This window comes from Sceloporus occidentalis, unplaced genomic scaffold, assembly GCF_023333645.1.
Source record: "Sceloporus occidentalis isolate IW3139 unplaced genomic scaffold, rSceOcc1.0.p SCAF_5, whole genome shotgun sequence".
Lineage (NCBI taxonomy): Eukaryota > Metazoa > Chordata > Lepidosauria > Squamata > Phrynosomatidae > Sceloporus > Sceloporus occidentalis.
Window position 1 is genome coordinate 52591096 of NW_028316985.1, and position 72089 is coordinate 52663184.

The 72089-nt window shown below is 40.2% G+C and overlaps 1 protein-coding gene across 1 annotated transcript; it reads left to right on the top strand.

Annotated features, from left to right (window-relative positions):
* The first annotated feature begins 19556 nt into the window (after positions 1 to 19556).
* LOC149312152 (transcription factor E2F7-like) lies at positions 19557 to 47279 on the top strand. The gene is made up of 13 exons (XM_089524059.1): positions 19557 to 19777; positions 22338 to 22430; positions 26652 to 26930; positions 27870 to 28038; positions 32239 to 32526; positions 33085 to 33243; positions 34266 to 34403; positions 35555 to 35749; positions 37409 to 37475; positions 39194 to 39701; positions 40598 to 40859; positions 42467 to 42894; positions 43388 to 47279. The coding sequence occupies exons 1-13, from the start codon at positions 19697 to 19699 to the stop codon at positions 43562 to 43564; spliced, it is 2844 nt and encodes a 947-aa protein (XP_089380185.1). The 5' UTR covers positions 19557 to 19696; the 3' UTR covers positions 43565 to 47279.
* The last annotated feature ends 24810 nt before the right edge of the window (positions 47280 to 72089 follow it).

Genomic DNA, 72089 nt, shown 5'->3' on the forward strand with positions numbered 1-72089 from the left:
TGTTCAAAAATAATTTCACTTATGCTCATGCAGATAGCTGCTCCCAGTTTGGCACAGGACTGTGGCAACCAGATGCCGTGGTCCTGAGGCCACCTGCCACCGTGATCCACAATAGACTGCCAGCAAGGAGTGCTTTTTTTTGCACTCCTTTTTGCGCTGGGTTTGGGCCATCTTAAGTGGCCACAGTGCAGCTTCAGCCTGATCCAGGAACGTGCATCATTTAAATGCCATGCCCCAGGTTTGGGCCAAAGCCGGCACTTTTGGCCCATCTGTTTTGGGCCCTGGTCAATATAATATCCACAGACAGCTGAGCAGCACAAAAGACTATCATCCCAGTTGAAATAAGGAGATCTACCTATGCATATTGCTTGCTTATTGAAGAACTAGGGGTATATGATACAGTATATACTCAACTATAAGTTGACCTCATGTATAAGTCAAGGACAGGTTATGGGGCCAAACTGACAGATTTTGATATGATCCATGGATAAGTTGAGGATAAAACTTAGGGGCAATGTAACAAGGAACCTAAAGGATGAAACAAAGGGAAATAATACCAAAGAACTGCAGAAGGCATAACTATTTGTCATCACACTGAAGGATGGGTGGATAAAAGAATAGAGGGGGGTCAGTGCTTTCAGGACAGGCTGCACTCTTGCGTTTAAGCAACGGATGGTTTCTATTTTTATGAGAGTTAAAGTATAACACTTACATTGACCCGTGGATAAGTTGACTTCGATTTTTGGGGTCAATTTTTTGACTAAAATTTCTAGACTTATACATGGGTATATACAGTAAATATAGATCAGTCTGAACATGGACCAAATGCTGCAACAGTATATGCATGGTCCCACACTACCTTTTATTTGATTGTCATTTGCATTTTTGGTGTGGTACAGACCACCCAAAAAGGGTGGCCTCCCGACACCTGTTTTTCTGCTGGCGGGAAGCCACAGCCGCCAAACCACGCAGCTTCCTGCCAGCAGAAAGAGAACCCACAAAAAGCTGGCTCTTCTCAAGCTGCGGCAGTGTAACAAGTGTGCCACTGGCTCACTCGTTATGTAAGCAGCGTGTGGCACCATGTGGATGCCGTGTGGTGCTTACATAAGAATGGCGGCGCCCATGTATACAGAGTGCCGCCACTTTTATGCCCTTGTCACGTGCGAGGGTTGCGGGATGTGTGGGCGCTCCACCCCCCAGGCAACCCTAGCATGTGACGAGGGCGTTGGAAAGGCCCATTTGTACTGGGCCTATATTATACACTTTCTTTCCAAGAAGTCCAGGTACATGACTGTTCTTTCTGCTTTATCTTCATTATAGATCAGTCTGAAAGAGGGCAGCTTGGCTAGGCGTATCCAGTGTGTTTCAGGGCTCCTGAGATGACACCTTAAATCTTCCCTTTTAGTACCCTAACCATGTGCCACCCTGGTTCTCACACTGGTGCTTTAAACTCATTTTAAATGAATGTACATTTAGATGTGTATCAGTATACAGATACTTATTCATTCTCTCATACAACCTGCTATATCTGCTGTGCTGGATTAGATCAATTTAAATTACAGAAAGGATTCTGTAAGCATCACTGCTATTGTCCTATTGTTCTTCAGTTATTACCCATTTGACATATTGAGGATTGATGCATTTGCCATTCAGGTGAAAGTATAAATGTGCACATAGTGAAATAGGCTGACATACAAAGAACCACATTACATTATAGTGTACAACACTTTTCATTTCCTATACATCTATGGTAGCATCACCATTTTTTCAGAGCCAACAATAAGGGCTGTTTACCAGTGAAAATGACCTGCAGGGCACAAAAGATAGAATAGCAGATTCTGTGTAACTTTTTAGAATGTCATTGTTTGAAGAACTCTCCGTTTCCTAGTTTCTATATCCAACTGCCGGTCTTATTAAATTCCAGTCAAATTCCAGGATCATGCCAAAGTAGTGTAGTGCATACATATAAGTTACAAAAATGTACTATCTTGAGAATTCTAGTTGGATACATCCTATGAATGAATAAGCTGCGCTCTGAGAAAAAGATGGAATTAACATAGTGAATGAAACATCTAACTCATTATCCTTCCTCCAACAATGGCTCACCAGATGCTGTACAGTAAGATGTTGCTTAAAAAAATCTTGCAGTAGGCAGATCATCTTTGAATGTTTCATCTACTTGCCATATGACACTCAGTACTTAGTGTGCATTTGAATTTCCAAAGCACTATAGAATTCTTATAGTTGATCCGCCTATGTAAGTATGAAATCTAACAATCTCCTGCATGGCAGACTACTATACCCATGCTTACTGCTATCAATGTTAATACAAAGAAAGATTTTTGAAAAGGAAGAAAGGAGGGAAGGAGGGAAGGGCCGGCACAGACCAGCTCTAAAAGCCGGCTTCCTGGCAGCTTGGGGCATGGCGTTTAGACACTACACGCCCCCAAGACATCTTGAAGCCGCCCAATCTGACAGCAGCAGCTTCAAGACATCATGGGAATGTGGCATTTAGATGCCATACAACCAGAAGCCACCCTGGAGCTGCAGCGGGATGCCTTAAACTCATCCCAAATAGGAAGAGATTCCCAGTGGATAGGGGACGTGCCCCAAGGAGTCTTGGGTGGGGCAGCTTCAAGCCTGTCTGTTCCACCCCAAAGAAAGAAAGAAAGTTCAGTAGATTTTCCCAAGTAGGGGTTGTCCACACAGGGGAAAAAAGTTTTGGGCCCCATCTGGTGCCCATCGCGTTCCATGCGCACCCCCGCTCGCCCCCGTTAGAACGCGCTGGGGAGCGGTTTAACCCCCATGCAATAAACTCTGTGTGTGTGCGTGTGCGCGCACACGTACACATGCAAACATTCTTCTTTCCCCCACTTGATCTCTGTTGAAGGTGTCCTAGACACAATACTTGTATTTACTGGTGGTTCTCATCTTAGCTAGTTCTGAAATAATAGAAACAGACAGCCACATAGAGATACGTTTCATTTTGGAAAATGCTAGATTAATTTAAACTCATCTGGGAAGTAGGGATAAAAATTCTTTGGTAATGTGAGGAGTTCCCAGCAAATACATCAGGGTGAATAAAATGTCACGTGGATATCCAAAATAAAATTAGTCTGTACAAAAACAAAACTCTGGGCTTCCATATATATATTTTTTTCCTCTTCTGGAGGGGCTAAACTTGCTAGTGCTCAGGGCCTGGGCCTGAATCTCATTTTCATAGGTCATTTCCAGAGTACAGGCTCTCCAGTTCTGAGGGCCTATATCTGGACAAGAGGAAATGGTTGTGTGCAAATCTCCAGCTCAGCAAGTAGAGCAGCAACTTGCTATAATTTGCAAAGCTTAATTGATTTTTTGCTTTAATTGGTAAAGTCTCTTCAAGGTGTCTATGGTGGGATACAGACCACCCAAAAAGGGCAGTCTGCCGGCGTCTTGTTTTGCTGCACAAGGGAGCTGCAGAGGACAAACCGCGCAGCTCCCTCGCACAGGAAAAAGAACCAGCAAAAAGCAGGTTCTTCTTGCGGCGCAATTGTGACGCCACAGTGCGCCAATGGTCTGGTCAAGCATCTGGATGTGTAAAAATGGCGGCGCCTATGTGTACAGGGCGCTGCCATTTTGACGCCCTTGTCACATGCTAGGGGTGAGGCACGTATGGGTGGTGTGCCCTCAGCCAACCCCTAGCACGTGCCAAGGGCACACTTTAGGCCCATCTGTCCAGGATCAGAGTGTTTATTTAGTTTCTCCTTCCCAGCATTCTGATCCTCTACTATGCTCTACAGCTAGATGTAAGTAGGTTTGATTAAAGATTCTTTATCCCATCTCCCCAAACACATGGGATGGAATAATCTGCTCATTTCACCTTTGTGTGGGAACATCTTCTTTAGCTAAGATGTGTCTGTTAATTTTCAAACAGGAAAATACAGTGTTGGTGTGAGTATGGGGGGGGGGGGGGGGTATTTGAATGAAAAGCTGTGAGAAACTGCAGTTGGCCCTAAATGCATAACACTTAAGGACATCACCAGCAGCTATCTTAAAATCTCAGGGCCTGGGATGACCCCAAATTGGCAAACCTGTGTGGGGATCTAAGAGTTTTCAAGAAGGTGCTTTCAACTGTTTTTTTTAATTGTTTTTAATGCATGCTATAAATTGTTTACATGTAAATCAATGTGTAACTATATTTTAATGATTATCTTTTATATGTTTTTGTCTGCACTGCATTTATTTCAAAATATGAGCTACCTTGAGAACCCCAGTTTTGGAAGGAAAGATGAGATTTAAATATAGCAAATGAGTGTATGAATGAATTTCATTTTTGTTTTTGCCATGCACTGATTGACATCAGCCTAAAGCTTATATTGTAGGACAGAAAATATTGTTAAGATACTGTAGGACAGAAGGCAGTGCATTGCTGTTTATCAGCTAGTACATGCTTGATACCAAGACATGGTACAATGGGCCATTGATCTTCAAGGAGAAGCACTGAAAAATGTCCAAACTTTATGCAGGAGCAGCTATGTGGAGTGAACCATACTGCTTGAGAAAAATCTATTTTACCAAAGAACAGTGAAATAACCCCCATCCCCAAAAAGAGAGAGAGCACAAGCAAGGCAGAGAGAAAAATTGGGCATATGAATAACTGTGATTTATCAGACCAAAGACCCAGCTAGTAGAATATTCCGGCCTTATAGTGTGTAGTCTGCTGCTCATGAGCTCAGGTCACATACTCTTTGGCTCATCTTCCCCTAAACTGGTGTTCTGGCGTAATAATACTGGGGTAGTAATACTGGTAGTAATATCCCATACTGGTAGTAATGTATAGACACCATGACTAGTAGCTATTCATAGCTGTATCCTGTATTAATTTGTATAATCATTTGTGAGCTGACCAAGTTGGTGAACATCCTTACATCTTGTGGTAATGGATTTAGTTATATGCTGCATAAAGAAGTCTTTTCCCCCCTTTCACCCATCATTCAATTCCAGAGGATCCCTGATTCAGTATTATAAAAAAAAAAAAGGGGGCGGGATTCTCCACACCTATATGATTTATACATTTCTATCATGTCTCCTCTTTCCCACTTTTTTCCCATGCCAAATAGCTCAACTTTGGACCCTTGTTTTGTTTTTAATTGGAGAACTGCTCTCACCTCTTGATCATTTTTATTTTCCTTTTCTACACCTTTCCCATGCCTGCAATGTGCTTTTTGAAGTGACACACTGAGGGCCAGAACTGTTATTTTCAAGGTGACACTGAGATGACAAGAGCTATGCAGCATTCACCCTAGAAAATAATAAATTATGAGCAGAATAATTTTTAAATGCTACCAAAAACTAATGCATAAGTGGTACCTTTTAAAAAAAAAAAAAAAAAAAGGTTATTTGTGATTCATGAATTATTACCTATTAATAAATGGTTTGAGTGTTGGACTATAATGCTGGAGACCAAGGTTCAAATTCTGGCTCAGCCATGTAAACCCACTGGGTGACCTTGGGCAAGTTGCATCTTCTCGGAAATGGCAAACACTCTCTGAAGAAACCAAGAAAACTCTGTGACAGTTCACCATAGGGTCACCATAGGTTGGAAATGAAGGCACACAACAATAGAAATAGCAATAGCATTTACATTTCTATACCACGTAATAGTGAACTAACACACTCTAAACAGTTTGGCACTCTCTAAGCAGTTTACAGTCTGTAAGCCAATTGCCCCCAACAAGCTGGGTACTCATTTTACTGACCTAGGAAAGGACGGAAGGCTGGGTCAACTTTGGAGCCCTGGGATCAAATTCACAACGTTGTGACTGCAGTACCAGCATTTAACCACTGTGCCACCAGAGCAACAACAACAAAAGCAACAACACCACATTACTAAGGGATTACTTCTTCGTGGTTGTTTTTTACTGCTTCAAAGTGAAAAAAAGTGGCCAAAATATTCACAAATGATCTATCAAAAATAACATTTTGAAATAATGAGTGACTAGTAGTTTTACAGAAAAAAAATAACAATTTTTGTTTTGTTATAGTAGTTTTAAAAGTCACAGCACTGACCCTCATTGCTGCTCCCCACATAAAATCTTGCGTGTAGTACAGTGGAACCTCGGGATACGAAATACCCGGGTTACGAATTTTTCGGGACCCGAAAAAATCCAATTGGAAATAATTGTTCCGGGTTACGAACGTTTTTTCGGGTCCCGAAAAAACTTTTGGTGCTTTTTGCCGCGATTTTACACCAAATCGCGGCTTTTCCCCATTAGCGGCTATGGGGATTCGGCTTGCGAAAGCCGTTCGGGTTACGAAAGCGGCCGCGGAACGAATTATTTTCGTAACCCGAGGCTCCACTGTACTTTGTTTCCAAGCTTTGCATTTATGTGACTAAGGGGCTGAACAGACCAGGAATTTGAGCCAGATTCCCAGCAGTGTAGGGGCATGGCAACTGCACACCACATGCCCCGACTCTGCCCCCCAACCTGACATCCTGCCATCTGACCAACCAGATGGCAGGCAGAGCTGTGGTGGTGGCAAAAAGAGCGCCTCTTTTCTGGCCCAAAAAGGAGTGGCAAGGTTTCCACTGTTTTCTAAGTGTAGGGTTTCTACTGTCTTCTTATAATCCAAGCAAATTGAGACAGACGTGAGTGGCATCAGGGTACTGTACTGATAACAATTCATCACAAATCTGCAAATAACTTCACACTAGTCTGATGGACAACAGAAGTGGACAAAAAGCATTTTAGCAGCCCCAGCCCCTCCAGATTTCCTAAACAGCCTTTTTCCTAGCCAAAAAAAATGAGTATCATCTCCAAGAACCTTCCAGAAGTACCAATTAGCCTTTGAAATGTACTGCAATATTTAACATCAAAAATACATATATATTTTTTCAAATACAGAAATGGACTTCTGGTCAGTTTTGGGGGGATTTTTGGCAGTTCTGCCCCAGAAGGTCCTGGGGCAGAAAAATGGCTCTGGAAGCCACCACAACTATCTACGTCTGATGCAGATGATAAAAAAAAAAAAATATGTATTGTAAGGAATGGTCATGTTGGGGTTGGGGAAGATCAGTATCTGTGATGCCCATGCAAGATGGCCCAGAAAATGCTATCATACCAAATGCCCCTGATAATCTAAACAGAACAGTTGTATTTTTCTATACATCTCCCAGTTTAACCCATCTAATAGAATGTCCATGGCAATTTTTGTACTAGATCAGAAATCAAAGGGATAAGAAAAGTATCCCCCCCTCCATTACAATACAGGCAATAGCCATTATAATAACAATAAACTCATGTCTGTATGCTCAAAACAAAAACACTGGATCACATAAAATGCTGGTATATAATCACCAGTACCAAAAAGAGATATGTTCAAGATATTCAGAACTTTTACGACAATGAATCTGGGGGAGTAGAATTTGTCAAAATGATTTGTCAGTACACAAGCATGCACATAGGAGTTTTTCCAAGCATATATTCATTAATCAAAAGTTAACGTTTTAAAAACTTCCATTTTAAAAGCCAGGATGATTTTAAAAACTAAATAGGACTGGAGAGAAAACCAGCAGATGAAGCTCAATGTACATGCAGATAGAGGTCGTGGGCTCCTGTTGGATCCCTAGCTGTTTGTTAGGCCTTTGAATTTACTTCATGAGCCACTCTTTCAAGCCATGTCTTGAACAGATGGGACTGTTCCCCAGCCTGCAGAATTGATTACCTACCCTTTTGAAAAAGAAAAGAAAAATCCCACATTATCTATTTTAAGCAGCATGTCATTTCAGCACACTGCAAGCTATGTTAGCAACCTCTGGCAGTCCGTATTCCAAGGATTTCACACAATTATCAGAGGTCACAGAGCTCTGATAATTATTTTCACTTTTCACCTGCTTTACCAAAGCAGCTGTAAGAGATTAATTTCAAGCTATGAGTGAATTCCCCAAGGTACTGACAGCAATGGATTGCACACACTGCAGCTCATCCAGTCAGACTAGAGAAATCACCACTGCAACATAATTATGCAGTTTATGTCTACAATGCCAATGGTAGCATTAGCACCCTAGAGGCTAAGTCCTAGATCACGGTTCTAGGCATGAACTCTTTTTTTTTTTAACCTACAAAAAACCCACACATACATACACACACCACAACATACAGGATAAAACAATCTCGCAATACCCATGTTAGTTACAGAAATTTCTCACAGATGGCCAACAAGCAGGTGTTTCGAGGTTTCATTAAAGAGGAATACTGGACAGCTATTTAAAATACATTCAGCTAGCTGTCCTTATGACTGTTAGTTTCCAGCAGGCTTAAATCTGTGTACAAGGTCAAGCATGAATAGGTGTTCTTGCCAGAAAACCTACAAAGCACAATAACAATGAAACAACAGTTATTCCCTTGATGGCATTTTCATAAGGCTGACTAGTTGTCCCTCTTATATCACCGTGATATTTGTCTCATAAAGTTGCACATCCACGGGCAAGTCCATTCCACCAAAAGAAGACACACACACAGTTTTTTGAGATGAAAATGGCCACAACTGTTTATTGATTAGAGCTGCAGTTAGAAGGCACATGCACATGATTGGATCCATGCCTACAGCAGGATGAGACCAAACATCCTGCTTCCGACGGAGAAAGGAAGTGGGGCAATGGGGACTTGCCCCTTAAGCCGAGGTACTGGAAATGCATCAACCCCTACCTGGACCCACCATTTCCACCATGCTTCCCACCCCAGTTCCCATAAGGAGACTCAGCTGTCCGTATCCTTTCCAGGGTACTGAAAACCTTCCCAGAATCTGAGCCCATGCCCCAGCCCATATAGTTGTGACAGCAGCATGTAGAACATGACATAATCATAAAGCAATGAAGTGAGCAGCCAGAACCAAGGAACCCAGTATAGGACGATGGGCTGGAGCCCTAGAGGAACTGGCCCTGGCTCGCAGAACATGCAGCAATATATGCCATCCTACCTGACCAAGTCGGACCAGGCCAGCCAATGAGGTGCAAGCAGGCAGCCTAGATCTCACTAGCCACTTGCCCACCAGCTCTGCCCTCCTTGTGGGAAGGAAATACACCAGCTGGTGGCCATGAGGCCTCCCGACTCGAGTTCCCCACTCCAGACCACCCCATTTCTTTGCAACAGCCAGTTTTATGCTGTTAATGTATGTCTCATAAAGAAAAATGCAGGTATTCTGCAACAAAGAAAAATGCAAGGTACTCTGCACCAAACATCCTATTTTATGCTGTTAATGTATATGTTGTTGTGGTTTTCCTCTGCCTAATCCTGAAAACATAAGAGTAAATAATATGCTGGAAATAATCTATATTCCATTTAAACACCAGCATCTAGCAAAACCTAATCTTATGACCAACATAGACAGAAGAGGAAATGGATTAAACAGAGTCAGGTATAAGAACCTTTGGTGCCTGTGAAATGTTACAATTGTGGTGTGGCAATGGAGCAGCAAAAGAAATCAATAGAATCTAATAGTAATTATTTTATTTTCCTAGATCAGGGCTCCAGATATTTCATTGGCACAGTGACATATTACACCATGAACATACAGCTGTAGCTGTGGTGCATAATATTCTGTGTCACATCCTTCAGGGTCGATTCCTAACAAATTAGGACACTACGGTTAGAGTTAGCAACCTTTGCATGCCTATACTCTATAATTGCTAAATTGCATTTTACCCTCTGGGAGTTTAAGTACAGCATAAATTTGTGATAACATTCTTTCTGTTGGGTTCTTCCACACATTCTCTCTTCCTTGAGAACTCTAACCTGCAGCCAGGTTTTTATCTTTTCATCCTTCTCTCTCTCCTCCATTCAGTTATTTATTTTATTATGGACAGGCAGTTGTAAGTGAAACTACTTTTATTTGTTTTACACAAAAGACTAATCTTAATTCTTTTCTCTACTAGACCCTGTATATAGGTTGGTGAGCAAGTGTGGAACTGGTTGATGTCCAGCTTCAGCCTTGCTAATTACAACCTTGCTTGAGAGATCTACTACTATCTATCACATTTTCCAGCAAATACTAATATTCCTAGTCATTGTCAACAGGATCAAGGAGCCCCTCCCTTTGCACAAATGCAGTACTGCATACATGGATATTGGATGCCTCTTTACTCCAGCATCTAAACAGTACAGTCACCAGTGTAACCTGAAGTTACACTGGCATAATGCGACAAAAGTGTGTGGCTCAGAACAGGATTGGAAATTTAAACACACAGCTGAGTTAACATAATCCACTGAGAATGTATTCCAATACTGTGGATGTAAACTTTATGCTATAGAGTGGCTGAGGACAGTTAATCATGTGTATTATAAGCATTCATGTTAGAGGCATGAATGGGGAAAGGGTTATTAATGTTCAAAGAATGCTAAGAAGAAAAGACATCCAGTTTGGAATAGTAATTAACAACATTAAATTCTAGGCAAAGGCCACCATGCCCCACATTTTAGTCTTTATCACACCAGCCTGCTGCCTCTCCACAATCGTACCAGTTTAAGAATGGAAGCATACTAGTTTGGCATAATTTCTTATCACACTTTTCCCCACAAGAACACTTTGGCGAATCATGGTCACGTCATCTCTTTTATGTACCGCCAAATGCTGCCTTCTGGGAGGACTGGGGGAATGTGCAATCACGCTGCCAATTGCCTCTGAAGCTGGCTGCTGTGTGAATGTGCACACAGCAGCCGGCTTTGGGAAGGTATTGACAGCTGAGATCACTGCTCCTCCTCCTTCCTCCCAAAGTACAGGACTGATGTGTGCAGATTCATACAGCAAGCCCATGCTTCAGGGAGAAGGAAGGTACAAACCCCAAAGCTGGCTGCTGTGTACATCTTCACACAGCAGCCGGCTTTGGGAAGGTATTGCAGCCGTGATTGCTGAAAGGGGGAGATGAGTAGAATCCACTCACACTGCATTACTGTTTAAGAAGCAGAACTGCAGTGAAAGAAACCTATCACACATAAGCAGTAGTAGAACACCAGAGAGATTGAAAGCCTATTGACAGGTTTTGCCTGCCAGTGAAAGGGTGCATGACATGATCAAATAGAATGCAAGGCAGCAGCAGAACAGAAACAACATTGTTATAAATGCTGCCCGAAGATTCTTTTATCCTGTTAAAATTTCACTTTTATAGCCCTGTGTGATATAGCCCTCTGTCTTCCTAGTATTTTCCTTACTCACCACTCAGACCAGATAAGATTATGAAATGGGGAGGGAGGCCTAAAGACATACAGGCAAACAAAAAGGATTTGAAGAAAATAGAAAGGTAAGTCTAACTTTACTCTTTTTGTCCTCAATACTTTTATATTATTTACAAGATGTGTGTTCAGAAACCTGTAGTATTCTGACACATTTTTAAAACAATGACTAAAAAGAATTTACTTACTTGCTTTTGAATGATGACAAACATTAGTTTCATTTTACATGTATAATAATAACTAGCTACTTCTGGGGGGCTTGAAGGTGTAATACTAGCTGCATGTGAGAGATTACTTTCACATTATGTAGAGTTCTCCATGGAGATCTTTCTAGAACTAGCTTTTGCCTGATCCAACTACAGTGAATTTTACCAGTCACAGACAGTTCTCATTAACACTGACAATATATAAATGAGTTTTAATGAAATAGTATATTAAAGTAGCAGCTCAGTCTCAGAAAACCCCATGATAGGTTCATCTTAGGGCTGCAATAAGTTGGAAAGGACTTGAAGGGAGTGCACAACAAGGGGAACAGTGTTCTTATTGTTCATATTGCAACTATGAACAATGCAAAAATTCAGAGTGTGTGGTCTTGATACTGACATATGATCAGAAGATGGACTTGTACAGTGTTAGCCAATTTTTGAACAAAGGTTAAATGCATATAGCCCATTCTGATGTTTAGTTCATATTTCAGAATTACATATGTAAATATGCATATGTAAATATGGTGACCATAAGGCAAACCTATCAAAGTGGCAAAATTTGTTGATAGGTACTTTGCCACTGTCTTTCTCTGAGACTGGGAGACTATAACTTGCCTAGGGTTTTCAAGTGGGTTTCCATGGCCACACAGGAATTCAAAATCTTGGCCTCCCAGAGTCCTGGTCCCACACTCAAACCAATATACATACTGTACTGGATCAAAAATACTAATATCTGAGGACTAATCTAAGAACTACCCATCAAATATATAGTCATTTGCTAGATATTGTCACCTGAAAGTTGTTAAATATGAATTAGAAATTGACTAATTTAACAGTTGTTGCATCTGTTCATAAGTGATACTAATTAATTTGACAGAACAACTCATTTTTTGAAATGGATATTATCAGAAAATTTGCTGTATAGCCTGGAACATAGAAACATCTGAATACCAGCTGTATATGAACAGTCCATATTTAATATTCCATTACAGATGTGGAATGGTGAACCCAGGACTTTAGGCATTATTTTCTCCAGAACATCCCCTTGATAGCGAATAGTCCAGAAGACTATCCCACAGCTTTCCTAAAGCAGAAAGCTATTAAATTTTGTAGTTTTTATTGAGTATGTTTTATTTAAAATGTTAGGGACACAGTGGCTCAGCAGTTGAGGCAGACTGATGATTGCAAGGTCTGCAAGTTGGCAGTTCGAGGCTCGAAGACCGCATAATGGGGTAAACTCCCATCACTAGTCCCAGCTTCTGCCAACCTAGTAGTTCAAAAGCATGTAAAAGTAGAAGAGGTCATTTTGGGACGTTTTGAATAAAAAAAATGACATATACCCTCTGGAGGTCCTTGGGCTGCATTTTGCCCATCTGTTTTATAGGAAAGCATACCCATTTGACATTTGAAAACTGTTCTTGTGCTCCAAAAAGTTTCATATACTTGCCATCTGACCTGGGAGTTTGATCTTTTGGCACTATTTCTAGTTTTATTTTGGATTTTCTCATCAGAAGGTTTTCATGGTAAAGGACATTCAAAAGGCGTTTACTGTGCCTCTTTCTGTGCAGTACTAACAAGTGTTAGCTATGGTGCCACTGCTTTTGTCTCTGAAAAATCCTCTACCAGTATCATCCTCCATTACTGCTGCTGCCTAGTAGCTGTTTGGCACCCTAAGTCTGGCTTCTCAGTCCTCAGCAAAAGCTTGTCTGATAGAAGAAGTCCTAACAGTAGCACTGCTGCCATCATCAAAGCCTATTGCCACACAGGTGCATGCAATCTCACAACCACAGAAAGGAACAGTTTACCTTTGCGCATATAACTTACTACCTCTGAAATTTAACACTGACCTCGCTTCACTCACTGCTTCTCACTCTTCCTGTGATCCAGAGTAGCAATATTTTTTGTGACAACTGAACCATCCTCATAAACCTGGCTGAAGTATAAAGCAGTAGATGAAGACCAATTTGTAGAGTAAAATGAGGACACAGGTAGAAAGACATGTAAAACCTTCTACTACCTAAAATTTCTCTTCCTGGAACCTGCACCCTAGATGTTTTTCTCTTCCACCATTCTCCTCAGTTAACAAAGAATGGTGGTAGATGCTGGAAAGCTTCTCTCCTTCTCATCTGTGCCTCCGTTGCTCTAAAATCAAATTATCAAACAACCCTTTTATACATGCACATCAGGGATCCTCCACTCACAGAGCTCATGGAGGCCTTTCCATCCCTGCTTCGTCCCTTATGATAAGTTAAACATTTTCAACTGGAACCAACAGGACACATTTTGTTTGAGCTTTATTTCCAAACTGGAAAGCAAGGGGGTGAGGAGAGTGTCAACTGTTTGACACTGATCTTGAGGCTTGACTTGAGAAGAGGAAAACAGCTTACTTCTTTGGACCAGACATCTTCATGTTCATAGTCAGCACTGTAAACTCCAAAGTCGAACTATGGTCCTGTATCATTGTATCAAATAACTGAATTTGACATAGGAACAAGGTATGAGATAAGACTGGCTGTCTATATACACCATAGGTATGGAAACAGTTTATCTGCTAAGAGCATTTTGATATCAAGGGCTCCTTATGTTAGAAGTAAGATGGCAGTATCCACTTGTTCTTTCTTTTTCCCCTTGAGAAGATTTCTGCAGTAAAGAAAAAATACAGGAAAACAGTAGAAAAAGAAAGGAGGGTTATAATGGAGAATAACATGTGAAAGCTTCTTATGTTCAATGGAGTGGGTAGAAGCATAATGAAAGCTTTTGCTAAAACCATGGAAATGTATTTCAGTACAGAATGGACAAATCCTGTGTTGCTGGGAAGGGAGGTGCATATTGTTCTCCAGTAACTGGCTGGGGGTCTTTTCATTATAACAGAATGAGAGCATAAGTGCCAGACATGAATGCAACTGCACCTTCCATCTCATGTTCCCTAGCAACTGAAACACAAAGACATACATACCACCTGTGATACTGGAGATGCCATCCTGACTAGCAACCATTGATGACCCTCACTGCCGTGAATGTATCTAATCTTAAGACTATCTAAATTGGCAGCCATAACTGCACCTTGTGGCAGTGAATTCTGTAGTTTATGCACTGTGAGAAGCATTATCTTTAATTTTTTATTTCAGATAAATGGAGTTATGAAATAGATGGACATGGCATGGCTGGGGTGTTACATAAAGGCCAAAAACTAGGGAGCATCCAATAAAATCCACAATATATTTATTATTTGTTCCATTTATTTATTTATTTTATACCCTATCTTTCTCCCAACATGGGACCCAAGATGGCTTACAAAATAAAAAAGAGATATATTTCAAGATGCTTAAAATATGTTTGCTTTTTTCCTGACAGAGAAGAGTCTTGGAGTTCCTGGTTCAGAAGTTTCTGCAGTTTCAAACCTAAGGTAGGACTATAGAAAATGTGCAAATATAATTCAGTCACCTCTCTGTTTCCATGGATTTTTTTTTAAAAATTCAAGCATCCATGTCTTGAAAATATTAAAAAAAAAAATACAAATTCCAAAAAGCAAACCTTGATTGTGCCATTTTATATAAGGGATACAATTTTTACTATGCTACTGTATTTAATGAGACTTAATCACCCATGGATTTTGGTATCCACAAGGGGTCCTGGAACCAAACCCCAGCGGATATCAAGAGTCCATTGTATAGTATGACCCCTGTGTCTGTGAGGGATACATTCCTGGACTTACCACACAAATGTGTGATCCTGCCTAGCTTCCAAGATCAGAGGAAATCTGGAGCCCTTAGCGCAGCGATTCCCAAAGTGGATGGTACACACAATGGGGGTGGTGGGGAAAACCTGGGGTACAGTGAGGGAAAAGGGGGAAGTAGGGGTGTGTGCAAGAAAGATAAGGGGAACCAGGAGACTTTAGGGCCATTGTGTGGATAACAGTTGCATGAAACTTCTTTTCAGGCTCCCTTAAAATCACCATGCAGCCTCATTGATCTCTTTGTGGGATGGTGTCTCCCGCTCTTTACCTGCCTATGCAAGCTCTCTCCCTAAACCACATCTTTTGCTAGTAGTGAAGGTAGTGCTTGGGAAACTCTTAGGAGGCTTGGAAAGAGGGCATCACTTCCGTGGCTCAAAGCAGCACCATTTTAGGACAGACTGACTGACTGGAGTGAGGAGTTTGAGCATGTGGCAGTGGGGGAGAACCTGGGGGGAGGACAAAAAGGAGCTTTCATATTTGGGACCCTGATTAAGCTTTGTGAGCTTTGATGAGACTTGGCTGGCAGATGGGAGCAGTGCTGCTGCTCCTGCTTCCTTTCATCGGACATAGGGTTGCCATAACCCAGCTGCAACCGGGTTTTTCCCGGTTTTGGCGGCACCTGCCCGGTCACGGCACGGGTGCAGCCAAAAACCGGGAAAAGCCCCGTTGCAGCGGGGTTGCTAGGCAACCCTGGGGCCTCGCTGCCCTCCTCCTCCTCCACCGCGCATGACCGCGCAGAGGAAAAGGAGGGCAGCGAGGCCTGGGGCGGAGGAGGCTGCAGGGAGGCGGCGCCTCTTGGGCGCAGCCGCGCCAATCTCCCCGCCTCCCTGCAGCCTCCTCACCTCCTTCCTGGTCTCCGCGGGGGCCAAGAAGGAGGCGAAACCCCGGCCATCGCCGGCAGCCTGCTCGCCTCCTTCCTGGTCCCTGCGGGGGCCAGGAACGAGGCGAGGCCCTGATCCCGGCCTCCGATCGCAGCGAGGCCCGGGGCCCAGGCGGGGAGGGAAAGCCTCCTTAAGTGGAGGCTTCCCCTCGCCGCTTGGCCTCCGCTCCCCGCCGCGATCGCATGGGGAAATGTAGGACAAAATTTTCAAATGTAGGACATAATTTATGTGTGTCCTACATTTGAAAATTTTGTCCTACATTTTTCCCGGTTTGGAGGTCCGGCACTATGGCAACCCTAATCGGACAGGCCAAGAAAAGAATCATAGAGCTGGAAGAGACCACAAGGGCCATCCAGTCGAACCCCCTGCCATGCAGGAACTCACAATCAAAGCATCCCCAACAGATGGTCATCCAGCTTCTGCTTAAAGACCTCCAAAGAAGGAAACTCCATCACACTGAGAGAGTGCATTACATTGTCGAACAGCTCTTACTGTCAGGAAGTTCTTCCTAATGTTGAGCTGGTATCTCTTTTCCTGTAGCTTCCATCCACTGTTCCATGTTCTAGTCTCTGCAGCAGCAGGAAATAAGCTTGCGCCATCCTCAGTGTGACACCCTTCAAATACTTAAATGGGGCTATCATATCACCTCTTAACCTTCTCTTCTCCAGGCTAAACATACCCAGCTCCCTAAGTCTTTCCTCATAAGGCATGGTTTCCAGACCCTGGAATCTGGGTGCAAAGAGAGCAGCAGCCAAGATTGATTGTTTTGATTTGCAGTAGAATAGTAGATGTAATATCCAGAAATACAACAGGTAGAGGGGCTAGGATTGTCAGCTAAGAGGAAAAGTAGTCCCCAAACTATTGCTTTAAACTATTTTGGGCTGTTGCCACACTGCAAAATTAATGCAATTATGGCATCGCTTTAACCATCATGGCTCCATCTTAAGGAATCCTGGGATTTACAGTATGTTGTGGCACCATGCTGACAATTAAACTTCACATCTCAGAATTTGAGCCATGGCAGTTAACACGGTGCCAAACTGCATTAATTCTGCAGTGTAGATGCAGTCTTGGACACAGTCGCAAATTACCACATTGAAAAATGTCCAAGTGTTGGATCACAGGCAATTTTTTGAGCCTTATTCTTTTACCTCCAAAGTGTTATCTGAATTCACCTATTTTTCAGAAATGCTCACCTGCCAGTATAAGGAAGGAAAAAAGGCAGGCAATTCACATTAGTTTTACATCAGATGCTCAAGGCAACTCAACATTACAACTGCATCCACATTGCAGAAATAATTCAGTTTGACACCACTTTAACCATCAAGGCTCGATGCTGTGAAATCCTGCCAACTGTAGTTTGTTATGGCACCAGAGTGCTCTGCCAGAGAAGACTAAATGTCTCACAAAACTAGTTCCTAGAATTCCATAGCATTGAGCCATGGCAGTTAAAGTGGTATCAAAATGGATTATTTCAGCAGTGTGGATGCAGTTTACACAAAACCATTTGCTTGGAATGCCTGAAGTAGAGGAAGGAAACAAATAATTTTCACGACTTGTATATGTGAACATTTTTCATATTACACCAGTGTGGTGTGGTGGTTTGAGTCTTAAACTATGACTCTGGTGACCAGGGTTCAAATCCCTGCTCAGCCATGAAAACTCACTGGGCGACCTTGGGCAAGTCACACTCTCTCAGCCTCAGAGAATGGCCATGGCAAGCCCCTCTGAAGAAACGTGCCAAGAAAACCCCATGATAGGTTCGCCTTAGGGTTGCCAAAGGTCAGAAATTACTTTAAGGCACACAACAAGAACAACTACTAAAGCTTCCATGGTGCTTCACCCCAGCAGCCTCAAACCTATGACTTTATCCTTTCCATCTAAATTTAGGATGTGTGGCAGGGTGCCTGAATTCAGGGTGCTAAAATTCCTCGCCAGAGTTGTGTAGTAGTCTGAGCATTGGACTATTACTCTGGCGACTAGGGTTTGGATCTCAGCTTGGTCATGGAAACCCAGTGGGCAACCTTGGGCAAGTCACACACTCTCAGCCTCAGAGGATGGCCCTGGCAACCCCCCTTCGAAGAAACATGCCAATAAAACCCTATAATAGTGTTGCAATAAGTTGGAAATGACTTGAAGGCATCCATCAAGAAGTTGGCGGGGAGGAGGGAGAAAGTCGAGCTGCATTTATTATCATCTTCATTATTATTATTATTATTATTATTATTATTGTGTGTCTTCAAGTCCTTTCCAATTTATGGTGGCCTTAAGGTGAACCTATCATGGGGCTTTCTTGGCAAGATGGATTTTTTTTTAAATTATGGTTTGTATTTAACATGTTGTATCCCGCCTTGAGCCTTGAAGAGAAGCAAGACGAGAGATACATAAATAATAATAATAATTACTATTATTACTATTATGTGAGTGTATTTTAATGGTTTTATACTATTGCATTTTAACCACTGGATTTATGTGTTTTCATTTTTAATTGAAGCGTGTATTTTAATATGTTGTACCCCACTTCAAGCCTTGAGGAGATGGGAAATAAATAAATAAATAAATAAATAAATAATCATTCAAAGATATAGCTGTGTTAGTCTGTACAATCAGTACGCAGTTTGGCCAACTTCCTCAGATGCAATTAAATATAATAAAATAATAATAATAATAATAATAATAATGTAGAGAGATCTCGTAGCACCTTTTGAGACTGACAGAAAGAAAGAAGTTGGCAGCATGAGCTTTTGTCGACCAAAGTCTACTTCCACAAAACCTCATGCTGCCAATTTCTTTGTTTTCGCCAGTCTCGAAAGGTGCTAGAAGATCTCTCTACATTATTATTATTACTATATTCAAATGCACCTGAGGAACTAGGCCAAACTCTGTGTACTGATTGTGCAGACTAACAGGGTTATATGTTGGAATTCTTCCTCTAATATTTATTGCTGTTTTATTATTATTATTATTATTATTATTATTATTATTATTATATTCATCTGAGGAAGCAGACCAAACTCTCTATGTACTGATTGTGCAGATTAATAAGGCCATATGTTTGAATTCTTCCTCTATTATTATTGTTGTTATTTTGTTGTCATATTATTATTATTATTATATTCATCTGAGGAAACAGACTAAACTTTATGTACTGATTGTGCAGACTAATAGGGTTATATGTTTGAATTCTTCCTCTATTATTATTATTATTATTATTTTCAGTGCTTGTTCTGCCTCAGCCCTGAGGCACCAAAGTGACTGCTCTCCAGTCTCCTTCCCTCAGTTGGTTCATATTATGCCTCCTCCTCCTCATTCTCCTCAGGTGCCCCTCCCACTCCCAGAAAAGGAGGAAGGGCGGGAAAGGAGGCGGCAGCAGAGCCACCAGAAGCGCTTTGGTACAGAGAGGCGCGGCGGGACGCGCTGAGGCAGAGCGCGCCCAGTCTAGCGCCAACATTCCGAGCGGGTTCTTCGACCTGATTGGCTGAGGCGCTCGGGGGCCTCCCTTTTGGGAAAGCCCTGATTGGCTGGATTGTAAAAATATGTTGCAGGGCGCCAGAATAGAAGGTTGAGCGCCTTAGTTGTGGAATCTCCGCGGGAGAAGAAGCAGCAGAAGCAGAAGCGGAGACAGAAGAAGAAGGAGAGAGAGAGCCATTTGCAGCCACCCGCCAAATGCCCCTCAGGTGCGGCTGTGCGGGATTCGAACTCAGAACCAAAGCCTTGAGCAGACAGGAACAGGCAGCCGCCAGAAAGGTAAGCCTTTCTCTTTTTTGTTTATGGGGCGGGAAAATGGGAGAGGTTTGCTTCCAGGGAGGAAGCTTTTCCCCCCATTTTCTTTTTGCTCTTATTTTCACATCGTTATATATTTATATAATATTTATATAATATACATATGCAATATAAGTATATAATGTATTGTATTATATTTATACAATATACAATGTATTTGTACTATATTTATATAATGTATATTATATTAACATAGTATAGATATAGCATATATTCTCTAAATATAATATAAATATATATATAAATATAGTATAAATATATTATATGTTATCTAAATATAATATAATATTATATATTATCTAAATATAGTATAAATATATAATATAATATTTAAATAATATATAATATATTTACACTATATTTAGATAATATATAATATATTTATATTATGTTTACATAATATATTATATATTTATACTATATTTAGATAATATAACCAAACCACCCTACTCTGAAGAAATCTGGCCAAGGAAACCCAGGACAGGGGTCACCATGAAGTCAGGAAGGACCTAAAGGCCCACAACAAGGAAGGAAATATATATATATATATATATATATATATATTGATTACTTTGTATAATTATAATCATATTAATTAATTTCAATTACTTTTTTTGCCAAGAAAAACCCAGGACAGGGGTCACCTTGGGTCAGGAAGGACCTGAAGGCCCACAGCAAGGAAGAAAAATAACATTGATTAGTATTTCTAATTATATTTTATTTGTATTAATTGACCTTTTTCTTCCTCATCGTGTGCCTTCAAGTCCTTTCTGACTCATGGTCCTTAAGATTTCTTCAGAGGAGAGTTGGTTTATAAAATAAATGTAGTATAATTACTATATTTTATATATATTTATTATATATGTATTTATTATATGTGTGTGTGTGTGTGTGTGTCTATTATAACCAGAGGTCACCTGTCCTGGGTTTTCTTGGCAAGATTTCTTCAGAGGAGGGTTGGTTATTACACACACACACACACACATATATATATATATTATATAATATGACAGGGGTCACCATGAATCATAAAGGATTTGAAGGCCCACAGAAAGGAAGAAAAAATATATTAATTGCTTTTTTCTAATTATAATATATTTATATTAATTGACCTTTTCCTTCCTCCTTGTGTGCCTTCAAGTCTTTCTGACTCAGGGTGACCCCTGTCCTGGGTTTTCTTGGCAAGATTTCTTCAGAAGAAGGTTTTGTTTTGTTGTGTTTGTTTGTCTTTTATTTCCCACTGGCTTTCCCAGAGGCTGAGAGAGTGTGACCAGTGGGGGGATTCGAACCCTGGTCTCCCACAGTGTTAAAATGCAAACTTTCCCCCAGTATTTAATACATGTATCTCAGTTAGATTCTTCATCTTCTTACAGCATTCCACTACATTGGTGTCATGTGAGATCCATTCTCATATAAAAGTCATGAAAATAATGATTTATTATTGTTTTATAAATATTTTATTTATATTATTTATGCATTATTGTTTTATAAATAATAATGTTTTCGTCCTCCTCCTTTAGGTCTTCCTTGGCTGAGCCAGGATTCGAATTCAGGCCTCCTTGTTAATATAATGGGGAGGGCGGGAATGTCCTTCTAGCTAGGTACAAGGGTCACTCTCCTGCCCTCTGGCTGCCTTTCCCTGGTGGGCCCTGGGTTCAAAGCTGGCCTTCCTCTTCCTGAAGTCCTGTGCGCCAAAAGTAACTGATCCTGAGGCTTGAAATCCCCAAATCAGATTCGCCAGAGGTTCCCTTTTGCCTCTTGCTTCCCCCTCTTTTTTTCCCCTTCCATCCAGGTTCTGAAATCCCTTGGATACTTTTTACATTTTATTATTATTAGTATCCCACCACCATTGTGAACTATATAAATCTGAGCCTTTTTAAAATTACTTTAATGGTCTGAAAAAAGCTTACATTATGTTGTTCAGAATCTGCTCATATTTGTTTTGGAAGACGCAAAGGAGATTGGGAAATTATTCTTTGTGGTGGGGAATGATGTGAGATTTTTAAATTACTTTTTTAAAATTGTTTTTATGAACTATATGATAGCTTACCTGATATTCCTACAATTTACTCATATTGTTTAGAAAAAGGCAGTGAAGTTGGGATTATTGGGTAGGATGTCTTGAAAATTATTATTGTTTGCGGTGGGGAACCATCTTAAGATTTTTAAATTATTTTTATGATATGTAAAATAGCTTACCTGATATTCTTAAAATTTACTCACTGTTTTGGAAAAGGCATGGGAGATGGGTGGGGTGTCCTGAAAATTATTGTTTGTGGTGGGGAATGATGCAAGACCTGGGCCTTTGAGAATTATTTTTGTGATTTGTAAGATGGTTTATATTATTCTTGAAACCTGATATTGTTTTTGAAGAGACAGAGCAGATGAGATGATTGGGGGAGGGAGAGATCCTGAAAATAAGATATATATATATATATATATATATATATATAAGTTTGTTTATGGTGAGGGTGATGTGAGAAGTTGAAGCTCTTGTGCAACTTTCACGTTTGTTTTTTTGCAGATGGAGATGAACTGCTTAACACTAAAAGACCTGATTAGCCCCAAACATACAAGGATAGATTTCATAGATGAAGACAGGGAAAGTGCACAGAAGGTAAGAAAAGAGAATTAAATGCCTCAACTCATAACTTTTTTATTTTTTTAAAAAAAGAAATCTCTTCATAGTGATTAGGCTTTTTGATTTAACCTGCATTTTGCTTTATCGCCTTACGTTTCAAGTTAAGGTGGAACGGATACATTCAAAAATGGTAACGCTTCGCTATAACTTTGAAACTCCTCACTTATTTTATGTATGATTACTGCTCCGTGTAGTTTATTGTTACTGGCTCCAAAATGAACAAAAAGTAATTGTCCAGCCATGTTGTTCCCCACAAACTAAGTTCTTAGTTTAGGCCCATGGCTTCCTTTCGGCTCTTAATTTTACAGAAAGCCACTTTCCCCATTCCTTCCTTTTTAATGAAGCAGGGAATCATTTATTCGGAGCTAATTAATGCAAGCTTTTGCAAGATGCTTGCCATATGGGGATGGGATTATAGACAGTCTTGACAATGAATCCTAATTGGCTAACAGTTTGCAAGAGATTCCCTATGTTCATGAATCGGTGCAAATGAAACAGTGCTTATTACCAGCATTCTGGCTGAACAAAACAGTCTTTTATGGATCAGTATCTCAGTGTCAGAACAAACACCATGAATCTGAAGATCTATTCCTGATTCAATGGAAAGCAATGGAATCCTATGCAGTGTCATCTTAAAAGTTCATTGTGAAGGCCACAGTACAGTTGGCCCTCCATCTTTGCAGCTTTGATTTTTGTGGATTTGATTGTTTGCAGTTTTGATTAATATGTTCTCTCTAGGAATCTCTAGGTCCTTCAGTTCAACTCTGCCAGAAGTTGACCATAGAGTTGTGCTGAAAAATCTAGAACTTCCCAGAGAAAACACTTCTCTAGGCATTTGCAGGTCCTCCAGCATAATTCTGTGATCAACTTCTGGCAGATGTTGGCCATAGAATTGCATTGGAGCAACTGGAAATTCTTAGAGAGGTGTTCTCTTAGGTAAAAAGAATAGTGTTGTTTTTTTATTTGTAGTTTTTCCACATTCACGGGAGTCCTTCACCCCTAGCCCCGGTGAATATGGAAGGACTACTCTATATGTTACATAGGATATCCTTATTACATTCTTGCATGTGGGGTTCTGAGTTTGATTTGAATACTAGCATTGTGGGAGGGGATGCTTAAGATTTTTCCAACCTCCCCGCTGAACCTGCTGTTTACTAAATGGGGAGTTTAGAATGTTTAGAATATAAATAAGCCTTTTCCTTTTGCCGTTGCAGCTTTTGAGGTATAGTCTAGATCGAGAAAACAACACAGGGATAGAAGAGAATAATGGAGGATCACCTTCTCTCCAGGAAATTATTGTCATATATGAACACAGATCTATAAACACACATATTCATAAAGCTGAAACAAAGGGGAAAAACCCAAAAACATTTAGCCAGTCACTTCTTGCAAAACAAATCTGTTTGCTCTAGCAGCATTTCCATAAAATGAATGAAAGTAGGTATTACAATTTTGACTTAAAAGAAGTAGACTAACCATCCCTCAAGTATGCAGTGGGCCCTCGCCATACGCAGGAGATTCATTCCCCCCCCCCCTCATATGGGGAAAAATGTGTATGCTCAATCCCCATTGGTTTTAATGGGGGAGCGGTCTCATGTTCGGTGCTGCGTGCACACCATTGTATTTCCAGCGGCTTAACCTTCCGTATAAGGTTAAAACCGCATATAGCACCTCTAAGTATGGTGCGGGCATGATGTATTTATAACAAAGAAAAAGAGTTTCCAGACATTGGTAAAATTTACTTGTGGCATATGACAAGGTGAAAAAACAGAAGGAAAAAAAAGATCAGTGTATATGAGTAAGCAAATAATATATACAGTACGCGTTGCCTTCCAATTTTCTACACTTTCATTGTGGTCATAGATAAGAGAATGTTTGTACCAAAGTGCTTATTACTGCAAGTGGCTATTAATAGTAAAGGGAGAAAATGTTTATACAAACTTGCTTACTAGTGCAAATATTATTCAGGTTGCACAAGCACATTTGACTCTCTTGATGTCACTCCTTATCTACAGTAGATCTCTCAAACTAGCCAAACAAACAGGCAGTGCAAGTTTGACTACTGAATGGTGTGATATATTTCTTTCAGTAAAGCTAGGCCAAGGCTTTAGCATGAATAACTGCACAGTTTCAGTGTCATAAATGTTCTCCATTCTGAGATTTAAGTAGGAAGCACTGCAGTTTGCACTGACATGGCAGTGTAAGTGGTTCCTCATTGTAGAACAAAAATAAGGTGGGTCACAAATAGACATGATTAATAAGAGATGAACAGGACAGAAGCAAATTTACTTGTGCACCATCCAAAAGACTTTCTAGCTCTCACAAAACATGATTAACACAGAGTTCAGTGCAAGAAGTCTAAGATGGTTCAGAGATGTCTGATGTGCATGGCATCCTGAATATACAAAAGCCAAAGTTAATGAGTGTTAAATCCTTTGCAGATGAACTCACCAACAGGTTAAATAATACATGGACCAATGTGATGTATTTTATCAGGGATGAGCTGTTAGTTCATTGCAGAAAATTCCTTCACAGTGTTTTTGCCATCGCACATTGAAACATATCTGCAACTCTGAGGGACAAATTTATTTGAGGGCTTGTCTACATTTGCCAGAATACTCTGAGCGGCCCCTGGAGTATTTTGGCCCCCAAATTCACCTCCGGATCCTTACTTGCTGAAGACGATGGGCTTCTGTGGTCTCCACAAGGCACCAAGCGACTTGGAAGTGAGGCTGAGGGACCAGTAGCTGCCCACTGTTGCCTGCCTTTGTTGCATAAACATGCGGCCACCAGCCCCGGAGAATTCAGAGTATAGGGCTAATGTAGACAAGTCATAAGTGAAAGTTTGAAAGTGGAGCTTTCTGCTTTGTGAGGAATAATAAAATTTCAAATCCTGGTAAACTAAATTAGTTCTGGCTTCACTGACTGGTTACTTTCTTTAACATTACATTTATGCATTCCAGGTTCTTATTCTCATCATGCACTAAGTAAATTGGCAATTTATTTTTAACAGTTAAGATTTTAATCAAGATTTGTTGGCTTTATATGCATTCTCATTATGTCTTCCACAGTTTAAAAATTGTTGGTTTTTTTGCTAAGGATTTCAGCATTTAGTCACTTAGAACAGATGTCAGACATAATTTCTTGGTTAGTGTTCTGCTATGACCAAAAAACCAGCAGCCAGGATATGGTTATGAAATTGGCGAGGCAATATTCAGTGTACTGAATATTATGAACACAGTAGGCAAAGCTGCATTATGTGTATTTTTCTCACATATTGTGGCCATCAGAACCTGGAATTTGGTTTTTCTCCAGTCAATTGTGTATCAATGTATAAATCACTATTTTCTCTGTCCTTTAATGCTATGATGGGGGGGGGGGGGAGCACTAATATTGTAACCACAGAATCCTGCAGTCTGTGACCACATAATAGATACAGATGTACATAAACACTGAGCATTGCTACTTATTCACAGAACTGTGCAGCCTTGTCCCCACTGCTGCTATATGGGTAGAATATGTGTAAGCAAAAGGCATGTCACTTTGAAGGGTTGGTCTATTTTGAGGAGATGGATTATAAAACCGTGGGAGTCTATATTGTGCCTGAAATCTAAAATACACTGCAGAAATAATCTAGTTTGAGACCACTTTAACTGCACTGACTCAGGGCTAGGGAATCCTAGGGACTGTAGTTTATTGTGGCACCAGAGCTCTTTGACAGAGAGTGCTAAATGTCTCACAAAACTAGTTCCCAGAATTCACTAGCATAGAGCTAGGGCAGTTTAAGCAGTCTCAAATTGGACTATTTCTGCAGTGTGTTTTGGACCTGAGTTGTCTACCCCCTTATATTCTGTCTGTTGAGCTTAGGGTCATAGATAGTGGGTGCAGGTTGTTCCAAGTGCATTTCTTTATGCCATACACTCATTCCCCAAAATGACTAAAATTAAGCAGTGGAGTGAGGGGCACTTGAAGTTAGGTCTAAACATGACCTCCTTCATGTTTCAAGAGTGAGGTTTTTGCCTGTTTATTCTCATGGAACAAAATGCAATCTATGAGGTACTGAGCAAGCCATTGCTTGCTATGATATTAGAGTTTGGATTGATGCTGGGACCTGGAAACTAGTGTGAGAAACAGCAGCATTAACTGGTCACTTTGCTACCTCTTAATTGTCTCTTAAATATTTTTTATTATCGATAGGAAAATATATTTGATCGACCCCGGATGACCCCAAAGACTCCCATGAAAAATGAACCCATTGATTTATCAAAGCAGAAAAGCACTGCCCCTGAGGGAAGTCCAGTTACACCTGTTAAGTTCACTGACAAGCCCTTGACAGAACCATGGACTCCCACAGCTAACCTCAAGATGCTTATTAGTGCAGCCAGTCCTGACATGCGGGATAGGGAAAAGAAAAAAGAACTCTTCAGACCAATTGAGAACAGTGAATTTAGTGATGCTTTTCCTGATTCCTTGCAGGTAAGAGACTTGTTATAGTGAATGTGTTTATGGTTACAATTAAACTTAACTATATATCTGCTTAAATGTAACATTTTCTATCTGTTTAGTCATACAAGACATAGCTTTCCTTCTTTTTCATGTAATGATATGTGTTCATTTCCCTCAGAGTTACTTTATATGATTTGAAGAGGATCTACTTTTCAGCTGTATAAAGAGCCACAGCTTGTCCTTAGAAGCAATATACACTTGAATGTGCATGTGCACACATATGCCTACAGTAGACTTTTGATTGCCCCATGAATTTCAAAGGGTTTTTTTTTAGGCAGGGAATACTGAAAAGTGGTTTGTTTGTTTCTCCACCTTTCTCCTGAGGCTGCCTTGAGTCCCATGTCAGGAAAAGGTGGAGAAACAAACAAATCACTTTTCAGCTCCAGACCAATGGAGACAAGAGGTGCTTTGCCATTGATTTCCTCTGAAATAAAACTTACAGCACCTGGTATTCCTTGGCAGTTCTCCATCCAAGCACAGTGAGCCCTTGGTTTGCTAAGATTTGGTTCCAGGGCCCTCGCCCCCATAGATACCAAAATCCATGGATGCTCAAGTCCCATTAAATACAATGGCCTAGTAATGTGGTGTCTGTTATATGACTACAAAATATTTTAAAGCCATTGATGCTTGAAACATCTGTGGACATAGCCTTCCACATGTTATGGACTACAGGTTTCAGCATCCCTCACCATTTGCCAGGCTGGCTGGAGCAGATGTAAACTGGAGTCCAATAACATCTAGAGGGCTAGTAGTTCTTCAGCTCTGACCTTTCAGAACTCCAATTTTTTATGGCTTGTATAAATTCTGACTTGTATTTCATTTTACTGGTGGAAGTCCAAGTCAAATGTATCATAAACATATGTGGCACTTATAATGGTGTTATTAAAATGTAGGTGCATCTTTTTCTAGTGTGATGCTGTAGAGGATGGAATAGCTGATGACTATGAAAAGCAGAGACCCAGCCGAAAGCAGAAGAGCTTAGGGCTGCTGTGCCAAAAGTTCTTAGCCCGTTATCCTAGTTACCCTTTATCTGCAGAAAAGACAACAATATCTTTGGATGAAGTAGCTTCTAGTCTTGGTAAGTATGATAGAAAATAATACTGAAAGCAGTAAGGAATATTTCTAACAGACTATGTTTTTTTTTTTTTAAAAAAAGCACTCTCTACTAACCTGCAGGCCTTACAGGCCTTAAGCAAATTCCTCCTGACCATTTCCCATCCATTTCAGTGGAACATCCTGGAACAAAGATGCTGGTATATTGTTTTTATGTTGTCTGTTTACAAGAATAAATCTAGAAAGCATTAATGTGGAAGAAAACATAGTTGAAAGGGGTTAGGAATGAGTAGACCCAATGGGTTGGGCTCCTTACACATGTGTTCATTCATAAATCTGTTCCCTTCTATTCCTGCATCAATTTTCATTTTTTAAAATATCAGTCAGTTTTGATCATTTTTTCATGAAACACACTTTTGATGAAATAGAACTTTTTTTGGTATACATTTATTCATTAAGTTCACATTGTAGTACCTTTCTTGTGAGCTAAAACCTGCAGCGTAAAATAATGAGTAAGTATAATTTGCATTCCAGTCTTCCTATTAGTATGGAAAATCTGAATTAGAACAGTTCTTCTAAAAATGCAGACTGAATAGAACTTTCAGGCATCCCTAAAAGTGATATATAAACAACGGATTGAAGGAAATGCACACGATGCATACAATAGTAGCTGGGACCAGGGTGGTTTTTCTTTATTTGTTTTTATCAAAATTATAACAACAAAAGCTATCACTTTAAAGTGGTCACTCTGTTTACATCTTAGCATAAAATCACAGTGATATACACAGTAACTGAAAGTATTCCTCACTAGTATTTATTGACAATCGCAGCGAAGGAGATACTTTCTATATAAAGTACTGTGCCCATTGCTAGAAGTGCACTTGTGGCACTAAATCAGACATCATATATTATTTAACTGGATGTTATGTTTTGAAATCTTACAGGTCACAACAACTATTATATATGGTGCATATACATACTGTCATAGGTAAATAAATTACCTAAACACAATTACTTGGATGCACATTTCATTATAACCAGAAGATGTTCTATGGAAATTAAAAAATTATGGGGCAGAAGGCCTGGTTTATAGGCAGCAGACTCCAGTTTCAAGCCCTGGAATTTTTTAATTAATAGAACAAGGGAGCACCTCTGCTGGGAACCTTGGAGCAACACTGCTGGGCATGCTGCTTAATATAGCACAGCTTCTTACATTTTCTGTTCAAGTAAATCAGCACAGATCTAAACGAGCTGGCTTTATATCCCACGAAGACCCATGATGTGATCAGTGCAAATCACAACCATATACTCCAAACAGTCATTTTTTTCATGTTAACAGTTGCCAATTCATTAGCTGGTGGCCAGCCTGATGATGATCTCTTTCTTTAGCTAAGCTGGTTCTCAGACAGCAGAGAAGCACTTTACTGCTAAGTTTGTACTCAAAGTCTTCTCAGATTGGTAGAACCTATCAGACCTTGCTCTCCTGCTGGCACAGCCTTCAAGAGCCCAGGGTCTCCTCTGCACCACAGCCAGACAACAGAGTAGGACTTCATGAAGGATGGCTATTAATATGCATGTATAAAGTTGTTTTTTATTTTTGCTATTCATATAGCAGACTTTCTTAAAATAAAATTTTGACAGTGTTGTTTGGGTAGATTTCTATATTCCTTTTCAGTAGCAAGTTTAATGAAAAATGTAATGAAAAGTGACAGTATCAAGAAACTGCAGAGCACTAAGTCATTTTTACTAAATGCTTACTATTCCAGACCTGTTGCTAAGGCAAGGTATCAACAGAACTCTCAGCCTACACTTAAGTGCCTTTTTTTTAAACTGTTCTGTAAATTAACATTAATGCTGCCATTCATGGCTTAGTCCATGGTTGCTAGCAGAGCAACAATACTTTGTCCTGGATGTAAATCTTCACAGGAGGGTGAAAAAGTGGTGGGTAAATTTGCAACACAGATTCTGGGTAACTTGTATGCAGGTAAATTGCCTACTCACATCAAGGTCATACGTCAAATGAAAGATATCTGTCAGAGCAATAACTTTACCATGTTTCCAGAAGACAGCAGTCCCACATCTTCCATATACTGGGAGACTAACTCGTTGTCCACAATTGTTATTGTTGGTGTAATAATTCTTAAGTGCTTTTATTGCTCGATAATGACTGCTTTAGTACAAAGCATGATATACTCTCTTGCCCCATCAGCATATTACTAGACTACAATCAGCTCTAAATTCTTTCTGAAGAATTCAGTGCAGTTTAGCAGTATGCCTTGGTTTACAAGGATAATTTATGGATGTTTCCACACAGATTTAAGGATCATCACAGACTTTTAAATGCTGTTACAATAAGTCTCATGGAAGCCCATGCTGTTTTCAGCTAAGCAATGTTATACATTATTTACCACAGAAAGGGAGGAGGAAGATGAACAGAGACCATATGACTGCATGGACATTGATTCAATTCTACAGAAGACAGTTAGCAACAGATGCTCTAGTGCAATATGGTTATTGCTTGCCTTTTAAGTATTTGCATAGGTGACATTGATTAACTTGGTGACTGTATCCAACAACCTATTCTTATTTTGACTGTTGTTCTGCTACACTGTGCAAAACTTCAAGCTAATATAATTTATTTATTTTTAAAATGCACCTAAATGAACTAAGAAATAATGTGTGTCCATCCACATGTGAAAACATACAAGGACTAGTTATCTGTATAGGCTTTCTCATGCTGAAGCCAAAAGTGGAACCAAGTGCCTGGGAATCAATACTGTTGGCATGGTTACCATAGTTAGAATCAGATGCTGGAAAACCTCCAGGAAAAAAGAAAGCTACAAAAATGTAGATGATCATGCACATTTATGTGCTCTTATGTGCATTAATCAAGCAAAATAAGTTACTGTCCACATGAATAAGATAAAGGGTTCCTTTAGTGAATGCTTTGCAGTCCAGTGTATGCACCCTTATTGTTTTGCTGGGGTTTGATAGGGTTACTCTTAAACAGTTGTGTATATCAAAGGTGGGCAACTTCTTGGGGGTGAGAGTTCCTCATTAAATACTCCCAAACCAATACGAGCTGCACATCACCTCCATAGCTAATGTTTGCTTTATAATTGTTCCTGCACTCTCCAAAAGTGATGCTGGCAGTAAAAGGCCTCATTTTTTTCTGAAAGAACTAAATAGCCTATAGTTTGGGAGAACAGTAAAACATGGGAGGAATCATGCTATCTGTGAGCCAAATTTTACCCATTTCTGTTGAACATGATTGTAGACTATGCCAACTGTGGCAATTCCAGGGTCAGTTACAGTCTTTTAAGCCATTGCATCTAAAGCTGTCTGACATGGGTGACCAGTAATTTCCCCTATGTGCTAGGGATTGGTACCATATTTGTATCCAGATTTGTATCTTTCCCAGAAACTACAGGGGCCAGCAACTAATGGCTCAGGATGCAGCACTGGCCCACAGACCACCACTATATTGAGTGGCACATTGTTAAGTGAGGCTATTGCACTGCACTTATGTGAAGAGGTATTAGGTACTTTCTTACATAAGCAAGGAAAGAATACTACACAGAGTTATACCAGTATAATCCCCCCCCCCCCCCATCCAAAGTCAGAATAGGAAAGTAAAATCTGGTAGCCTTCCTTAGAAACAAACAGACTTGCCTGAAATAAGGTAGAACTTTATATGACCCAACAGCACTATATTAGTTCCCTGTTGTCATGGTCAAGGCTTTTAGGATACCATTGTGCTAGGAATTTAGAACTGTCTAGAAGACAGAATTAGTTGTAATTTTTTCTTCTGATTGACAGTCACGGTGGGTAAGTTGAGTGGGTGGGATAATTTCTTCATCTACAAAGCATTTTGTTTCAGGCTGGTAACTCATCTTAAACATTGTGATAAGAGGTGACACATAGGAATGCTTCTTACAATTCTTTTCTGGAAAGTGGTCTCTAAGGGACCAATTTTCTGTTGTAATATGACATTATTTTTCTATCTATGTGAACTAAATCCATTTCAACCAAGTCAAAATTGTAGCTCTTTGACATGTGTTGTGTATGTTCTGGTATTGATAATACCTAGTAGATGTTAGAACCAGTAAGTATAATTATTTTCACCGTTTTGGAAGTCTGAAACTGCATTACTTGTAATCTTCTAAGGAAATTGATGTTATGCTTTAATTCTCTTTTTTTGTTTTGTTTTTGTCTCTGCATCCAGGAGTTGAACGCAGACGGATTTATGACATAGTGAATGTTCTGGAGTCTCTTGATCTTGTTAGTCGAGTAGCTAAGAATCAATATTGTTGGCATGGTCGCCATAGCTTGAGTCAAACTCTGAAAAACCTCCAGGCAATAGGAGAGCTGCAAAAGTATGAAGAACTTATGGCTTATTTTCAACATAAAGAGCTACCCCTTGAGTGTAGATTTGGAGAGAATAAAAAAGATACCTTTTTAGATTTCCAAGACCGACAGTTGATTGACTTCTCAGAGACAGATTGTCCGTCTGGTAAGTTAACTAAGTACTGGCAAAGTAGAGACTCTTGCTGTTATCAGTGTAAGAAGTGCATGTGTTGCCATTTTTAATTTTAAACAAAATTATTGTACCAAAAAAAAAAGCTCTTGTAAGACAAGTTTCCTTTTTCCTCTGTTCATAATCACCACTTGTGTCATTGTTCTCACTGTCCCAGTCCACCTACATTTGGTCTTTTTCTGGCTGCTTTTGCTGACCTCCATTTTGGAGCGTTCTGAAACATAACCCCCATAGTCTGAATTCACTCTTCTTTGCTCTAGTGCTCTGCATAGATAAAACCTGTCCAGAATGTCTCATTTTCCAAAGCAGTTCCTCAAGATAATTATTTTATTGTCCGTTCGTCTTTCCAGAAGAGAGTTAAAAGTCCAACTGTCCATCTGTTAACAGACAATTATTTTCTGCTCATTAAAAAAAAAGCCATGTTTTCCAACAAGGAAATCTTTCTTTTTTAAATCCTACGTGAGAAAGTTTCATAATGCTTTCTGGCTGTGATAGAAGTAACATGCTGAGACTTGAATTGTGTTTGTAATACAGCGACTGCAAACAGCAGAAAGGACAAGTCATTGAGGATTATGAGCCAAAAATTTGTCATGCTGTTCCTCGTATCCAAAACCAAGATAGTCACTCTCGACATAGCAGCAAAAATATTGATAGAAGAAAGCCAGGATACAGCAGATCACAGCAAGTTTAAAAGTAAGAATTATTTATGAGAGGTGAATAATCATTTGGTTGCTGAGGGGAATAATTGCCATACAGGAAGAACCAGATAGCAAATTTGGTGATTTAGAGTCTTCAAGGAAGTATCTTCCAAAAGCTTAATTGTCAGGTCTCACAGGAGCCTAGTTCAAACCTTGGGATGCACTGGAATTAGGGTTGAAGGTTGTGTGTATGCACTCCTGAATACTTGGTCATTGTGTCTTGAAGATAAATGATTATGAAAGTAGATGGTAAAATGATAAATGGCACCATCTCCAAATGAAATTTATTGTCATGTATTGGGTTATTAATATATTTCATAGAGACTGCAGTGCTCATGGATTAAAATAAATGTGTCCAAGGTCTGGTTGTTTTTTGATTAGCTTATATAGTGGCAGACTGTATTCAAGGACTACAATATAAAATATTGGTTTTAGGCATGTTTTTAATCAAGTACTATGTATTGGGATGCAGTGGCTTAGTGGTTAAGACGCCAGTTTTGATGATCGGAAGAGGCCCAAGTGCTGCATAATGGGGTGAGCTCCTATCACTAGTCCCAGCTTCTGCCAACCTAGCAGATTGAAAGCATGCAAATGCAAGTAGATAGATAGGTACCACTCCTCAGTGGGATGCTAACAGCGTTTGGTGCAGTCATGCTGGCCACATGACCACCAGAGCAGTCCTCGGACAATGCTGGTTCTTCAGCTTAGAAAAGGAGATGAGCACCGCCCCCTGCAGGCAGTTATGACTAGACATTCATGTCAAGGGACTACCTTTACCTTTACTATGTATTAGTGCTTCATAGATAAATCCTTTCATTTCTGCGTTAATTTCACTAGAGAGTCCAGCTACTTGTCAGAGTAAGACTACATCTACTCACCCCAAAGAGTTAAGAAAGATTTTATTTTAATACATGTTCCCCATATTTTTCAAGGTTTTGGTAGCACTTATTTTGCCTGAGCAGTTAGCATTTTATTTAAATGTAGTCTTCATTTGAACTTAAACGACTTTCCTTTCAGCAAAGGTACGAAGATTGTATGATATAGCCAATGTTTTGACAAGCCTTGGGCTCATAAAGAAAGTACATGTAACAGAGGAGAGAGGACGCAAGCCAGCTTTCAAGTGGATTGGCCCTGTGGAATTCACTGGAGACAATGGTAATTATGAGGCTGTACAAACCAGCGTTATTCGCCAGCCTCAGGGCTTAGTTGGGAGCATGGCATCTGCATGATGCACACCCTGACACTGCCCTGATACTGCCATCACACTGTGCACCTGACTGCATGGCAGGCGGTGTCACAGCACTGCTTCCAGATTTGATGCAGCGCCAAAAGGAGTGCCAGAAAGTGCCACCATGGCAGCAAAGGCATCTTTTTTCCGGTGTGAAAAGGGAGTGGCATTTTGCCATTCCTTTTAGTGTTGGGAAAAGGCCGGATCAGGGCCACAGCATGTAGTTGCAGCACCCCTGATCTGGCGCTGAAGGGCGGCAGCAAGTAGCAAACACAGTGTTTGAACTAGCAAGCTTATATACTAAAATGAAGTAGTAGACAGACACAGAGAGGCTGCAGTCCTATAGATGTCATATGCACATATAAATTCCCAGATACATGCAGTTATTGTTTGGGCTGTAGTGCAACAGACATTTTCAGTTCATGGTTGAGTAAGCAGAGTTCCTCAGGTGTAACCATTTCCCATACATTTTTGATGATGAATAACTATTTGTCACTGCCTTAAAGCTACCATTTTATTCACCATAATTGCAGGAATAGCCATTGCATGTTTCTGCTTACACAGTGGGGTAGTAAGCAGTCACACTGGCATATATGCAACACTTGCCCAATGTCTGCATCCAGGGAAGGGTGGTATAGCACAACCATTGTGTAACTAGTTGAGTGTAAATTTACATTCCAGAAGCATGATGTGGAACATTGGCCACAAGGTTTAGTAAATAAGTAGCCTTAGCACACAAGTTTTGAGTGTTGGACTACAACTCTGTAGACCAAAGTTTGAATCCCCACTTGGCCATGGAAACCCACTAGGTGACCTTGGGTGATTAACACACTCTTAACCCCAGAAAACTCCATGATAGGGTCACCATAATTTAGAAACAACTTGGAGGCACACAACAAAACACTACAATGATTAAATTATTTTCAAAAGCTTAGAACAATTCCTTTGTTGCGGGGGGGGGGGCACTACAACTACCCATGCTAATGGAGGATTCTAGGAACTTCAATCCAAAATAAAGTAAAATAAACAATTTGTTTATTCCCTGACTAGCTAACTGAACAAGAATGCATTTATTTAGGTGACATAAAGATGGACCTTTCAGCCTGTGCTGCTTTAAATGAAGTGAAAAGGACACCATATATTCCACACCAGGCTTGTGCTGCTAAGAAAGAGCGGTTGTCACGTCATGCTTCCTTCAACAAAGTTCAGTCTTTTGATATGGTCAAGAGGAAGGTCAGCTCTGAGCCCAGCAGCCCACGCAGAGGGAGGCAAGGTAATTGTTATAGAACTTGGTCTCTAACAACAATTCTCCACCTATAGCTTCTAGTTTACATCCATAGATTTATGTGTTTATTTCTTGGTAAATCCATTCCTCTCCATCATCTTACACAAGGGTGTGTTTCCTTTGTTAAAATTTGGCACACAAAGTAATGCCCTCTAAATAGAAGGGGAAAATAATATTTTATGGTTGCTGGTAAGATGGAATTCACTGGAACAATCCAATTTACAGTACTTTGACACTTAAGCACTGTAAAGTTTTTATAAAGTGATTTGAAGGTCTTACTAGAATTCTTTGACAATGGAGCCATCTCTGCATGGGGCACAGTGTATAACATAGAGGGGGCCTGGTATATTAAGTGTTCCAAAAGCTGTTCACAGTCATTTGGGTAAGAATTCTACAAGAGAATAGAACTGAGCTTTAAAATTCAGAGGATTCACTCTGAAACCTTGGCCACAGTTTCTCACTATGCAAGCCATGGAGCATCCTTTTCCTTTGGTGAACGTAGCAAGCCCTAGCGCTTCTGCCAGGCTTGGACTTGAGAAGAGGAATGAGATGTCATGTCACTATATCTACAAGCCACCTAGGCACCTTTAAAGCACAGTAAGACTTCAGGGACAATCCTACACACTTTCTCCCAAGTTCAGTGAGGCCTGGTACACACCGCCAGGATGAGATGTCCTGGCGGCAATAATAGGGCTCGGGACCGCACGCCAACCGTATGGTCCCTAGCCCTACTACGTGCGGGCGGCACCATTTCAGTGCCACCTTGCCCACACGGTGTGTGTGTGCGCATGATGTGTGGGTGTCACAGCACCCACACGTCATGCAAAGCCCTTACACTGTTGCAAAAAGGAGCCGCTCTAGGTATTGCCAGGCGGTTGGGTTGCTGCAGACCAAAAACAGGCACTTACAGACTGCCCTGAAAGATACTGCCCCTATGAGAACGCATTCATGTCATCATTCCTTTTGCTTCTCAAAAGAACTGACAAACACAGCCCTTCTGTGCTGTAAGAAAGGATGGTCCCTTTCTCAACTCTTACACTCAGCAGGAACCAGTTAGGACTTTGGAAGCACAGTGCAAGATAGGTTGGAGTGCTGGAATGGAGCAGATTATTGTTCTTGCACTCACATTGTATTTTCAAGGGACTTGGGATTCCTCCAAAGCTCAGTGATCCATGGCAGAACATCCTGGCAAGCATACAAGTTGGCTGACCACCAAGATCAGCCAAAATTTATGAATTCTGCATTTTTATATAGATTGTTCCGTAAAGTCATTTAAAAGGCAAGATGTCAGTGTTGAGAGGATGACAATAATATGAAGTATTGGGGAAAGATAAAGAAGGAGACTGTAGCTGTCAGATAATAGCTTTAACACAAAGACATGTTGCTGGCCTACAAATAGAGGCTGTGGAAAGGAACAGGAGTTATAAGAGTGCAGAAAATCAATAATTAGCTGCTCCTGGTTCCTTGTGACAATAGTCATCAAAGAGATTGCAAGATACTGTCTTGTCCTTGACTTTTCACTTCTCTTGGCCATTTTTAAACCCTCCAGCAAAGACCCAACTGAATGTTTGTGCTCTTCAAACAGTACAAAAATAAGCTTCATCAATAGTAATTAATGAAAAGTTCCACTTATCCTTCATTCCTTAGATGATTACCGCTCCAAAATGATAAATCTTGCATCTGTTTGCTGCCAGAAGATGGAAGATGACACAAGGTATGCTGATATTTATGTCTGATAATCCATTAAAACTATGTTCTACATTAATACTTGGTTTAATCTATCAAGTATGACTCTTGTGTATCTTATGCATGTTAGGAAAGGGGTCTGTACTTAATATATGAAGTGAATATGAATAATCAAGAGAGAGCATATGAGTCACAGAATTTCATGAGGTAGAGCAGCCATTACCACATGGCTACTCCATAATTGACTAGATTCTGGCAGCAGTGGCTAATCAGATGTGGACTCTTGTTCCTTTCATGATCCAATGGGATTGCTGAAGTCTCCGTTGAATTTTTCATTGGTGTTGAAACATGTCATGTTGAGATTAAGCCAGTGGTTTTTCCATAAAGGTCTCTGCTCTTTCCTTCTATTCAGCTTCATTACATTTAAGCTGAGGCCCCACAAGGTTCCATCTTATCCCTGGAGATTTTTAATATCTGGGTGAAATCATCATTAGAATGTGATGCCATCAATAGGCTGGTAACAGCTAGTTCTATTTTTCCTTGTCATCTCACTTTCCTTGAGGGAGCAGGTGCATGGGTTGCTCTAACTTCAGTGAAGACTCAGGTGACGTAAACTCACTTTGTTTGGCCATGCTCTATTTACATCCTGATTGGACTACGGCAATAACCTGGAAGTTTCAACTGCTATGTAATATGGCCAGAATGTTGAAAGGAATGACTAGATAGGCTCATACTACACCAATCCTAAGGGAGCTTCACTAGTTCCTTATTTAATTTGCTTTCTCATAAATGGCGTAGGACCGAAGTACCTGAAAGAATACCTCTCTGTATGCCAGTCAGCATCTTTAAGAAGACATTCGTCTTCAATGTCCTTAAAACATTTTCCTTAAATTCCTTCTGTTGATAGCTACAAGTATTATTCTGGAATGCTTTTCCTGTGGATATGTGACTGATACCAATCTTGTACAATCAGCTTTCCGTATCTGCAGATTTGTCATCCGCAGATGGCAAGTCCACATGTGACCGATATCAATGGTGGCATGTGCACACATCCCACCACCATTCAGTTCTGTTGTCCCCAATGGCATTGTAGCTGCATGCACACACCACCATGGGACAATGGAGGCTGCCCCAGTGGTGGAACAGCTACATGCACGTGCCACCATTGGGGACACCACGGGCTTGAGCATCGGCAGATTTTGGTATCCAGAGGGGGGGCAGAACAGATCCCCGTGGATACTGAGGGCCAACTGCAATTGTTTCTGTGCCAAGTCAAAATCTTTGTTTATCAAATTACCCCTGTGTGCTTCATAGTTGTTGTTGTTGTGTCCCTTATTTCTGACTTATGGCACCTACCATGAGATTTTCTTGACGAGTTGTGAGATGAGGTTTGTCATTGCCTTCCCTTGTGGCTGAAAGCATGTGACTTGCCCAGGTTCATGCAGTGGGTTTCACGGTTGAGCTGGGAATTGAACCCTAGTTTCCAGAGTCATAGTCCAGCACTCAAACCACTATGCCACACTGGCTCTCCTTTATAGTTTTTTTTAAATATTGTTCCTTTATGTTTGCATTATTTATTTTTATTATATGTTCACTGTTCATCACCCTGATAGCTCTTGATGAAAGGAAGCTTATAAATATTCAGACAAATAATAAATAATGTATCCAAACTTAGATGCTTAAGTTGATGAGGCTAAGAAGAATTAAATGTGCCATGGTTCTAATCTGTTTATTTCATCTTTGTAGTAAAAGTTTGGAAGCCACGAAGACCCTGGGCATAATTTCTCCCTTCTCTGCTCTTCCTGTTTCTGGAGATTCAGACTGTGATCTTAAGGCCTTACCATGCCTCCCCTCAAATGCTACCTCTGACATGTCAGAGCTGTCTCTGCCCAGTGAAACACATGACCAAGCCCTGCCACTCTCTGATCCATCAGCTTCCAAAGCAGAGACAGGGAAAACCACTATGCTCCCCAGTCAACCTTTTATTTACTTGCCATCTTCATCACTTTATATGCTTTGTGGCAGCCTTCATGACAATTTCATAAGGGAAAGTCTTCAAGAAAAGAGAAATGGAGATTGTAAGGGCCAGGATTTACCCTGCCTATCAGATGCTTCTGTGTCTCCTGTTAACAGTCGGAAGAGAAATTCTCAGAGGTGCATGCCTTCAGTTGCAAGTTCAACTACAGAGGAACCTACAACAAAAAAACAAGGCATGGAGCAGAATGAAGGTCCCATTTCACTGGTGCTAGACAAGGTAAGAGAATTCTTTGTTAGGCTAATTTCCAGGTTTCTTGCTCATGGTCACAATGGAGGGAAATGGAAGGTGGTTCTTGAAATAGCCTTTCGGGAGGGCAAAATGAGGGCATTCCACGCCATAGGAATTATGTTTCCCTCAAATGAAATTTGCGTTCAATCTAAAAAAAATTTTTAGCACTGCAGTAACTTTAATTTCACATGATCATTTAGAAATACAATTGAGGCATCCAAAGAAAGAGAGCAAGCAAAGTTACCATGGTAATGTGAACACAGTAAATAGTAGAGTTTTAGGTGTGAACAGTTTTTCCTGTCTTATTCTCTGCAGTTCTTGAAATTTGAGGAGCTGAAGGGGGAATGCTCTCATTTTGTCTGCCCTGTAGATACACCCCTGCTTAAGCCAAACTGACTAACCATTTTTGACCCCCCAAGTCTCTTACTGTATACATGTATATATAATATGTGCTTCCAGCAGTATACACAAAAAGGTGTATATTTCTTCACAAAGTAGCCTTCATAGTTTGACATGTACACTGCAAATCAGTGTAATACAGCAAAATATTCACAATATGTCATTTCAGTGAATGCCAAATCGATTTCCCCAAGAACACTTGGATTAGTCAAATTTTGAGCAGGAGCTATGTGTGTGTGTGTGTGTGTGTGGCCAAATCATTGCAAGAAAAATATAACAGTCCCTCTCTGCAGCATCCAGTCTTCTGGTTTTTTATTGTTGTTTCTTACCCAGAAACAGATGAGTAACTTATCCCATAATCAGCTCTAGTTTTTAGCTTTTCGTGGCTAGATAGAAGTTGTACCATAGTCTTTTCTTAGGGTCCCATAAGGCTGCATCTCTAAGAAAAGGAGGATGATTTGTGTTTCTCTTTGTTCTTTTCTTAGAAGACTACTAAGCCTGTGAACACAGAATCTTCCCCAGATCGTAACTGCAGTCCTCTTGACCAACTGAGAGGCTTTCAGCTTAAATCAGGAACTTCTGCTGCTGTGGAAGCTGCCATAAAAGACACAGCTAAATCCTTAGGAGCATGGGAGCAAGACAGGTGTAAAGAGCTGAAAGAAAACACAAAAGAAAATGAACAAACCTCACAAGAAAATGACAAACAGCCCTCCCTACCACAGTATTTCTGTGTACAGCCTGCAGCTGGTAAAGGCCTCTCTGAAAATTCACTCTTTTAACATTAACCAGAATATACTTTCAAACAATGGCTTGTATCCATCTAGATTCATTCAGTCAAATTTATTTATTTATTTATGGGATTTATGGCCCATCTTTCTCCCAATATGGGATTCAAGGTGGCTTACAATAATTTAAAAATGATAAAACTTGTGGATTAAAACAGAAATCTAATTGATTTAATGGGTCTTTGACTGAAAGAGAATTTAAGCCAATGCCTTACAGTACAGTGGTTGATTCCTAGATTGACATTTCAATCTCATTGTAGGGTTTTCAAAATAAAATACATTTAGGAGTGGCTTACTGGTGCCTTGCTCTGGGCATCAGTGACAACAGTTATCGAAAATGCCAGTGCTTTTGTTCATAAGATATTCTCCACGAGGCTAACCTCCCACTTTGTTGTTATTTTGTGCCCACAAGTCATTTCCAACTTAACCTATCCCAGGTTTTCTTGGCAAGATTTGTTCTCAGATGTGGGGGTGTCATTGCCTTCATCTGAAGGAGTGTGATTTGCCTGAGGTCACACAGTAGGTTTCCATGGTTAATGGGCTCCAGAGTCATAGTCCAGTGCTTAAAACACTTTGCCATTGCTGGCTCTCTAATAATCTCTTGGCGGTCTCTCATTCATAGGGTCATCATAAGTCAAAACCAAAGAAATGACACATAATAGCATCAAGGCATTTCAATAGACTGATTCCAGTCTTATATACATTTACTTGGCAGTAAGTCCCATTGGATTCACTTGGACATACATCTGAATAGTTGATGTACAGGACTTACACTGTTCAACTTTAAAAGAACTACAATAGATAAGAAGGGAGAGATGTGATCAAAGCTCTTGATTTAGCATTGGGCAAAGAGGGCTTAATCTTTTCCCAGTGCCGTTTCTCCAACCTAAATCTTCTTTACAGTAGACCTGTATCTAGAGCTGTTCTTGCCCTGCTGGGGACAAACAAGTTTGTTCCAGCAGAATACCATGCTTGGTCTTCCTTTAGAAAGAGAAAGAGTTAGAACCACAGCCCAAATCCATTCCTACACCATCAGTCCTTCTCTTTTGGAAGGGAAAGGGGACTGTTCTGTCTCCCACATACTTTCTTTAGAGGCTGAGAGAATGTGAATAAAAGGAGTCACATCATCTACCTCTGGGTCATTCAGTCTGCTTTCTGAAAGTGCTAGCAAGTTGTTCCCTTCTCCTTTTGTCTCTTGTCTTTTTTAGATTGTAAGCCTGAGGGCAGGGAAATGTCTAATTAACAAATTGTAAGCTGCTTTGATAGCCTTGGCTTAAGAACAGGGTATATAAGTAAATAATAATAATAATAATTAATGCCTTTTAAAGAAAGAGTTCACATTCTCTGAATTCCACCGCATGATAATTTTAGATACCAGCCTCTGTTGTATAATGGCAGCTATAAACACTTCTATCTCCTGACTCCAATTCACAGTCTGAAATGATATGGGAAAAAAGCAAACAGTTAATAGTGGTCAATTAATCTCAACTTATTCCTAAACCTCACTTCTTGAGAGAAAAAGACACTGGATATCTTCCTAATTGCAATATCTGCTTCTGTTCTTTCCAGGATTAAATGGTTTTAATTTCCTGTTTCCTGCCAGCCAAGCTCCTGGTCCTGCCAGCCTACCTTCAAGCCATTTGCCTTCGCTTAATGTTCCCTGTATGATGGTTCCATCTACAACGCTGGCACCATTCCCTCTTATATATTCTCCGGCGGCAGCAACAAGCCAAATTTCTTCTGCACCTTCTGGCTCCTTCCCAAGCATTGCATGCATGAATTTTAGTATGCCTGGCCTGACATCTACAGCACCTGTTTTCATTGGAACCCCAGCAGTTGTTACTCAAAATTCATCACAGATACAGGCCCGGGAATTGCACCATCAAATTAATTCAGCTGTACAGCTGAGCTCTGTTCTAGGATCTGCTTGCAGCTCTGTCAAAGCAGATTCAGCAGTTTGCATGGGCCAGCCAGTCACCCTTCTGAAATTGCAACAGGTCAGAAAGCAAAATATTAGTCTAATGGAGGATGTAAGATTCATATGATTGGCAGTGCTTCAAAACATGTCTGCTTAAACTGTTAAAATGTCCCCTCTGCATTAATTCTTTCCTTTTAAATAATGTTGTTAGATTTTCTTGTTTTAAAGTAGACATTAACTGTTCATTTTTAATTATATCACATTTTCTCTGCATTAGATACTGTTCAAAAGCTGGGAGAGGGATCACAATAAATAAATGCAGCTTCTGGCTCCTCCCCCAAACTGATCAGCACTTGTTCTTATTTTAATGCATATCCAAACCAGACTAGCTCCTAGTTGGATTGGTGTTCTAGAGAAAAAAAGTCCAATTCCATCAGTATTGGTATCATTGCATCATTTCTTCTTCTGTGCAGTTCAGGACTTCTTTTAGTTTAAATTATTTTTAAGAGGCAAAAAAAACCCCACACTTGAACTGGTTTGTCTCCTTTTTTCTTTTTTTTTTTAACAAATAGCCTTCTTCAACACCATTGACTCCTAAGAATATGCGTCCTACACCCCAAGAAGCATTTTTCAAGACACCCGGCAGCATTGAAGATCCTATTGTGTGGCGAAAAAATGAAGGTAACCAGAGCAGAACAGCAAGTTCCGTTCAAAGAAGATTAGAAATCTCCAGCAGCAGTTCTGACTAATCCAGATCACTGTCAAGGTGCAGTCAGTTTAAAACAGAGCCTCATAGTTGTTATAGAAAAAATCGGTTATTACATTACAAAGGGAGAGAAAGAAACAAGGATCCCCCTAAAGGCACACTTGCCCACTGTGCATTGTCTGTTAACTTTCTCTCAATGAATTATCCTAGTGGTGTAATTATTAATTCCAATTAGAACTCCAATTGTGCACAAGAGTGCATTGGATCCTGTCTGATGAGTTTTAAGAGGAGAAATCGTATTTGTGATGGGATGTCTGAAATGATTTTGCAGTGTCTGTTCCAAATCCAAAAAGGGGGAGCTGGTTAGCACTTATATAGGGATGGGACACTCTTTATGAAAACTCTATTTATCCTGTGTCTGTGTGTGAGGTGTGCCAGGAGGACCTCTAAGTGAAGTAGTGTAGCAGCTGCTACTTCACTATAGTGCTGGAGTATGCTTTAGTAGAAATCATTTGCAACTTCAGGACAAAAGACTTTTGCAAATTACTTGAATGTAACTGATAGATGTACAGTTTTACCTGCACTTGTTAAGCAAAAGTCTAATAACTTGAGGCATATGGATGAATGTACTCATGTGAAATAATTTAAGACCAAAATAACTGTGAAGTTTAAAATTTTTCAGTGGGGTTTGCAATTTTTCAGTGGGGTTTGCATTAATGAATGTGGCAGTTTCTCTAGTACTTTTTTTTTTTTTCTGCAAAAGCTAGACTATCACTGGCCGAAAAGCTTGTTCCCAAAACTAGAGCAGCCCACCAACAACTTGGTGCTCTCAAGATATATTGCTTGGCAACTTGCAAAATCCCGCAACCAGAGGTTGAGGGCACCAGGTTCAGGGGCAAATTGCTATACGGATTAGCAGGTTATTTCAAGAATTGCAGTTCTCTGAAAAGCAGATGGTAAAAAATCATTCTGTGTTCTAAATATGGTCTACATATATATTTTAGAACTAAATTAGAGCTCCATTTATGGCACTATACTCAGTGCTTCATCTATAATTATGCCACAGTCTCTGCAAAGATGACCCTTCTGAGAAATTACATGTTTGACTGATAATTCCTATAGCACAAACTTGTATAAATTACACAAATTAAAATATCCAATTTTCATTAAAAAAGTTTAGTACAAAATTTGTGACATGAGTGGCTGGTAAGGTCATATGGCAAGTGGGACAAGAAGAAATGGGAGACTTCTTACCTAGCATAAAAACTCCAAAATTGTGGATCAGCAAGCCAGTGCAGTGAGATTAATCTATGAACTTAATAGAAAGAAGATGATACATGCTAATTCAGAGTTTCCAAACTTTGGCTGTTGGTACTTGGGGGCAGTTAATACAGTGCGCCCATGCCATATGTGGGCGCACTATATGCGGCTTCCTGCTTTCGCGGAAGCCGTGCGACAATCTAAACAATGGTGTGTGCACCCACACCGCCACCGTGACACGCACTCCATTGTTTCCTATGGGGCGCAAGCATAAGCGCATTTTCCCTTATGCAGGGGGGTCCAGCATACGGAGAGGGCTCACTGTATTTTCCAAATGTAATTGGGTAGTATTGACTTTTTAAGTTTACTTCACCAATTTAATGGCACGTTTTAAAAGAAAATCCATCATGTTACCTCTACATTTGTAATCAAGTGAACGGACAATTCTGCTGGCTTTAAAAAAAATATCTAGGGATGACTTTATATTGATGATGTCTGTTTCCTGAGACCAGATACAGTTTCTAATCTGTCATTTTACAGACTCAGGAATATGGCACAGTGTATGTTTAAGCTGAATTTTAAATAATGAAATATGTTATCTAAAAAAATTAAGTATGAATAATTCTAGTGGAGCTACAGAGGCAGTGGGACATACAGTATCCTGATGTTAGTTTAATTCAATATGAGCCTTACAAAGTGGGTAATAAGACTTGAGTTTCTTAAATCACAGCAATAAAAATAATAGGAATTTAAAAGATGCAAAAATAAGACCCAATTACTGCTATAATTTCCCCCTTTTTGTTAGTCTGTCACAGCAAAATCAAGAAGCTCTTGTGCTAACTTTAAAACTAACTCATTTGTAATGACATAAGTTGGATGTTCTATTTCAATCTGCGTCTACTTGAAGCTTATGGCATAAGAAATGTATTAGTCTTTTAGATGCTACAAAACTGTTCTTACCAGTTACTGTTAGTTTTTGAAGTTCTCAACACTACAGAGTGTGTGTTTATGACTTTCACCTGATACGTTATTTCATACATACACATTAAAATTTTTCTGAGTTAAGTAAAATTTCTGTTAACAACACAATCATTGCAGAGCACAATGCAGCAGGCTGGTAACTTATTGGAGAGCCTACTTCTTTCCATCCAGCCCAAAACAATTTGGGTTTGAAATATACTGTTCCTCTTAACAGAAAGATCATAAGACATGCCTGCTGTCAATCAGCCTTCCTTCTTCCATGTGTACTCCATGTGGTTATAAAGGAGTGGTACTGGAAGATGAAGGCTGGTATAAATCACTTTCACAAACATTATTAAAAACCATATGCCACTTCTCCCCACCCTTGGCTATCCTCCAGTGTATCTGTTTTCATGTTCAGTACCCAAGTCCTACTTTCATGGGCACATGGTTTTGGTCACACAGAATAGGAAGGGGAAATGAAAGAGGCAGAGTGCGTTCTTCCAATGGCACATCTCCTCTTGATGAGCATATTTGTTTGCATCCAGCTCCACAAAACTATTTTGAGTAAAATCAAATCACCTTATGTGTGAGAGACAAATCTCTGTGAAGTGTTACCAATGTAAAATTGGGTCTGTGGTAGGCACCATTTACTTGGCAGAGAGTGGAGGTTTATTTTAATTATAATTGGGCATTTTGTCTCTAGGTTAAAAGGTTAGGAAAAGCATCCTTAAAGGTTTAAAGTGGACATGATAATACTGCCTAGCTGAATGAGCAAGACAGTATAGCCTGTATGGATCTGGTAGTTTTCACTCATGAACCTAAAAGGCTTTTAGGTTGGCATGAACATGGAAATCAGATCTGGGGTTAGATCAAAGGAGGCAGGACCTATGGCCCTCCAGATATTGTTGGTTTTGAATTTCCAGCTTGGCCAATAGCCAACACATCTAATCCGTCTATCAATAATCCTTGGAAAGATGTAAGTAGAAGCAATGAGTGAAGCTGCAGAAATTCAATGAGGCTCTGTGCCTTCAGTGCTGGTGACCCAAGATATAGTGGTGGTCTAAAGTTTATAACCCTCCATTTTGTAAAATCTCTGCATGAGAAAATTGTGTGAAAGGCAGGAAAATAGTTTGCACTGATGTAATTGTGCATGCACTAATTTGTGCAGGATTTCAGGACTTCTAAATCTTCATATTCTGGTACTAAAATGTTTGCAGGGGGAAAGTGTGTGCACATAATTTAATATACTTGAATCTACCTACAACGTTTACATTTCTCCATTCCTTTTATAAAAGGTGCTATTTCTATATTTAATTTTTTTTGTAATGTAAAGCTGCTTCATGTTTGTAACATTGCACTGTTAAATTACTTTGATATTAATTTTACAACTGCTTGTGGCTCTTCTTACTGATTAGAAATGGCTTTCCTTCTGTCCTAAGTTCTTTGCTATATTCTGCATATAAAACTATTATGAGCACACACCATTGTTGGGGAGGGAGTGTGGATATTTTTATACTTTCTATTAGAGGACTAATCTTTGTAAACAAATAAAAAGTAATGCCAAAAAGCGAAAGGAGTTGTTTCTTTTTGTCGTTTGATTTGTTTGTTTTTGAAAGAAACACTTGACTACCCCAACTTAATAATAAAAGTAAGATTTAACAAGACTTTTAATAATACTAAGAAAAACAAGCGAAGGACACATGGGTTGTGGAAGAAGTATATCATAGTCTGAGCCGTTCCTCATTTAGCCTTCAACAGTTTACATTTGGTACTGTAGGCAGATTTAACACCTGATGAGGCAACCCCTGTGGTGTGAAAATGTTAACATCACAACATTTTGAAAGTAGGTGAATGTTTTTATGCTAAAGAGAAGACTGAACATAGAGGCGAAAATAGTATTTTGGCACTTCATCAAATGATAAGAGGGGAGTCTTCTCCAAACCAGTTCCCTCAGGGTTGTGCCACTCCCTTTTCAAAGGATTTGCTTTCACTCACCACATGGTGGCAGTAGTGCTTGTGTGACAAACTAGGAAAACGTGCTCAGGACAACTATTCCTGCAATGTTTGGGGTTTTTTTTCCCCTTGATTGTTTAACATATCTTGATTGTCGTGCAGTTCCAAGCCTCAGACTATCTTCAGTCATTCTCATGCACAGACTCTAGTGGGATGGTAACACACTTCTAAAGGAAGTTGGTAAAACAGCTGTAGAGAACCAGTGTGGTGTAGTAGTTTGAGTGTTGGACTATGGCTCTGGAGATAAGGGTGTGAATACCTGTTCAGCCATGGAAATCAGGACTGGGTAACCCTGGACAAGTCACTCTTTAAGCCTGTGAGGAAGACAACGCCAAACTCCTCTGAGCAAATCTTGCCAAGAAAGAAAGGCCCATGATAGGGTCAACAAGGCAGAAAAGACTTGAAGGCACACAACTGCAAAAGAGCTATGGCAGAGCTGCAGGTTAAAATCAGGACAGACATATTTATAGATTATTCCAAGCAACATAGAGGTGATTGACAATACCACATAATTCAAGAAAGGGGAAACCTTTCAACCAGATGATTTGGACTTCCAGCTCCCAATTGTGCCAGCCAGCATGGCCAATGGCAAAGGATGGAGGGTTGTAATCAAAATCTTCGATGGGCCAAAGTTCCTCCACCTTTCTTGCAGATCATCCTCACATTTTGATTTCTTTTACACCTCTAAAAATACAAGATTCTGCCTGGTTTACTTATTGAGGCTTTATTACAATTATAGCATGTTTTTTGCATTCATATGTTTCTGGGAAAACATCCCTTCTAGTGTTGCACAGCATGAGTCATTGATAACAGCAGCCTGCTCGCAATGGTTTGGGATTAGCCATCATGAAAGCAGAGCTTCCTTTATTTGAGCCAGCTCTTGCAAAATGGGAGCCAGATGTAGCCTTCTTCAATAGTAGATTGTTGTTCTTTTAATCCACCAAAACAAAGCTCAATTGGTAGAAGAGATTTTGCACAAAGAAAAGCTATGTCCTTGTAATTGAATGTTACAGCTCTGGCGGAAGTGACATTCCCTACTAAACCTTCTTAAAGGGTGTTCCTGAAAATGATGGATACCAGGAAGTGCTAAGCCCACCTGCCCAATATTCTTCCCTTCATCCCAACTCTAAAGTGGGGAAAGCACTTTATATATCCTATGGCCCCAAAGCTCACAATCACAGAACTTAACAAAATGTTCTGAAAATCATAACGCAAGTGGAAGTGGGTGAATTTTAACTATAAGTTCCCTTTCTAAAGAACACAGCCAAATGTCCAACTACAACCAGCCCTCTGTAGCCGCGGATTCCACTATCCACGGCTTAAATATATTTTTAAAATATATAAATTCCAAAAAGCAAACCTTGATTTTATCATTTTATATAAAGAGCACATTTTTATTATACCATTGTATTTAATGGGACTTGAACATCCACAGATTTTGATATCCACTTGGGGTCCTGGAACCAAACCCCAGCAGATACCAAGGGACCACTGTGTTAAAAAACTGTTTATCAGGATAGGGAGAAAGAAAACAAGGGTAGGCAACACACACAGAGAAGCTGAAATACTACACTTTTGTTTTTGTTAGCTGCCGCATAACATAAATATGCACTAGCAGTTATGGTTGCATTACACGACCCCTCTATTGATTATCAACTCAATGAAATGTATATGAATAAATGGTCCATGTGTATGGTTGACATCCCATTGCACAACTGCAATGTGCAGAGGCAATGAGTATTTGCATACTGTTTTGTGAACTTTACTGTGCTGCCACAATCATAATGGTTCTGTATATGCGATTCTGCTTACATTGCCTTCAGCTGGATTTGACCACTGCACATTGTTCATAAAATTCATAATGGTTCTGTATATGCGATTCTGCTTACATTGCCTTCAGCTGGATTTGACCACTGCACATTGTTCATAAAATTCATAATGGTTCTGTATATGCGATTCTGCTTACATTGCCTTCAGCTGGATTTGACCACTGCACATTGTTCATAAAATTCATTCTGCATGTGTAGAAACTTCCCATTTGTAGGGGTTTGGTTACAAGGAGGCCCACCACAGATGTGGAGAAATGTGAGAGCTCAAGTCCATATTAGTCAACAGGCAGGAGCTGCCATGGTCTAATATAGAGTGAGCCAATCCACAGACGATACAGTGTGCAGATGGCTAGCATGCTAATACAGCAGGCTCATTGTAATCATATATAACTTGCCAAGTTGTATATTGTGTTCTAGAGAATCCTGTGGTCCAACGCATATGCAGTGTGGGTGGCCTTACAGGCAGCATCTTGTCCTCCATTTAGATATTAGGATAACCAGCAAAGAGTGAACAAGCTTTTGTTGTCCTGTGACTTCAAATAATCTACAACCTGTGGAATAGGATTCTCTTGGCAAGATTTATTCAGAAGAGGCTTGCCATGGCCTTCCTCTAAGGCTGAGAGGAATGTCTGTGGGTTCCCATGGTGAAATTCACACCCTGTCTTCCAGAGTCCTAGTTTAGCACTCAGACCACTATGTCACACTGGCATCCTGTCATTAAACTTACATTTATGCAAATCTAAACACTAAAAAATCTGGTCTCTTTGTTGTCCAGTAATAGCAATCTCTCCATTTCTGATATTAATGGTCTAAAGTGCAAACCAGACCTAGGGTCTGGACCCATCCTCACAATAAACCCAAACATGCATATAAAACAAAAACAGCCCATTTTGATACAAGTTAGGCAATTAAAAGGTGAGATAAATATATTCATGTATTCTAGCATGATGTTAACTTGCTAGATACTCTAGAATGTACTGTTGAGTTTTATCAGAAATAGTGGCTTGTCTTTTTGCAGGGATGCCTACTTAGTAATACATTCTGGTCCTTCAGCAGCACCAAATTGCTTCTCCTAATGCCTTTTCTAGGGAAACCTTTATGCAATCAATACAGAACAAAGCATATTCATGCTTCCCCATGCTTGGGAACATTTGTGTTAATTTCAGTGAACCAAACTGAAGGTAGGAGTATGCTTCTCATCTCTTTCTTTCTCTCTTTTTTTAATTCACCCTTTTATTGGCCCACTGATTCCATTTAATAACATGCTATGGTAGTACAGCTGAAGCAATGAACTGTGTCAGCAATAATCTATAAATCAATTTGCAAACTGATGAAAACATCACAAATGTCTTGGTTTCTAATGTTCCACACATCACAAGGTCATAAAATATATGTATGCAAAACAATAATGGACGCTATTAGGTAACTGTTGAATCAGCTATCCACTTTTGTCTAAAATATGCCGAACAATGGGAAATGTAACTTCTTGATTTTGCAGAAAGATCAAACCATAAATATGCTTGATTTTTAGGATCACTTCTTTACAAAAATCTTGTCCCTATGCACAATAAATCTAACGATGGAGCTGCAAGGAAAGATTTGTAAATTTGTAGAAGAATTTGAAATGAAGTCACTAGCTGTCATAAATATTTTAATTAATTAAAGTTACAATTTAGGGTCCATGGGCAGGCATCTTAGTTCAGGAATTGGTGGAGGTTGAATACTCTAGCTCAAACTCCCTTCCCCAAATAAGAGGCCATTTTTCATGTCTGCTGTATATACACTAAAAAAGGCTTTTTATTTGGGGAAGGGGAGGATTCCATTCTGGCATTTTGCTATATCATGAACAGTGGTGAACTAATGTGAATGTCACAGCCTTGCCATACTTCCAACTCCTTGTAGCATAAATGCTATCTCTGCCATGGTAAAATATTCCAACAAGTTCCAGCGTCTCTGATTGTGAGCGTCCCAGCAGCAAGAACAAGCCACAAATGATTACTTCTCTTCATTCCATTCCCCAAGAAACATGCCATTTTTCATGTTTTGTGTAGAATTCAAAATTCAATATACCTTTTAAAAAAAAAAACTAAAAAAGGTTTTCTTCTGCTGTTTCTCCTGACATATATTCTATGAGACTATCTGTCTCCAAAGACAGTGAAATAAATAGGCTCAGCATGGAGCAGCCCATTGTGTTTAGAATCTGGAGCAACCCTAAGATAATGCATTCAGGCTTCCAAATGCATACAAATTTATCTTATTTTCCCCAGAGCACTTTGGGTTTGAGTTACAAGAGGAATATAGAGAAGGCTTGGAATGTATGCATGCCAGAAGTTGGTCCAACTTTCTGTCTTCTCTGCTTAAAGCTGCAATTATTTATCAGCTCCACTGATGTAATTTTAGTTGTTTAACAACCGAATGCACTGTAATCAAGTTGATACATCTCAAAGCCTTTCCTTTAAAATTACTCACACCTCATAATTGTATGAACCAATCCAGGCCTGCAATATTTGGGCATGCCAATTAGGAATGCAAAAATGAACGCTGTGGTTGTGAGTTCTAGTCCTCAAAGTAACTGGAATTGTGTGAGGGAGAACAGGGATCAGCATACTAGTTTTGCACCCTCCGTTGCAGTCTGCTTAGGCCCTGAGGAAAAGCAACAAATGCAAGTGAAGGAACATAGTACCCAAAACCAGCCACGTTAGTTGGGTAATGAGATGAAAAAATCCCACAAAGACCTCTTGTAATGTTGTTGTAATGTGCCTTATGGTGACCCTATCACAGGATTTCCTTGGCAGGATTTATTTGGAGGAGGCTGAGGATGTGATTTGTCCAAAGTCACTCAATGGGTGAGAAAAGAGATTCAAAACCTAATTCCAGACTCCCAGTCCAGTACTCAAACCACTATACCACACTGTGCCCAAAATATAATAACAACAAAGAAAATGACCAATATGGTGCTGTCCTTCTATGATAATCAAAATCAGCTGCCCAAGGCAGCCATCTCACTCTGCTTAATGATAAGACTGGTCCTGACCATTGTCTTCCACAGGCTGGAGAACAAATATCTGTCTTGAACTGATATACACAGCATCACCCTACAATTTAGAACCTGATTTTTCAGCATAGCTACCGTATTCATCCCCTGTCTCCCTTACAAGCCTGGCCAAAGAGAACTCAAGATACTTGAACCTGAATGTTATGCTGCTTATTTATTCATTCTTATCTCTAGGACTCATATGTAATCATTTCTGAAAAGATTTACTTTATAGGCCTCTTGAAATTCATTAAGATGGTCATCAAACACATTATAGACATTGCATATTCTTTGGCTTACAAATAATGTAAAAATGTCCCTCACCAAAGGTCTTAAATAAACATACAGAGTAATAAAATAAGAGGAGGAATTTTTAATGGATCCATTACTAAAGAACAGGAAGAGGGGAAATGGACAGTTCATACATCAGAAAGAACATAAGCAATGGAGTCCCTCAAAAATTGTATGAGAATAAGAACTAATTATTTTGAATTCGTAAATTATCTGGAATCAGAAATGAACAACAAGATGGAATATAATGCCCAAGAAGGCTGGTCAAGATAGTCTGCAGCCTGAGATGAAGGAAAGGGTGGCACCTCTTCCCTTGCCATATTCAGAATAAAACAGCTGTGTTTGGCAGCTGTGTTTTCCTTCAGCACAACATTATAACAGCATTGCAGCTAGGGAATACAAGGCATGGAGTACAACAGGACTGAGCAGCTCTCAGCAGTCCTCAACATATACTTCCTGAGACAGTTATCTTACTTAACCAAATGGGAGAGTCACCTCTGAAGAAATGGGGAAAGCAAAGCTCGATAGGTGAAACATATATAATGATCACACCTGCGATTCTACATCACAGTCTACGTTTTGTAATTTATGAATATGAATGCCCAATGTGCATCACTGCCCAATGCACTTTATGGCCATGGTGTGTCAGTACTCCATTAGCTACCACTGTCCAATGGATGCCCATATGTTGTAACATCACAACAGTCCCTAGGTGACATTGTGAAACAACTCATTTCTATTTTCTGCTAAGTCCATTTACAAAGATGTACATCCCATGCAGAATTTCAGCCCACATATGTAGTCCATCAACAGCTTCTCTCAAAGCTAGATTGAAGTGAATGGGATCTACAGAGCTAAATAACTACTCTAACACATTCATTTCAGTGGCTCTTTCACAAGCAAGGTTTTCATTAGCAGAGCTTCAAAACAACACAAGTTGCCTGCAATACATTACTTTCTGGTGCTATTGAGGGTACAGAGATGCTCCTTTTGTTCTACACTGGCCCAGATCCAGCAAGCCTGCTGGCAGTGTACTTATGCCATCACTGGAAAGAGTGCAGATGCCTTGTGAGTGAAGCTCATGTCTCTCAGCCTTTTATTGGGGGTGCTTCTATACCCAGGCATTTTCCAGCTGCTCCTTCATAGCTAGTAGATAAGAAGCAGCCTCCAACTCTGCCACACTGCAGCCTGTTGTGGCACCAAAGCTTTCTGACAGAGGCTAAATATCTTACAAGACTACAAATCCCAGAATTCCATAGGATTGAATCATGACAGTTAAACCGGTGTTTAGTGCATTCATTCTGCACTGCAGATGTAGCTACAGCTTCTCCTTCTTTGCTGGATGTTCAAGAGGATCTGGGATATACTTGGGTGCAAGCCCCATATCCATTTGTCATTTTGAGCCATTTTAAAGTTTTCTGAAAACAATAATTTGAAAACTAATTAAAAAAAGCGGCTGCCCGACTCCCCGGGCCGGCCGCTTTGCTGAAGGGAGCCGGCGCGGCTCCCTGGCCCCAACTTCCGGGTTGGGGCTTGCTCTCCGCCCCGATTGGTGGCTCAGGCTGGAAGGGCCTGCCCCTTCCTCCCAAGCCGCTCTAGTAAGGGCGGAGGAAGTCTCCATGGTGGGGCTCCAGTCCTCCAGGGCAGCCCATTGGTTGGGGCCGCTTTGGAGGAGGAGCCTCATTATGGGGTGATGGGTGGGGCCTTGGTCTATATATTGGCCACGAGGCCGGGCCCCGCAGCCATTTGCCGCTCGGCTCTCCCACCCACCCTCCGCTTGGGTTCATGGGTTTCTTGTCACAACTTGGGGCGGCAGCATACGCCAGGATCTGGTTGGTTTGGTTACCAGGGCTATGGAGCACTGGTTTGGGAGTCAATTGAGACCCGGGGGCAAGCTGTGCAAGGGTTGTGGCCATTGCGGGGGCCACAACATGGATATGCCACCCGGTGACTAGGGGCTTTGTGATCTAGAGAACACCTGGTGTGATGGCGGCCAGTTTGCGTTACTTAGCCCCTAGGTCATCCCAATGCCTGGCGGTCACCAGGCATGCTGCTTATCGATTAACCGAGGGGTTAGTCGATGCTTCAGATCCTGACCTTATGCTTTGTGCCAACCCTTCTGTTTTGGTTTGCTGTTGCTAATAAAGTTGTGGCCTTTCTTCCAATATGGTGTTATGTGGTTTTTAGCGCCGGCCTCCCAGGCAAATAGCCTAAATACCCAGAAGTCACCAGATCTTCTCTGAACTTGGAAGCTAAGCAGGGTTAGGCTTGGTTAATAGTGCTTAGATGGGTGTAGCAAGTGCTGTTAGGTCATATTTCAGAGGAAGGCAATGACAAACCATCTCTAGTCCAAAACACACTGCAGAAATAATCCAGTTTGAGACCACTTTAACTGTCCAGTGCTAGGGAAAGTTGGGAATTGTAGTTTATTGTGTCACCAGAGCTCTCTGACAGAGAAGGTGAAATATATCACAAAACTACAGTTCCCTAGCATTGAGCCAGGGTGTCAAACACGATTATTTCTGCAGTCTGTTTTGGACTTCTGACTATTCCTTAGCTAAGAAAACCATATGAAATGTATGGGGCTTTCATAATTCACAGAAGACTTCAAGGCACATACACACACACACAAATAATGTATTAGTAATGGGCTGCAAGCATGTTTCTCTTAATGTAAAATATGATGAATAACACAAACTGTTAAAAAAAGTTGTAATGTTAGCACTCCAGCAGTTTAAAATAACATTCAAAGCCCTGTTCATTATATAGTATCTTAAGTTGGGCAAGTTCTTCAAATGGTAAAGAAATGAAAGTTGATTTTTTTTAAACATGTTTGAATTGTATATATGATTTTTTTAAAAACGATAACCTCAAAAAAACCCCCACAAAACTGGAGTTCCTTTAAAAAAATGCTTGCCAGCAAGTCTACATATTGTATGGATTATAGCCCACCCATAATAGTTCTGAAAACGAAGGCTGTGATTAATTGAAAACTGGAGTTCAATGCAGCTGCAATGGCATACTGTGCAATTTCTTAAACAAACACCCAGAAATTCCATCAAGGATATAAAGTTGGCAGTCTGCTCTAACCCACCTTTCTCATTATCTCACTTGCCCTCTGAGACTGTCAGTTGGATCCAGCAATTTTCAGTTGGCAGTGAGCCCCCTGTACATAGCTGAGGTGGGAAAGAACTAGAGAAAGAGCTGGCTTATATACAGTTAGCATTTATCTGGTCCTAGCTGATTGCCAAAATCAGTACTTCAGAGGAAGAGGGAAAATTAACAGTGGTGTAGATGTAAAAAATAAACTGCAAGGCCAAGATCCTATGGGGAGCTGGCAGATGGCAAAGCTCTGCCAGAGAGAACTCTGTGCCCACCCTCCTTTCCACTCTCCATCCTTACCATTCTACAGTTGTCTGTCCCTACTCCATGGTCATGGATAGGAAGATGGCAAAGCTGGCATCCAGGTGCTATTTGTAGGCTCTTTGGAAAGTCCAGAAAGATATTTACTTCTTTGTCCATTCAGCTGCAAGAACACAGTAAGCACTGTCCTCCTAAATGGCTGTGAGGGGTGACCTGGTGCTAGAATGTGAGTAAGGACCTGGTGCTAGAATGTGAATAAGGAACACCTTGACATTTACCAACAGTACAGCACACAGATTAAAATGTAAATCACTTCCTCTCAACCAAGGGTCACACAGTATATATACCTCACACACCTCCATGCCACCATTCTCTGAAGATGCCAGCTGCAGATGCTGGTGAAACATCAGGAATAAATTCTTCCAGAAAAACCGTCAAAAAACAAAGGCATAGTTTTCAGTTACAAGATAGGGTCTTCTTGAGGGCTGCCCCTAGGCTCTGGGACGTCCTTGCTATTCTTCCATCAGGAAGTAAAGACTTTTGTTCTTGTAGAACTTGTAGAACAATGGGATATAAAATTTAAAGAATTGGTGGCATGGTTTGAATGTTGGACTAGGATTCTGGGAGGCCAGAGTTCAAATCCCCACTCAGACATGTAAAACCACTTGATAAGCTTAGGCAAGTCGCACTCTTCCATCCTTGGATGGGAGCAGTGGCAAATTCCTCAGAATAAATTTAAAAAAACCTTGGATAAAGTAACCGTCTGTCAATTTGACAGCACATAACAGCAACAAAAAGCATAAAAATACAATATTGTGCATAGCCCTGCCATTTCTGCCCCGGAAAGACTCATTCTGAACTGTTTATATAACAAACAGTAGGACAACTGTGTTGCTTTCTAACATATTTTTGGTGCTTATGTATCCTGTTTTAGCAGTTTTCATCTCAATCAGTAGCAAGTCTTTTGTAAAGCTACTGGTTTATAATTACCCATCCAAGAATAAGCCAACCCAAAATACTTTCCGCTACCAGAAAATGAACACAAAATAATATATTGCTGCATGGAAAATCCATCCCATCAGCTACTGTGAGGACTGCAGCAATGTGCAGAGTAAACAGAAGGCTGTCTGGGATAACAGATGACCCTGCTAATAATCCCTACTAATCGAAGAGTCCAGGTGCCTTGACCCTGTAAGTCCTGGCTCTGTTGCATCACTGATTTAAAGGAGAGAGAGAAAGAGAACATTAAAGAAGAATAGCTGAGTTGTTCATGTGCCAACAAGAAAGTAAATCATAAGCCCAACTTGCTTATTTTCACAGAGCCCTTTAAGTAAGGCACTGAAAACATTTTAGAACTCTGTTTAATACATTGCTTAAAGTTACTTTAATCCATAGAGCATTTTTATGTGGTAACATACTTACTGGGAAGCATATTGTTTCATTTTGCTTTCTTCAGAGAATCACTAAAGGAAGAATTAGGTGCTTCACATTTTAAACATATGTACCAGCTTCTGTGTGTCTTCTCAAACACTGTCCAGCTCTTAATTTTTTTCTTAATCTGTATTCCAGTTTTATTGTATAAAGTAGAATCTATCTATCTCTCTATCTCTCTATCTCTCTATCTATCTCTATCTCTATCTCTATCTATCACTCACACTCTCTCTCTCTCACACACACACACACACATTATCTTTACAAGTCCATAAAGTCAGAGTGAGAGAAAGTGGTTTCCTTAAGATCGCCCTACAAAAGAACCCCAAGGTGCTACTCATCTCCTGTCTCTACACACATAAATAATTTAATAAACCACTCATTGTGGTGTAGTGGTTTGAATATTGGACTAAGACACTGGGAAACAAGGGTTTGAGTCTCCACTGGGCCATAGAAACCCACTGTGTGATCTTGGGCAAACACCCTCTGAATAAATCTTGCCAAGAAAGCCCATGATAGGTTTACCTTAGGGTGGCCAGAAACCTGAAAATAATTGAAGCCACCCAACAACCACCCCTGGGTTCTCAAAGACCTTCAGTTTGTGGAGGGTAACTATGCACCAGGCTGGCTTTGAACCTCACTAACATGTGAATGTTTTCCTCTCACTTTCTTTATTACAAATTTGGAGTCACAGCAATTAAAGTGTTACTCATTCAGAATGGCGAGGATGATACTCTACTCTGTTCATTAGCTCTCAGCAAGATATGTCATCGTTTGCTTGTGCTAGAAGAATCTACTAGCAGTATATTAAGCCAAAGATTAAACCATGTGGCAATGTTAAAACTAAAGCAGCACAGCTGACTTTCACTGCAGTGCTAACCATTCTTGTCTCAGGTTCAGCGCTAAGTAAGTGCACATATATTTAAAACCTATTGTGTTCTTACAGTTGTGCCCAGTTCTAAATGGGATTTTGCTGTTAGCCAGAAAAAATAAATGCTGCAGGATGAATGAATTATTCTGTATAAAAGCAATATTCACTGAATCATGCTGAGCATGTAAAAAAAAATCCTCCCCCCCCCTTTTAAAGAACCCAGTAATTTATTGCTTTAATTAATTGCTGCAATTACCAGGTAAATTAGGATAAAATCTGGTCATGCTACAGAATGATTGAACAAATAGCAAGGGGATGAAAAGGTCAGAGTCTCTGTTCTGTCAAGTATTAATATCAGACACCCCCATCTCCATTTTATCACAGTTTTATAGACTGTCCTCTTCACCACCATAAAATAAAATGTCAGTAAATTAATTCACCTCTTCCAAGCATTATACAGACATTCATCAGCTGTGCCAATTTATTGGCAAGGCAGGCATTATTATCATCATATTATACACTGCAACCACTTGATCAAGATAGTAGAAGAATCAGCTGTAATAAGGCTTGTGTTCAAAAAATCTGTCACATACCCACATTCACACACATGCCTTCACTGAACACACTGGCTGCGATCCATTTGGGGCAATAGATTGGGATAACTCCTTGATCTGCCAGTGGTTACATAAGGAAATACCCAATACCCCCAACTCAAGAAGTTCCCCCCTTTTACCACAGCTCCACATTTCACTTCCCTGTCTGGTTAATTCACTGTGTTGCTTGTTTGGATGAGTTACCTGCGTGTATGTGCTCTTTATATTTCTTTAACAAATGTTTGCATAGTTTCACATGCCTGGGGTCTCTATCAGTTATTACCAATATAGATGGTGCTCCATCCTGCATATTAGCCCCTCTCACATAGTCAAATCGAGTGTCTCCCAAGCTGATTAAAGATAGATTGCTGCTGTCAGTGGAGTGGATGTAGGTTGTAGATGGGGCTGCTCTAGCTACTGGACTAGCCTGAAACAGCCTGGCCCTCAACATGTTAATTAGATGCCTCCTTGGAGGCAGAATGATAGAAAAGCAATCAGATTTATTTATTTTATGTAAGAAGACACACTTTATAAAGTTCTAAATTCACAGCCCTCTAAACACAACTTCTCCAGAACATTTCATCACAAAGTGTTTGAAATCAGAACAAGCCATTTGTCACAGGCTGGATATTCATCATAATTTCTTTGTTAAGTGAACTACGCTGGTCAGTGGTGAAGACTGATTTTGCTGTCTTGGTGCCATTGTTAACTGTGGTATCATTCCCACTTCTGTCAGGCAAAACAAACAGTGCAGCAAGTAAGCCTTTGGTGGCACAGTGATTAGGCCACTGGCATGCAGAGCTACACAAGAGTTGCTATGCTTAGATACTTCTCCCTTGGTAGGTGGGTTTTCCTAACAGGCTTTTTTCATTCTAATCCATTCATAAGTCATGGATGTCAAGCATAATAAACACAAGCATCAAGCATAACCACCTTTCCACTGTTACAGCAAGAAACAAATCATTGTCAATGTGAACAAAGTACATTCCAACCACAGGGTTCTCAATACTGTTGTTTTCTCCTGGTGTGTTCCCTGCCTCATGAGGGAACAGAACATGCTATCATGCTTGGATCTTCTTTGTTTTTGTTTTTCACTAGGAGAAATTGACATTTCTTCTGGTAATATTTAGAGGAAATGCATATTATGTGCAGAAGAACCAAGCTTGAAAAACTTAAGCTTTTTAAAATACTGTTCCACAAATCCTCCAGCCGGAAGCAGACTTGCAGAATTAACCTTTTCAACGGCTGTGTGATGGGAAGGAGTTACTTTAGTACATGAACCGGCCTGTCCAAGAAGCTCAAGGTACTATACAAGGTATACAGTTCACTAGCCCTATATATATATTTTTATCTTCACAACAACCTTGGGCTGTAAATTTTATTTATTTATTTAGGCAAGGTTACCCAATGAACTCTATCAGTGAGTGGAAGCTTGCCAGGTCCTTGTTTGACTCTCCAACCACTATATTAATGGTGCCACAGCTTTATCTAATACAGGTTGAGTCTCCTTTATCTAAAATGTTTGGCACCAGAAGTGTTTTGGATTCTGGATTTTGGAATGTCTGCATTTACATATACATACATAATGAGATATCTTGGAGATGGGGCCCAAATCTAAATAGAAAGTTCATTTATGTTGCATATACACCTTATACACATGGCCTGAAAGTAAATCTATACAGTACAATATTTTTAATAATTTTGTGCACGAAACAAAGTACATTGAAATTCTGAATTTTGGATTTTTGGATAAGGAAGACTCAGTTTGTTCATCCTTCCCCAACCTGATGTCCTCCAGATATTATAGACTACAGTTCCCATCTGCCTACTTGGTATAGGTGGAGTGAATGGGTGCTATAATCCAAACGCTTAGACAGCACCAGTTTGGGAATATCTGATTTAACCAGGAACCTCTGCATAATCTTTCTACATGGAACCATGTGATGATAAGGGAATAGAGAACATGGGAAAAAGTGTTGTGACTTGACTGTGGGGGTAAGCATTATACTCTTAACATATTTTGCAACAATTAAAAAGTAAGACATTTTCATCTGGCTAAATATTGATTCCACCTGCATATCACAAAATATCAAATGAAAAGTCCTAGGAACTTTGGTCCAGGTCACCTAGAAGATGGAAACATAGGAATTTGAACTTGAAAACCCAGTTTCAACATCCTCTTCAGGCACTGTAAATAGGGTTGCGATATCCCGTCTGTGGGCAGGACTTTCCCGGTTTTGGGTGGGTCCGCACGGTCCCGCCCCGGTTTGGCCCTGCCCTGGGATTTCCCCTGCCCCCGGGCTGAGGGAAGGATTCCCTCCCCGTTTGGCCTCCGCCGCTGTCGCGGCAAGGCTGGGACCCAGGCCGGGAGGGAAAGCCTCCCCTCAGCGAGGCTCCTATTCAAATGTAGGACACACAAAAAATGTGTCCTACATTTGAAAATTTTGTCCTACATTTGTCCCGGTTTGGAGGTCCTGACGTATGGTAACCCTAACTGTAAACCCAATTTTCCCTCTGCCCAAAAAGCTTATATCTGTGTCTGAATTAAGGACATGCCCAAACAGGACCAAGACAAAAATCCTTATTACTACACATCCTAGGATAAAAAATCCTTATTACTACATATCTTAGTTTGACTTCACCCATTTCTCTGCCTGGAAAAAATAGGTATATGAAGGAATCATCTGGAGAGCAGGTCATTCCAAGCATCTGGAAGCTGTTCAATGTTCCTTTGTCTCTGAATGACTAGCAAAGAGAATAATATACTCCCAAAGTGCCCAAGGTATCTCCCGCTCCTGTTAGACATGTCAGTAAATTAATCTTAGTGTTTTCTCGATAGTGAAGTCTCACTTTGTTAATTCCATGTTTCATTTATTTTAAAAGCAACTGACCAGTTCTGAACTTTCCTCTACTTGGCTCTTGAAGAAATATAAATTTTTGGATACAGACGTAGATTCCAGGTTTTGTCATTTAGCCTAAAGGCTGGCTTTACACATAGACAACATATTTTGACATGTTTTAAAAGAAATTTTAAAGGGCATTTTCAAAAAGAGGTCCATCCTTTAGTGTAAGAAATAAAACATAAGCTTAATCAAATTGCCAGTCCTAGCTGGGTTAGACCCAAGTCAACAGGTTATACATAAATGTCTAGTTTATTGTCACATCCCTTCATGTCAACTCCAACTTATTGCAACCCTGTCATAGGGATTTTTTGGCAAGATTTATTCACAGGAGGTTTGCCATTGCCTTCCTCTAAGGATGGGAGGGTGTGACTTGCCCAAGATCACTCAGTAGGTTTCCATGGTTGTGCAAAAATTCAAACCATGGTTCCCCAGAGTCCTAGTCAAACACTCAAACTATTATACAACACTGGCCCTCCTATGTTTTTCCATATGAGGCAGAAATGAATTCAGTGGTGCTGTTCTAGTTGAGACTAACCATTGGAAATTGGCTCTGGATGTTTGCATATCTAGTATGAGAGAAGTGTTAAGCAATGAGTGGTAGCAATCAGACTCTGAGAGATGCACCACAGATGTCTTCCAACCTGTCCTACTCACAGGTTTAGAGGTACAGAGTCCTGTTTGTGACAGCCATCCATTCATGGAGTATCTCAGCGATCCTCAAACTATATATGAAGCACACACTTGAGAATTTAATTAATGAATGGTCCCTGAAATGCAGCAGATACATTGACATAGGTAGATGCCTTAAGGGGGAAAAATAGGTGCCACTTATTAATAGAGTTTTACACTGAGGGGGGGAATGTAGCCAGGACAAAAGCGAATGGAACTAAGAGAGGTAGCATAGGGAAATAAGGAGAGGACAAGTGCAACTAGGAGATGCAATCAGTCCAGATTTTGATTGTGAGGTTCCCTTACTATTAGGAATATTAATTAAGGCCAATCAAGTATTTAGGCCAATCAGTGTGTGTGTGTGTGTGTGTGTGTTATCTATAAACAAATATGGATGCAAGAATCACAGCAAGAATGGAATTGGAATACCAAATTCTGACTAATTAATGACCAGTGGTTTTAACATCTGTAACTATTATGGCTATAGCTCTTGACAAGATCTTATACAGCAAAAATGTCTCTTTCGGGTATATTGATAGTCACAACATCTATTCGAGAAAGAGCTTTCTAAAACAGCAAATTGTTGGATATGTAATACTGCTAATGCTTCCTTAATGAATATATTTTGGCATTATCCCACAGTAACTATATTTGGAAAGGAAGTAATCACATTAATACATTTGATATTGGGAAGTTTGTTGATATTCAGGGGTGTGTGTGTATGTCCTTTTTGAATTATTTACCTGTTTCTTGGAAATTAACAAAAGGGCAATGGAAGTGTATTTTTGTGCTCTTTTGATTGCTAAAAGATTGATACTTCATTACTGGAAAGATAATTTTCCTCCACCTGTAATCCTGTGGATAGAAGATGTAACAATGCTTGCAACATTTGAAAGAATGATATATAGATGGAATTTACAAATGGACATTTGGTCAACTTTGGTAGAAACTTACAACTAATGTGGTTATTTTTCCTCCTTTTGTGTTTTTATTTTCCTGCTTTTATTATACTGGAACATTATTGTATATAACTCAGAATCCTTTTGAATGTAAATTTTAAAAAATTGGCTATCCCAAACATAAACTACAATTTAACCTCTTTTCCCTCGGTTTACATGGTGAAATCTTTGCCTGTCAAACCATGAACAATTATCTAACTTGGTTTGGGAGGTAACACGTTGTCCAAAAAGCATATTGTGATAATGAGATATTGCAATGTAAACATACATCAAGTATTATTGATGCAAGTATTATTGCTTATTCCTTTTAAAATGGTTTATAAATATCATAGAAAATCATTTGTACGCCTAGCATACTGGGTATCTGATTTTGAGCATGGCATTGAGTTTCTATTTGACAGAAATGTTATTGAATTTTAAATACATCACACTTCACTGAAATGCAATTTAATTTTGAAACGTAATCTAAAACATCTCAATTACATGAGAAATCAGTACAGTTGCAACTTCCATCTCCAAAGAATATTTAATTACAGTTAATAGCATTCCACTACAGAAAATATCTTCTCGGAAGAGAAACACACCATGGCATTTTAGTAGAGGTTTTTATAGGAGATGAGGAGGAAGCGGTTAAGAAGGAACTATACGTAACAAAGAAATGATCTAATCCTGACACACAAACACACAATCAGCTGCAATCATTTTTAACATTGGCCGAAAGCTGCTTGGTGGATAAATCCTAGGTCGGGAAAAAAATATTAAGTGCAAAGAGTTTAAGTATTTGAGATTTACTACATTGTATTTAGACTTCTCATAACAACCAATCACACAAACATGGCATAAGAAAAATTCTGAACACAACCGGCATAAAGCAAAAGACAGGGTTAAATGAAAGATAACCAGTTGTTTATTTTTTTTTTCCAAGACTTCACATCCTAGATAAACAAGCAGATAAAAGAGGTTTGGAAAGGAAGCACACACAATCACCAAAGCAGACTTTTAAAAAAAGTAAATAAAAATATACATTTGGTAAGTAGAGAAAAGAAGGAAGTATGCATTTTGTACATTCTGTAAACTTCAGTGGTAATGTGTCTTTTGATACTGAGACAGAGAAAACTTGTATATCCTCCAAATGGTAACAGATCAAACAAACAGTCTGGAAAACACCCTGTCCTCTTCCTTAGTCCTGTTAACATTGATATCCAATACTGTTTCAAACATCTCTGAATGCACTCCAGACACTGTATTCCATAACAGTGCAAACTATATAGGAAGATATATCTGCATATGGTTGGGAACGGGAAACATAATGTAGGGAAAATGTTTCTAATACCTCTGAATGCTGATGTTAAGAATATGACATTGATACAAAGCTGCAGTGGCCAAGCATAACAAGTCTGGGGGTCAGTTTTCTGCTTTGGGGACTCTACAGAGGCCATATGGACTGGAGAGGAGCTACAGTGGGCCTTCTGTATTCATGGATTCTTTATTTCTGAGCAAGGTGATCGAGAGGGCAGTTGCTCTTCAGCTTCAAGCGGTCTTGGATGAAGCCGATTTTCTTAATTCATTTCAAATGGGCTTCAGGACCGGGTATGGGGTGGAGAGTGCCATGGTTGCTTTAACTGATGACCTTCATCTAGCCATCGACAGAGGGAGCGTGACCCTGCTGGTGTTTCTGGACCTCTCAGCGGCATTTGATACAGTAGATCATGATATCCTTCTGGAACACCTGAGAGAGTTAGGAATTGGAGGCACTGCTTTGCAGTGGTTCCGCTCCTTCCTCTCAGGCAGGTTCCAGAGGGTGATGCTCAGGGACAGTTACTCTTCAAAAACAGAGCTTAATTGTGGTGTCCCTCAAGACGCCATCCTGTCCCTGATGCTATTTAACATCTATATGAAGTCGCTGGGAGAAATCATCCGTGGATATGGGGCCGGGTGTTATCACTATGCTGATGACACCCAAATATATTTCTCCATGTCCCAGTCATCAGAGACAACGACAGATGGCATCTCTCCCCTCAACCAGTGTCTTCAGGCAGTAATGGATTGGATGAGAGAAAACAAGCTCAAGTTGAATCCAGACAAAATGGAGGTACTTACGGTAGGGGCCCCCAAACCAGGGATTGGGCTGCAACCTCCAGTCCTAGAGGGGCTCACACTCCCCTCAAAGGACTGTGTTCGCAGTCTGGGGGTGCTTCTTGACCTGTCACTTCAGATGAGGAATCAGGTGAATGTGATGGTCAAGAGCGCCTGCTATCAGCTTCGGCTGATACGCCAGCTGCGCCCTTTCCTGGAACAGGGTGACCTTGAAACTGTAGTACATACACTGGTAACCTCAAGACTTGACTTTTGCAATGCGCTCTATATGGGGCTACCCTTGGGCCTAGTCCAGAAACTCCAGTTGGTACAGAATATGGCAGCCAAGTTGGTCACAGGAACAGCAAGGAGTGACCATATAACACCAATATTGAAGTCACTCCACTGGCTGCCTATCAGTTTCCGGGCACAGTACAAGGTGTTGGTTATCACCTTTAAAGCTGTACATGGCTTGGGCCCAACCTATCTAAGGGATCGCCTGCTTCCATATAATCCGCCCCGTACACTCAGGTACTCTGGGAGGAATTTATTACAGCCCTTAAAGACCAGGTTGATGGCGACCTCCCAGAGGACATTCTCTGCAGCCGCTCCCAACTTATGGAATGGCCTGCCAGACGGGATCCATCAAATTACCAATCTAGAGAGCTTTAAAAAGGCCATTAAGACGGATCTCTTCCGGCAAGCCTTCCCGGAATAAAATGCTCGGCCACAAATAAGACTTCCCATCCAGTGAACTCTGCCCATGATGATTTTTATTTAGCTTAGTCGGTTTTAATATGTAGTTTTTAATCTTACATTGCTTAATCTTGTTTTAAGGGGGGGGGGGGCATTATGTATTTATGGATTTATTTTAACCTGTTGTACACCACTTTGATTGCCTGGCAAAAAGCAGGATAGAAATACAATTTTTATTATTATTTATTTATAATCCACAGATTCAACCATCCACAGCTTGAAAATATTCCAAACACATATATAAATTCCAAAAAGTAAACCTTGATTTTGTCATTTAATATATGGGATGCTATTTTACCATGCCATTGTATTTAATAGGATTTGAGCATACACATATTTTGGTATCCACAGGTGTTCCTGGAACCAAAGCCCAGAGGATACCAAGGGCTCACCGTACAACCTATTTAAAAAGTGAGTTGGTGTTTTTAAAAACAAGCTCATCCTCTCTTGTTTGGGTCCTGGCTCCTTTTCTCCAGACCTTGGAGTAAGGGGAAAGAATCTCAGGGGAAGAGCACTGTCTTGAAATGTCTGTGTATGCCCAAGTTCTCAGAAGTAAGACTTTTGTCTTTTCAGATATTTAAAAGGTGGTGCCATTATTATTCTGCATTTCCTTCATTGTCCAAGGCCAATGGCTCTAGCCTTCCCAAACACAGAGAAGAAAACCTGGGATGGACTATCTATACCTGGTCAGGACATTGTAACAAAACCAGCCTGGTTCAATGCACGTATCTCATCCAAATGTTACAGTAGGAATTCCCATTTGACAGACCTGGCCTGGCATCCTGTTGGGAAGTTACACCATTGTAAATTGACTTACAATCAAGTAAAATTGAATTGTGCCATTGTGCAATGTCAATAGTCTCAGGAGAGGAACAGAGACATAGGCCAATATCACACTACACTTTATCATTCCACCTGTATGATAAAATTAAGCATCATTGTTTCTGAGGCAGTATCAGAGTGATTTTTATTTGCATGGTATACTTTGTATCCCCAGTAATGTCATTAAGCATTAACCATAGCAGTACATAGTATGCCATTCAAATAATTTTTAAAAAAAATAAGTGTAAGAAATGAATATATATATATATATATATATATATATATATATATATTGACACCTTTCAAAGTAGAAATCCCCTCCCCTCCCCTTGATGTCTAGACAAGAAGGTGCAGACCCTGAAATCTGACAACCCTGTTGTGAAATGAAAGGAAAGCAGAAAAAACATTGGGAATACCCAGCTCTAAATTGGTAGATCTATTTTAGATCTACCAATTTATCTATTATATTTGTATGATTTTTCTTGTCAGAGTTAACCAAACAGAGGAGGAGAGGTTGCATTGCATCTGTTATGTTTGGGCTTCTGCAGCCTGATTTTGATTATTTATAGATATATTGTTACTTGCTGGAGGCTTTTGAGATGAAGTTGCCTTGAATCTTACATAAATTCTCCCTCTTCTCACACAGGCAACCAACTTTACAAACTCTAAGATGATGAAACTGTAGATCATTTTCATGCAAGATACTGAAAAGTAACATTTAGTCAACTGATTGGATACATTAACCAATTAAAACTTTTTTAACTGGCCAATGTATTGCCTCCCAAGCCATGCTAGATCATTTTTCATGGTTTGACAAGCAATGAGATCATTTTCCTTAGGTTATGACTACACAACCATAAAACTGTGTAGACCAAGATAAAAAAGTTTGAATTGTGCATTCACTGAAAAAGTGCCCTAATTAACTGGAAAGCAGATTTTAAAATCAATAATTTGAATATAAAAACTTATGGAAATTGTGCATGGCAGGCATCTTCTTTAAAAGAGTGAGAGCAGCCAACTGAAGTAGGGTTTGCATACCTCCCAACATTTCACAGATGAAAACTAGTATATGTATAGCCAAGCAATATCAGAGTGTGGCCGAGATGGCAAAATGAATAACTTTCTGCAATATGCAGCATTTCCCAGCTTCTCTGTCCTTCCTCATTAACCTTGGATGGGCTGAGTGAACCTTGCTTACAAGAGTGAATTTGTTTCTGGGAGGAAACAAGAGAATGGATTGTAGCCATTCTAACTAATATAGATCTTAGATCCATATTGCAGAAAAAATTAAGCCCCAAACTGTTTATACCAGTTATGTGAATTAATAAATTAATTAAAGTAATTAATGGGAGGAAAGATGTTAAAAGGACAAAAGAAGTCCAATGAAATCAGTGTGAAGTGTTACATTCTTTGAGCAGTGGAGAGCCAGTAAAGGGAAGGCTCATATCCACATTATTCTGTGGAGCTGCAATTCAGGAATAAAGCTACAGTTTCATAGGCTTTATATTCCTAATGAATGAGCTTTAGTGGGAGGTTTGTGTGAAGAACCTAAATACAGTTGAAGTGTAACTGAAGTCATTGAGGGAACTGGAACAAAGTCAATTTGTAACAAGTGAAGTGAATCTTGTAACCGCAAGCTTTGAGAACCAACTACCAAAAGAGATACCACCCTAAGTTTGTTCTGTAAATAAATGTTGTTTTCTTCTTGTTCACAAAGGAGAGGCTTGAAGTGATTTATAAGTAACAACATCAGAAACACGCTACCAAGAATATTAAAAACACTTAATAATAAAGAAGGTGAAAAAAGTGGGGGGACCTAAGAGTTAGAGAACTAGTTCTGAGGGAGGAAAAGCCTCAACCTATTTATTATAAGACAAGAGAAGAATCCTGTGTAACCCGGTGGTCACAGTGGATGATGTCATTTAGACCCCATAATAACAAGCACTTGGGAAATAGTACCCTATTAATGTATACAGTTCTCAGAGTCTGACCACAGTTGGGGGGGGGAGGAGGAATTGTCAGGGAGATAAATGTAGCAACACATTTAGGACCAACTCATTTTTTATTTTTAGCATGAGCTTTCATGGATACATGGATATAAACCCACTTCTTCAGATGTAGTACAGAGTGATAGCCAGACCTCAGGATATAAAGCACATTTACACTGTTGTGGTAGTGAGATGTAATAAGATCCAGAAAGATGCAAGATTCATTCAAAGGGGGTTGCCTTTGCCTTCCTCTGATGCTGAAAAGCATGCCTTGCCCAAGGTCAGCAGAGAGTTTCCATGGTAAAGCAGGTACAGTATTAAACCCTGGTCTCCAACAACATTAGCCCACATTTCCAGTTTTTGCTTCAATCTCTCTTTCACTCTCTGAATTATTCTGGCTAGCTCAGCATTGCAAGCTTTAGTTACTACAAAGCCATTTAGTAACCTATGAGGATAATATAGCCATCTCATCCTTCCCTCTGCTGCAGCAAGACGGACATAGAAGTGCCCTGCTCTTCAGGAACTTCTTACCACAACTTGGAAAATGTACTTTTTTGGACATCCCCATGTAGCAATACCACAGCATGATTAATTTTTCCAGTAAAGTTGGAAAGTTACTTTTTAAAAAGTAATTCCTTCCCATTTCTCACTATAAATAGTGCAGTCGATCATTGTTTTTAGTCATTACAGTGTTTAAAAGGAGTGTGCTGCATTGCTTGTTATATCACTAGTTACTTTTCCTTTTAAATAAAGATGCATTGACCTTAGGACTGATATCAGAGTAGCATAAAACCTAAAACATTTGTTCCATACCTCTACAAGTGCCTCAAAATGACCTTTAAAAAAGTAACTTTAAAAGGAAACTAGCAAGTGTTATCATTTACATTAGCAAAGATCTATCCAGAAAGGGGGAAAAATCGTTGGAGGGATCACGATTTTCCAGTTCTTTTCGTTTTGATATTACCATCAAACCAGATATTCCCAGTTTTTATATTATACCAAAACGCATTCTTGAAATATCCCATGTTTTCCCCACTCCCAATCCCTTGAATTTTTTCCGTCCTCTTCCTGATCATATGTCATATATAGATCCAGGCAACATTTCAGAAACTGACTTTCACCAATTTCCACTGAGCCCTTTTAATTATTATTCAGGAGTTATAATCCAAGTCCCACTAGGGACCTTTCTAATGTGGTGGTGGGACTGATGCTCCCTTGAAGCAAGAGGCTATGCTGAAAGTAGTAGTGCTGCTAGTCTCCCATGCCAGACAGGCTTTTGTTGAGGGGCCAAACAGATACTGGGCAGCAGCAGTAGTGGGAGGTGACACTGGCAGAAGATCTCTCAGAGTGGCACCAAACAAACAAACAAAAAACAAGCTTCATTTATATACCGCTTCATACCGCCTAAGCAGTGTCTAAGCAGTTTACAACTGTAAGCTAATTTGCCCCCAACAATCTGGGTACTCATTTTAGTGACCTCGGAAGGATGCAAGCCTGAGTTGAGCTTGAGACCTTTTCCTGGTCTTGAACTCGCAACCTTATGGTTTTGAGTGAGTGGCTGCAGTACAGGCATTTAACCACTGCGCCACCAGGGCACCATAGGCGGGATACAGACCTCCCCTTTGGGGTGGCCTCCAGCTGCTCCACTGAAGCACATATTGGGGCCAGGACAGCCACAGCGGCAGCCCAAAGGCTCCAATCCAGTGTTTTTTGGAACCAGGGAGGAGCGGCAAAATGCCGCTCCTCCCTGGTCCTGAAAACGGGTATCCTTGGGGCTTCATGCCCCAGGACACCCCAGGAGCTGCCTGAGAGCCGCAGCCAGGAGGGAAAGGGACTGCTCAGCCCCTTTCCCCTGGCTTTGTTCCCACAGCCATTTGGTGGCTGCGGGAACAAGGCGCTCCCCAGGAAGGAGCTCCATTTCGGAGCTCCTTCCGGCGCCACAAATAGGGTGCCCTAAGCGCCCTGTAGCAGCTCGACGGCGTCATGCGTGCGCCAGTCCATTTGGACGTGGCATGCACGTGACGCCATCGTCACATGTTTTGTATGGATAGCGCCATGCCAAGATGGCGCCGTCCATACGTACTAGGGCTGGGGAGTGTGCGGTTGCTGCGCGCTCCCCAACCCTAGTTTTGGCCCCAGCACAGTGCTTTCGTGCTGTCTATACTGGGCCATAGTTAGCTTGCTAGAACTGGACAGAAAGCAATGGTAATCCACTCCTGAAGCCTTCTGCCTTGAAAACACTATGATGAGACAGTCCAAAATAGATACAAGAGATATTGCTGGAAAACATTCCAGAATTCCACTGTCATTTCCTAGGAAGACCATCAGGTCTTTCTTATATTGCAGGATAGCACCTAACACCCCTCAAGAGTAGGATCTCAGGTATAAATATCAGTCCCAGACCTAACCTCCTTACACACAGTTGGCCCTGAGTCTGTGCACACAGTTGCATACAATGTGCACAGAGAGCTTCTTCCACTGACTGTGCCTCACTCGGCCTCAGATTTGAGCCACATTCCACTTTCCTTGGTACCCGCTTCAGGACAGGTAAATATTATCCCCCACTACATTCTTAAGCCTCCGCTATCCAATGTCCATATCATTATTTCAATTAACTCAATGGTATGTCTGTTTGACACATACATATACTTACCCATCAAATAGGAGAAAACACTTTTAACACTAGAGAAACTTAAATCCTCTTAGTAACCTGGTTTATGGGATGCTGTTCAAGAAATCAAATTTTA

Coding starts and splice junctions, on each gene's coding strand:
- LOC149312152 (XM_089524059.1), top strand. CDS start 19,697: ATGCCCCTCAGGTGCGGCTGTGCGGGATTCGAACTCAGAACCAAAGCC. Junction 19,778..22,337: donor AACAGGCAGCCGCCAGAAAG/GTAAGCCTTTCT, acceptor GTTTTTTTGCAG/ATGGAGATGAACTGCTTAAC. Junction 32,527..33,084: donor AGAGACAGATTGTCCGTCTG/GTAAGTTAACTA, acceptor TTTGTAATACAG/CGACTGCAAACAGCAGAAAG.